The 72,089-nt window shown below is 35.7% G+C and overlaps 4 protein-coding genes and 1 non-coding gene across 5 annotated transcripts in view; 2 read left to right on the top strand and 3 right to left on the bottom strand.

The window, feature by feature from the left end:
* Positions 1-835, bottom strand: part of Smp_165350 (putative clasp2 protein) — a gene marked incomplete at both ends in the record, with an annotated part of 53,900 nt that extends 53,065 nt beyond the window's left edge. Inside the window, 2 exons of the mRNA XM_018797150.1 lie at positions 506-547; positions 769-835. Of these exons, the coding sequence (XP_018652221.1) occupies positions 506-547; positions 769-835 (109 nt within the window). The remainder of the gene's footprint in view (positions 1-505; positions 548-768) is intronic.
* A 23,253-nt stretch (positions 836-24,088) lies between these two features.
* Smp_165360 (putative gata zinc finger domain-containing protein) lies at positions 24,089-40,286 on the bottom strand (the record flags this gene model as incomplete). The annotated part of the gene is made up of 5 exons (XM_018797149.1): positions 24,089-24,789; positions 29,484-30,279; positions 38,145-38,218; positions 38,426-38,953; positions 40,280-40,286. 5 exons carry the CDS (start codon positions 40,284-40,286, stop codon positions 24,089-24,091), a joined length of 2,106 nt encoding a protein of 701 aa, XP_018652220.1.
* On the bottom strand, positions 33,145-33,211 carry Smp_tRNA_01705_Pseudo_TTG.1.1. Its single transcript has one exon. It is a non-coding gene (tRNA).
* A 7,140-nt stretch (positions 40,287-47,426) lies between the features above and the next one.
* Smp_165370 (hypothetical protein) lies at positions 47,427-47,810 on the top strand (the record flags this gene model as incomplete). Its single annotated transcript, XM_018797148.1, has 1 exon — positions 47,427-47,810. The coding sequence occupies one exon, from the start codon at positions 47,427-47,429 to the stop codon at positions 47,808-47,810; it is 384 nt and encodes a 127-aa protein (XP_018652219.1).
* Positions 47,811-54,361: 6,551 nt separating this feature from the next.
* Positions 54,362-72,089, top strand: part of Smp_165380 (putative rabphilin) — a gene marked incomplete at both ends in the record, with an annotated part of 45,680 nt that continues 27,952 nt past the window's right edge. Inside the window, one exon of the mRNA XM_018797147.1 lies at positions 54,362-54,453. Coding sequence (XP_018652218.1) covers positions 54,362-54,453 — 92 coding nt within the window. The remainder of the gene's footprint in view (positions 54,454-72,089) is intronic.

Genomic DNA, 72,089 nt, shown 5'->3' with positions numbered 1-72,089 from the left:
TGGTTGATTCAAAAAACAAAATAAAATAAATATTAATGGTGTTTTTGAGTGGTAAACAATGAAACAAAACAAATAATAGAATGTATGGGTAAACAAAAACCACTAAAATACCACAAGAGTGAAAGGAAAAACAAAACACAACACAAACCAATACCTGATAATGATAATGATGATGATCTAGATTGAGATTTACTGATGAAAAGCTGAACACTGCTATTTGTTGTATCAAACTGTTGGAAACCACCATCATAACGATAACTGTCACCAGCATACTGTTTTATGCATATTAGAAGTAATGGTTTTGACAAAATGACATGTAAAAGATGACAAAATATATATGAGTGAGTGGATATGTGTGTAGAGTGGTGGTAGGAGGGAACTTAATAGAAAATCATGCCAATGAAATGCTGTGCACAAGTGAATGGTTTTCTTTAATGAAATCCAAAAAAATAGTATAGCATGCACAATACAATAAAATTAATGAGGACGTTTTCACAAAAACTACCTTGTGGATCACCAGTGGAACGTTTTCGTACAGATTTTCCACCTGGAGATGGTAGCATGTGTAAGATGGAATGATAATGATTAACCCGAGTCAGAAATTATTTACATTTTTAATTTAAAAAGGAAAAATCATACAAGTCAGTCAGTTTTTTATCCAATAAAAATGTGAACTACTTTGAAAAGTATCATACGTTAAAAATGCCAAAAGCAAACTCAACGCTAGATCAGGAAAAACGATATCAACAAGAGAAAAAAGAAAGATACCTGAGACTGAAGTTTTGGATAAAGTTCCAGGTTTGCGTTCGATGCCATCAGCAGCGGAGTTGGACATAGCAGTAGTCACAATAACAGACAGAAACCCGGAAACTAAATCCAAAAATAGCAATAAGACAAATGAGAATAAAGTTGGTGTGATATATCACTGATTTGTTTAATGGATTGGGTAGTCCAGTCAAAAAAACATACCATAATAATACACCAGTTTAAACTATCAGAACTGGTAAACAAATACGGGAAATAATATTGTATAAGTAGGGAATTCGTTGTTAAATGTCAGAAAACTTAAGAAAATGAACAGCAAGAGTAAATAGTGGATGTTTGTTAGTTTCACATAATAACTGTAGTCATGCTATCTAAGATCATTACATTTTACAGCAGGTTATTAGAATCTCGCGTAATTTGAAGTTTATTTCAATGGGTCTCAATTTAACCTTACATTTTTAATATTTTATGATTTAACTGTTGAGGCATTATTAATCCGATAACGTGTAGTTGTAGCTCTTTACATCTGTAAAATTAAACGGAGAGGAAATTTGTATTTAGAGAGTAATATGCAATTTAGTCGAAATTTTCCAACCGTGAAGTGATCTAACGAGAACTACTTCTGTTATTGTCACCAAACATTATCTCAGTCAGTCATATGCAGCATGGAACTTGAAACATACAAACTGGTTGATATTGTCACATCATATTAGCACAGTGGGATGAAATTATCAAGACATTTCAGAATAGAAAAAGTAACAGCATCAGTACTAGTAGAAAAGACAAGGTATAGATAATGTGATTTGAGGAGGTTGAATTCATGTAATGAAGTACAGAATAATTTATAAACTCAAGATCTAAGGGAAGATAAAAAGCTAATGGACTTGTACCATTTTGATTAATTCTGAACCACGTCATCTAACATCTCTTAACAACTGGTTACGATAACTGCAGAGACCCCAACCAAGTAGTAATCATTTTATCTACATGGATCAGTCCAACTGTCTATGGCTTCGTAGATTGATAGAGAAGTAGCTTAGTGGTTAAAGCGTCCGACTTCTGACCGTCAGGTCCGAACCCCACCGAACTTACGTTGGTTTGGAAAACCCGATAGTATCAATTGTCGGTTCACTTAGTGTGGCTTATACTCATCTGCCTGGTGAACGGGCTTATTATTTATTATTTTATTTTTATAGACTGATGCCACGTATTGAATTGGCAGCCTCAAGCTTTTTCTAAGCCTACTCCTATATCAGACATCGCCCTTCCCTGCACCAAACCAACGATGGACTCAAATAGACCATATCGCCATCAGTCATCGTTGGAAAGGCTCGATAGAAGACTCCCGATCGTTCTGGAGTACATGTTTAGACTCTGATTATGCTCTAACACGAACAAGCATTCGCCTACACCTCACTGGACGCAGAAAAACCACATCAAGAAGACCAATTAGAATTGAACTGAGGGATGAGAAAGCCAAAAGTAGATTCCAAAAACGACTGATGTCACGCTAAGGTAGTTCTGGAAACGAGGCTGACCCAGATGTTGCTTGCAAAGATATACAAACAGCTGTGGAAACAGCAGCGACATCTATTAGTGACTTGAACCAAAGGGTTACGAAAAACCAGTGCATTTCTGAGATATCTATTGCACTAATAGACTTCCGTAAACTTACCCCACCAGGCTCTGGACAAGATGAAGAGCGAAAGCAAATCAGATCTAGGTCTAAGTCTAAGTAACGACCGTGAGCAGTGGTGGGCAACGAAAGCAGGAGATGGAAAAAACAGAGGATGTAGGTAACACCAGACAGCTTTTCAGACTAAAAAAAAACCGAAATTAGGAAGTCAAGCGTAAGTGAGACGACCTCGGAAAAAGACGACACTTTTATCTGCTCTCAGCCCAGACATCTAGAACGATGAGCGGAACTTTTTAAAGAGCAGTTCAGATGGCCTTCAGCTACTCTACAACTACCAACCATTACCAAACGGACTGAATGGAACATTGAAGTAGGTATCGCGACTCTAATTGAAGTTCTAAAGTTTATAGCTAATCTGAAACGAGAAAGAGCAGCTGGTCCAGATGGATTGGCTCCAGAGGTCTTTAAAGATGGTAGTTCGGTTTTAGCGATTAGGTTGACCAATATTTTAGCTAAAATTTGGGAGTTGGACGTAATCACATCAGACTGGTTGCAATCACTGATTGCCCCAATATATAAAATTTTATTCATTTATTTATTTAAACACATAAATATTGGTACAAGGGAGCACCAGATATATATGCGCCTCACAAATCTCATTCGATTTGTGTGAGGGCTATGATACTGCCCAGGTGCCCAGACTGAAGCAGGTGGTTTCCTTAAGGGGCCATACCCGGAGCCTTTGACCTAAAGGTCTGATCCACAAGGCAGTTGAACAGCGTAAGGAGATGCAGTCCCATGGTAGCCGGTGACCAACAATGAGTCCATAAGCCATTTGTTCCATCAGGATCCTGGAGCCCGTCTGCACCATTGGTTTGGAATCAGGGTTTGCCAACTACCCTAGGTGAACTTTCCGTGTCAATCGACCCGGTTAAAGTGCCGGACATTCGCTTTTCGTCCTCTCAATTTCGTGAACAACACCGGTGCCACGAGAAGGCAGTGAGTAGGACTTCTCTAGCAGAGACTATATACGCGTGATCATGTGAGAACACTTCGAGAGGGAGAGCGGACTCTCCCCACTCTCTGCCGTACCACGGCGTTTAGGGGCAATATAAGGTGCCAAAATCATCCTCTGATAACCACAGAAGGACTAGTTTGACCAATATAGTATCTAAGATACTAGTCTCGATAATTACCAGACGCTCAACAAAGACTCGTGAACTGCAAACACGAGAAAATCAGGCTAGCTTCAGACCTGATTGCGGTTGCGTCGACCACATATTCACCATTCGTCAGGTTTTAGAACAGAGACATGCTTATCGGCGTTCGACAGTGATAGTTTTTCTTGACTTAAAAGTAGTATTTGACTCTGTAGACGGAGAGGTTCTGTGGCAGTCTGTTACTGAAAGGTGTACCTCAGAAGTACATAAACCATGTGCAGGCTCTACTCGAAGACTACTAGTAGAGTCAGAGCTTATGGCGAAATGTCATTTGATCTCGCAACCTCAAATGGTGTCCGGCAAGGCTGTTCACTATCTTCATTTCTGTTCAGTTTCATCATAGACCTGTTGCTGAAAATAAAGTTTTGGTCGTCTGCATTTTCGGGAATTGATCTCCTCCCACGAGGTCCACTTATCGATTTAAAAATATTGCTCGCATTTGTTGGGATAACCGGGTGAGTAATAATGAGGTTAGACGCATGGTATTAGGGAATGATGGTAAGTCAGTTGGTGAAGTTGTAGATCTTTATCGACTGAGATGGTTGGGCCACGTATCACGCATGCCCAACCACCGACTACCACGACATGCAATGCTGGCTAGTGTTGGGGATGATTGTAAGTTAGGAGTGGCCAAATCAAAAAGTGGCACCAGTTCACAAAATCATTAACTTCTAGTCTGAGGCATGTTGGTAGATGCAGACTACGTGGTTGGGGTCCGCGCGGCTATCGTAGCCAATGGTTGGAGACTCTGGGTGACATGGCTCAGAATCGATAACAATGGAGTAAGTGTATATACGTTTTATTTTCCCTTAAGCCATGAGATTAAAATAACTTTATACCTTACTTTCTACGAACTAATTCTTTTCCTGTATTATATATATATATATCCTTACATACATTCTTTTATGTATTACTACCATTGAAGTAACTACTATGAATTTAGTGTTCATCTTGTTGTGCTAATGAGGTGTGGCAACTTGGACCGATGCATATATGTGCCTGATTCTACGTTGTAACTGACTGCCTGAGAAATCGCCCGTCGAGGTAGGAGGTGTGTAAGAGTGTATACACCTACGCCATTGTGATCGATTCTGAGCCATGTCACCCAGAGTCTCCAACCATTGGTTACGATAGTCACGTGGACCCCAACCACGTAGTCTGCATCTACCAACATGCCTCAGACTAGAAGTTAATGATTTTGTGAACTGGTGCCACTTTTTGATTTGGCCACTCCTAACTTACAATCATCCCCAACACTAGCCAGCATTGCATGTCGTGGTAGTCGGTGGTTGGGCATGCGTGATACGTGGCCCAACCATCTCAGTCGATAAAGATCTACAACTTCACCAACTGACTTACCATCATTCCCTAATACCATGCGTCTAACCTCATTATTACTCACCCGGTTATCCCAACAAATGCGAGCAATATTTCTAAGGCATCTGTGGTCAAATACTAGTAACCTATGAGTATCTTCTACTCTTAATGGCCATGTTTCGCAGCTGTAAAGTAGAACAGAGCGAACTGCTGTGCAGTATACTCGTCCCTTAATTGATAGACGGATATCTCGTCTTCGCCATAGGTGACGTAAGTTGGCAAAAGCCAAACGAGCTTTTTGAATCCGTGCTGAGATTTCATCAGACACCAACCCATTAGGGCTGATCAGACTTCCAAGATAAGTGAAGTTGTCGACTCGTTCGACTACTTCACTCCCTATCCTTAGTTCAGGTGTTGACGCAGACCAGTCCTGGAGTAACAATTTACACTTGGATGGGGAGAAACGCATTCCAAACATCCTGGCATTATTACTCAGTTCTAACAGAAGACTCTGCATTTTGCCAGTGTCTTCACCAAACAGGACTATGTCATTTGCGTATTCTAAGTCGCTTAGTGGACCCCCTGGTAGGAGATCAATTCCTGAAAATTCAGTCGACGAGAGTGTTATTTCCAGCGACAGGTCTATAATGAAGTTAAACAAAAATGGGGATAGTGGACAGTCTTGACGGACACCACTTGAGGTTGTAAAATCATATGACAGTTCGCCATAAGCTCTCACTCGACTAATAGTGTTCGAGTAAAGGGCCTTCACAAGGTTTATGTACTTCTGAGGTACACCTTTCAATGACAGACACTGCCACAGAACCTCTCGGTCTACAGAGTCAAATGCTGCTTTCAAGTCAAGAAAAACTATCATTGTAGGACGCCGATAAGCATGTCTGTTCTCTAAAACATGACGAATGGTGAATATGTGGTCGATACAGCCACGACCAGGTCTGAAGCCAGACTGATTTTCTCGTGTTTGCAGTTCACGAGTCTTAGTTAGGCGCCCGATAATTATTGAGGCTAGTATTTTAGATGCTATGTTAGTCAGACTAATCCCTCTATGGTTATCGCAGGATGATTTTTGCCCCTTCTTATATATTGGGACAATCAGAGATTGTGACCAGTCAGATGGGATTACGTCCAACTCCCAGATTTTAGCCAGAATATTAGTCAACCTAATCGCTAAAATTGGACCACCATATTTAAAGACCTCTGGAACCAATCCATCTGGACCAGCTGCTCTTCCTCGTTTCAGATTACTTATAGCCTTTTGAACTTCAAGTTGCCCCCAAATGCCCTGGTACGGCCGAGAGTGGGGAGAGTCCGCTCTCCCTCTCGAAATGCTCTCACATGGCCACGCGAATATATAGCCTCTGCTAGAGAAGTCCTACTCACTGTCTTCTCGTGGCACCGGTGTTGTTCACGAAAGTGAGAGGACGAAAAGCGAATGTCCGGCACTTTAACTGGGTCGATTGACACGGAAAGTTCACCTAGGGTAGTTGGCAAACCCTGATTCCAAGCCAATGGTGCACATGGGCTCCAGTATCCTGATGGAACGAATGGCGGAAGAACCTGTCATTGGTCAACGGCAACCATGGGACTGCATCTCCTTACGATGCTCCACTGCCTTGTGGATCAGACCTTTAGGTCAAAGGCTCGGGGTGTGGTCCCCTAAGAAAACCACCTGCTTCGGTTTGGGCACCCGGGCAGTATCACAGCCCACACACAAATGAATGAAATGATGAACTCTATTGACGATAATATCCCTGCTCATACTAAAAGCAAGACAATTTACATTATTATTATTACTATTATTATTATTATTATTATTATTATTATTTACCATATCGCTAACTCACCCCCTTTTATCCCCAATTTGTGTAACCTTACTTTTCAACTTATGCAGCAGCTCGCCCATGGTGGAAAATCTGTCCTATCTAAACGATCTCCAGTCACTGTCTGGTTGAAAGTGAATGCTTCCACCGATAATGAATACTGAAGCAGTCTTTCTGAAACCACGTACGCCGTTCAAGCTGGCTTCCTTCAACGTTCGCACACTAATGCATATCAGACAACAGATAGGGCTGGCTATGTCTTTGGAAGGTCTTAATGTTGATGTTTGTTGTCTATCCGAGACCCATATTCAAGACTCTAGTGAAGTACTACAAATCCGCTCTCCATCTGTCGCCTCGAAAAGCTTGTTCCACGTGCGCTTATCCGGGGACCCTGTGGCATCTTCGTCTGGTCTTGCTGGCGTTGGTGTCGCACTAAGCGCTAGGGCTGAGGCAGCACTAATCGATTGGATCCCCATTAACAGTCGGTTATGTGCTGTTAGATTAGAAAGTTCCATCAAAGTGAGAAGAAATCGGCGTGAGAAACGGTGTCTTTTCGTCATCTCCGCCTATGCCCCGACAGATTGCAGCCCGGATGCAATCAAGGATGAGTTTTACCATCAGTTAACAGTTCTCCAGAAAGCGCGTTCGACAGATATTGTAGTACTAGCCGGAGACTTGAATGCACAGGTCGGGCGTCTAGGCACAGAAGAGAGTCGTCTAGGTGGCCGATGGGGACTTGTTGGTCGCAGGACAGATAACGGGGACCGTTTGCTGCAACTGTGCACAGACCACAACCTGTTTCTGGCCAGCACTAACTTCCGGCACAGTCATCGCCGGTGTGCCACCTGGCGTCCTCCCTCTGCATCCCAAGCCTGGACTCAGATTGATCACATCGCGATCAGCTACCGCTGGCGTGGTTGTGTACAAGACTGCCGCTCCTTTTGGAGTTCCTATCTGGAGTCTGATCATGCCCTGGTCTGCGCCAATCTCACCTTACTTTTCAGTGGCCGAAGGATTGACCACCACCAACGGATTGATATTAGTAAACTGGCTGCAACTTCTGTTGCAAGTAAGTATCGAGCGGAGCTAGCCTTTAGGCTAGCTACCATCCCACCGAAAAGTATAGATGAGCATTATTTGCACCTTCATGACGCCATGAAAATGGCGAGTAAAGCCGCTTGCGGCTTCGCGAAACGTCCCGCTTACAAGCACTGGGTTTCTTCCGGCTCCTTACAACTGATGGAAGCCCGTCAGTCTACTCCAGGTGACCGTGAGTTTGACCACAAACGAAGGCTGTTACGTAATGAAATCGGGCAAAGCTTGCGTAAGGACCGGGAAGCCTGGTGGTCGGAGCGTGCTAATGAGATGGAAGCAGCAGCTGCATCTGGTAACTGCCGGAAGCTCTTCCAACTCATCCGAGCCACTGGCAGCAAGAAGTCTGGTGTGAGTGAAACAATCTACGAGGATGACGGGATGCCAATCACTAACATCTCTCGACGTCTTGGACGATGGGCGGAATTTTTCGAAGGGCAGTTCAACTGGCCTGCTGCTTCGGCAACATCAACCAGCTTGTCCTGCCCCCCATGGCCGGTGACGACTGATCCACCAAACGAGGCGGAAGTCCGCAAGGAACTCCAACTCTTGAAACGTTACAAATCACCGGGCCCAGATGACTTACCTCCGGCTCTTTTTAAAGATGGTGGTGACTTTCTGACTAAGGAATTGACTGTGTTGTTTGGAAAGGTTTGGGAGCAAGAAAGTGTTCCAACATCTTGGAATGAGTCAATAGTCGTCCCTATCTTTAAAAAGGGTTCACGTTGTTCCTGCAATAACTATCGGGGGATAAGTCTACTTTCGATTGCGTCCAAACTATTGGCTTCTATCATTCTTCGTAGGTTGTTTAAAACCCGAGAACGATTGACTCACGAGGAGCAGGCTGGTTTTCGTTCTGGTCGAGGATGCATTGATCACATTTTCACCCTCCGCCAAATGTTAGAACACCGTCATACTTATCGCAGGCCAACAATCGTAGTGTTTCTTGATATCAGGGCGGCCTTCGATTCGTTGGACAGGACTGTTCTCTGGGGTTGTCTATTGAAGAAGGGTGTGCCTGAGAAGTTCATTAACATCTTAAAGGCCCTGTATACGAACACCTCAGGCAGAGTGAGGGCATACAACCACCTTTCTCCCTTGTTCCATTCGAGCAGTGGGGTTAGGCAGGGTTGCCCGATCTCACCATTCCTCTTCAACTTTGCCATCGACGACATCCTGGAAACAGCTCTGGTGGATGTAAGTAATGGCGGTGTGGATATGTTGCCTGGAGAACGACTTCTCGACCTTGAGTATGCGGATGATATTGTCTTACTGTGCGATAATGCCCAAGGCATGCAATCAGCACTTAATCAGTTGGCAATCAGTGTCCGCAGGTACGGCATGTGCTTTGCACCCTCCAAGTGCAAAGTACTCCTACAAGACTGGCAGGATTCTCATCCTGTACTCACCCTGGATGGTGAGGAGATCGAAGTAGTTGAGAAGTTCGTGTATCTAGGCTGCTATATAAGTGCTGGTGGTGGCGTGAGTGATGAGATTGATGCACGTATAATGAAAGCCAGAGCGGCTTATGCCAATCTGGGCCATCTTTGGCGCCTTCGTGATGTTAGTCTGGTTGTAAAAGGTCGGATCTACAACGCGTCGGTGAGAGCAGTTTTGCTCTATGCTTGTGAAACCTGGCCTCTCCGAGTTGAGGATGTTAGACGTCTCTCTGTGTTCGATCATCGTTGTCTCCGAAGGATTGCTGACATACAGTGGCAACACCATGTTAGTAATGCAGAGGTTCGGCATCGTGTGTTCGGGCGCAGAGACGATAATTCAATTGGTGTCACCATCTTGAAACACCGACTTCGGTGGCTTGGACATGTTTTACGAATGTCGTCCCAGAGACTTCCACGCCGTGCATTATTTGCCGACCCTGGGACTGGTTGGAAAAAGCGGAGAGGAGGTCAGTGTATGACATGGTGTCGTGGCATGAAAGAGAGCTGCAAAGGGCTAGCTTCCGTTGGTCCTTCACGACTCCCTGGTTGGGGTCCGAGAGATGGTGCAACACAGTGGCTAGAGACGTTATCAGATATGGCTCAGAATAGAAGCCAGTGGCGATCCTGCTGCAACCTTCTTTTACTTTCTACATAAAGAATGGTTCTAACTTTCCCAACTGAAAGAGTCTTCTGGTTGTACATTTCAGTCCGCCTTATCTTTTCATCCCTTCTCTTCCTACTTTCATTATTTTGTGTGGCGCATATGTACCTGGTGCCCGTTTGTAACAATATATATGTGTTTAAATAAATAAATAAATAATTTGAACTTCAAGTAGGGTCGGGGGGCCTACTTCAATGTTCCATTCAGGTTTTCTGGGAATAGTGGGTAGTTGTGCAGTAGCTGAAGGTCAGCTAAACCGCTCCTTAGTGTTCCGCCCATCGTTCTAAACGTTTGGGTTGAGAGCAGATAAGGGTTCCGTCTTTTTCCGAAATTGTCTCTCTTACACTTGACTTCTTAATTCCGGTTTCTTTTATTAGTCTGAATAGTTGCCTGGTGTTGCCTACAGCCGCTGCCTTTTCCATTTCTTTTGCTTTCGTTGCCCACCACTGCTCACGATCGTTCCTTAGACTTGTAGTTAACCTAGATCTAATTTGTTTACGCTCTTCGTCGTGTTCAGAGCCTGATGGGATGAGTTTACGCGAATCCATCAGTGATTTATTTATTTATATTTATTTAAACACATAAATATTGGTACAAGGGAGCACCAGATATATATGCGCCTCACAAATCTCATTCGATTTGTGTGAGGGCTATGATACTGCCCAGGTGCCCAGACTGAAGCAGGTGGTTTTCTTAGGGGGCCACACCCCGAGCCTTTGACCTAAAGGTCTGACCCACAAGGCAGTGGAGCATCGTGAGGAGATGCAGTCCCATGGTAGCCGGTGACCAACAATAGGTTCATACGCCATTCGTTCCATCAGGATCCTGGAGCCCGTCTGCACCATTGGTTTGGAATCAGGGTTTGCCAACTACCCTAGGTGAACTTTCCGTGTCAATCGACCCGGTTAAAGTGCCGGACATTCGCTTTTCGTCCTCTCAATTTCGTGAACAACACCGGTGCCACGAGAAGGCAGTGAGTAGGACTTCTCTAGCAGAGGCTATATATTCGCGTGGCCATGTGAGAGCATTTCGAGAGGGAGAGCGGACTCTCCCCACTCTCGGCCATACCAGGGCATTTGGGGAAGAAATCCACTGGTTTTTTGGAGCCCTATGGTTTAAATAACTAATAGATGTTACTGCTGTTTCCACAGCTGTTCGTATGTCCTTCCAAGCAGCATCTGGGTCAGTCTCGTTTACAGAACTTCCTAGATGTGAACTCAGTTGTTTCTGGAATTCGCATTTGGCTTTCTCGTCCTCCAGTTCAATCCTAATGGGTCTTCTTAGTGTAATTTTCCTGCGTCCATTGAGGCGCAGACAAATGCGCGCTCGTATTAAAGCGTGATCAGAGTCTAAACAAGTATTCCAATACGAGCGACAATCTTCTATTGAGCCTCTCCAACGACGACTGATGACAATATGGTCTATTTGAGTCCATCTTTGGTTTGGTGCAGGTGGTCGCCATGTTAGACGATGTCTCTCCTTATGTTTAAAGTTAGTGTTTGCTAAAATTAAACGATTGTCTGAGCATAGTTGCAACAGACGATCACCATCATCGGTTCGTTGAGCCGGAATACTAAAACACCCACCTAAATGTCTTTCTGTTTGATTTAAGCTGCCTACCTGGGCATTAAAGTCACCCGCTACGACTACTATGTCTGAGCGCTTAGCTTTCTGAAGAAGCTCAGAGTTTTCCGTAAAAGTCATCTTTCACTTCATCATGGCTGCAGTCAGTGGGAGCGTAGGCAGAAACGACGAAAAGGCAACGACGTGCGTCCCTATCCTTCCGAGTTCTTACGGAGCCATTTAGCCGGACAGCACACAGGCGACTGTCAACGGGGATCCACTCTAGTAGTGCCTGTTCTGCCCTTGTACTTAGTGCTATGCCTACACCTGCAAGTCCACGAGAACTAGCCAACGGGTCGCCAGATACACGGAGGGTGTATTTCGTTGGCTGTCCATTTTGGCGAGGTGAGGTCAAGTGAATGACCACACTAGGATCCTGTATGCGTGTTTCGGAGACACAGCATACATCAATGGTACGAGATTCTAGGGTTTTAGCTAAGGAGGCCTGTTGACCGATTTGACTTAGGGTACGTACGTTGAAGGCTCTAATGTGTAGTTTGGAGCGAGGTTTTAGTAGACCTGGGACAGAGTTTCGCGCACTAGAATCGTTGGCCATGGTGACACTTGAGGAGGAAACCGAAAGAGGAAGTTTAGTGTTGAAAGTCAAGGTAGAAGGAATAGTAGGAATTGAAGGAGATTGATTATGAATACAGTGGTCTTGAGTGCTGTTAGAGGTATGAGGGCAGTTATCACTTCCCGGTTGCCCACACCGTGGAAGTCAATATTGTTCAATTAGTCAATCAATCATAACGTAGAACCTGGTACGTATATACATCGGTTCCAGTTGCCACACCCCATTAGTGCACACATGAAATTGTCAGGTCAAATCCCAGAATAGTAGGAGTGGTAACAGTATGAGTGATTGAAAAGATGAAGCATCAAAGATATGATACAGGAAAATATAAACTAGTAAAATAAACACAAGTTATGAGTAACTCAAGAGTTCAGAATTTGGGACACAAATAACGAGGGGCTAGTGACAGGTGCTAGGTACTAAACTTTGATTACGTAAGTTTCACTCAATAACTTGCTGGTTTGGCCCCAGGATTATTGAAACTTGGCATAACTAGTCCTATAAAGGGGATAGAGTTATTTACTTCGGAACTACATAGATTTGTATTTACAATACGATGACTAAACTGAGTTAGAACACAAGTAAACAGATATACTGACTAACAGACATAAAAGTGGATATGAATACCACTTGTCATTGATAAATAACTCATGAATGTAGTAGGTAAACTAAAACAACCAAGTGAGCTTAAATAAATCGGTGCTAAACGAATGACAAATAGGCGAAAAATAATGAACCTTTGAAGTAGGTAGGAGTGAGTACAAATGTACTTATAACATATTTCATTTAGTGTCAATAACTATTGATCTTAACCTTAATCTGAGATTAAATAGAATAGGATCTGAACCAGCGACCTACAAGTCAATAGGTCATACGTAACGTAGAACCAGGAATATGTGTACAGGGGTTCAAATTGTTAGTTTTAAATAGTGAAAAAAACTCTACACATGTCTAGTGCTGAAAATCAGAATCCTGAGGAAAGTTATGCACAAATATTTGGTAAATCATCTGTAATGACTCCAAGACATTCCGAGCAGTAGCCAAACAATCACAGCACTTGGCAGGTTCAGGAACTGTTTTGATTACCTTTATTAGCGCAGTTCTACCAGCCTTCAAATAGTGTGGCTCATATCCAAGTATAAAAACCTGTACTTGAAGCTGCATTGAATTTAGTCGATTAAGAGATTGTGTAATGAAGCTAAAAAAACCAGTTACATTAGGAACATTTCGACCCGATTACTAGACAAGTTAGAAAGGATGAAAATAAATCTATTACATGCGCATATTTGGTTTCACTAATTTGATTCATTCCAGTTTATTTTCAGCATTTTGATAAATCACTGGGGACATCGAGCAAAACTTAAAAGGCTCAAGGAGATATGAGCCGGATTTTGTCTCGGAAATTTCTTGTTCTACGAAGCTTTTCAGAGGAATATGTTTTGCTGACGATGTAAGGTCGGTACATGCATTTCTCTTTACGAAACAGTTACTGAGTCGTCAGCTCCTCTCTCCCTGATTTGTACGCACACTGTTCTGTATACTACTTGTGCACGCAATGTGGATCCAGGATGCAATCCCATTAAATGTGAAAGTTGCAAACCTATCTGAAATTTTTTAGTGTTAGTGAGGTGGGTTGCATGAACAAAGCATTTTTCGAGTCAATGTCATTTTCCCTTGAAATAATTAGATCGTTAGTCAGCGTTATCATAAGGAAACACTTATAGAAGAATCCCTGAGGGTTATAAGCATGAGCCCGTTATTCAGAATTGATGAATAGACGAGTTTAAAGATTTTGTGTTGCAAAAAAGCAATAGTTCACTAGATTAACGAAGTATGGTCGATACAAGACCAGTAATCACGGGTTCAGATATTCGGTTTGACAGACAATCCAACAAAGGCGTGAAAATGAATTATATAAAAGTACCATTTAACGACTTCATAAGTAAAAAAGTGACAACAATACCTACTTTGACTACCACACACAGTTAATAACGTAAAGATACGCGGGAGAGTTAAAAATGGTCACCAATGTGTCATTTACCCAAATAATTGAACATTGAAATTGAACTATCTGCATATTCAGCTTAGCATACTCCGCTGATATATTTAATATGACTCTGTCTCTCACTACTATTCTTGTATTATTTTTTCCATCCCATACCTATGTCAAAGCATTTTGTGAATGTTTGCTTTGGATCTGGGCTGAATTTGAACTATTCGAAACATCTGTTCCTCCCAACCCCATTTGACTACTTTTCTTGTTCGCCTTCGTGATATCATTCTCTTTTAGATATCGGTCAATTTTGTCTTAATAAGAGTATGTTCACTGGTTAGCCTACTATGTGACACTATAGAGCGGTTTTCCGGTTTAATTTTTTCCAAATTATATTGTAATGATATTCCTAAACAGGAATTAACAATATGACAGCAAATTTAAAGGTTTTTATGCCTTAATTTATTAATCGAGGGGGAGACTTTCAACAGATCCTTTGTGTTCACAATCAACCCCATATCAGCTTTATGGAAATACTGTACGAACATTGTCTTATCCTTCATGCGGATAGTGCTGTAGAACTTTAGCGCCTATACCTGCTGTTGCAATGGGTTCACTGACAACTTAAAGCTGTGAGTTCAGGTAAGACGACAACTACTTTTTTGTTGAAAGTTTCTACTGCTTATTTTAACACAAGTGGTTGACCGAGTTTACTAATAAGAAATTTAATCAATCTGTAGTTCTGCTTAAGTATCACTCCGGTGGTCACTCCACCCGCACGATGTCATGACGTGTGGTAATGGTACACAGTAATTACTCACCGATGAAGAAAACAGCAAGTTATCTGGAGACGGCTACTAGGACAAACCAGTTCAGAAATATGGTAATATTCAACCAACTGCATTTCTCACACGAAGCTTCGTAGGCCCTGGAAGTATGATCCATATCTATTGATTTATCTATGATACTCAACAAGTAAGTTTGACATAGTAAAGTTCACTAGTCATGATGTGACTGCCTTATTCGAATGATCTTACCTCATAGTTCAGTCATTGTATAATCTAACTGGCCTTACCGTGAGAGATAGAAGTACTCCAAGCAGAGCTGGATGTTGGCTAGCTGCGGAATACAATTCAAACGAATGGGGATGGGAAATTATTTTGTAATGACTTTTAAAGAACAAACGCAATCTTACAGATGGAATTAACATGTCAAGACGGTAGAGTTATGGAGTGATTACGTCTTCTAAAATGTCCTAATAATCATTCTAAGTTAGTACTTATTGGTCTGCAATATTTTTTCATCCGCAATTTAGCTTCCGGTATGAATTTTATAAGTTAGTATACATTCGTATTGAGATAGCATGTAGCTAGGCAACGGTTATGCACGACTGACAACAAAGACATCTGCAGATCAGCTGTTACAAAGGGTAAAGGAATTCACTAGCTCCAGTAGTGCTTTGACTATGATCACTGTTACTTATAAGGATAAATTTCAGACGATTTTGATATCAGCACACCACCTGGTTGTAGCCAAGATGAAACTGAAGCAGTGGAAGCACTGGACAACTGGACAAACAACATTACAAAAGTTCACTATAACCTTTCTTCGAGATACTTATAAACTCAAAAAATTCAAGATAACTTTCGAAATCAGGTTCCAAGCCTTACAAGCTACTATTGAAGATAACTGGAAAGAGATAAGAAAAGTATCAACTCCAACTTGTCAGGAGGTTTTGGGTAACAACAAGCATCGTCTTAAAGAAATCGATCTTTATGGAGACCCTAGAGAAGATTCATGAGAGGAAGACTAAAAAGACAGCGGTCAGCAACAGCCAAACAAGGACTAAGAAAATTAAGGTATAAGCTGAATACACACAAGCAAACAAGCAAGTGAAGAAGAGCATTACTGCGGACAAACAGAAATACAACAAAGACGTAGCGACGACAGCTGAAAAAGCTGAAACAGAAAGAAATATCTAACAACTCTATGACACACCAGAAAAACTGGAAAGGCAAAACAGTGAACAAGTACGACCAGTCATGGTCAAACAAGTCAAGACAATCACAAAGATTCAAGAACAGATGAATAGACGGGTGGAATACCTTGAGGAACTCTTAAATAGACCATTTCCGTTGAATCCATCGGACATCGAAGCAGCACACACAAACCTTTCTATGAAGGCCACTTTACCAACGATGGAACAAATCAGGATGGACATCAGTCTACTGAAGAGTGAGAAAACAGATGACCTGACAACATACCAGCTGAAGCTCTGAGGTCAGACATAGAAGTAACTATAAACATGCTCCACATTCTATTCAGGAAGATTTGTGAGAGAAACCAAGTGATACCGACAGATTGGAAGGAAGGACACCTCATCAAGATACCAAAGAAAAGAGATCTGAGCAAGTCTGGGAACCACAGAGGCATCACACTAATATCGGTACCAGGAAAGATGTTGAACAGAGTATTGTTGGACCGGATGAAAGATTCAGTAGGGATGCAGCTTCGAGATCAACAGATCGAACTGCCTAACGATCGGTCGTGCACAGATCAAATCGCAACACTACGAATCATCGTTGAGCAATCAGTCGAATGTAGCTCATCTAATTCCTTGACTATGAGAAAGCGTATGGCATTGTGGATAAGAGAACTTCATGGAACCTTCTTCGATACTATGGAGTGAGTAGCTGAGAAGATAGTCAACATCATATAGGATTCCTACGACAGACTACACAATGAAGTGGTTCATGGAGGACAGATGATAGGTGCATCGGAAATGGATCGGAGTCAAACATGGCAGCTTACTTTCCCCTTTTCCATTTCTTCTATTGGTTGGCCGGATTATGAAGACCTCTACATTTGAGGGGAATCACAGAATACAATAAGCGGATTGGACGAAACTGGACGATTTGGACTTTGAAAATGATCTAGCTCTTCTATCCGATACACATCAGCAAATGCAGATGAAGAGAGACAGTGTATTATCAGCCCCTGAAAATATTGGCTATATGGAACAACGGGAAGGAAGGAACTATGAAAGAGTTAGTTGGGGAATACTATCAATGACCTGTGCTTTCTGGGGTAATAAGCGTAAGTTAGTAAGTAAACGCCACAACTGAATGACTTAAGCAAGCTCCTTTGTAGTGAAACTTTAATATAAGTCCGATTAATAAATGAATAATTACAAAGAAACTAACGTTAAGATAAAAAGTATTTATTTTCGTCTTAAAGACCTTCTGCCTAAATTAAACACCGATAAATTTACTAAAGTGACTCGAAAGTTCTCACTACACTTCTCAACAGAACCTGTCGGCAACTCCGGTTTAAGCCACTTCACACTCTTATTTGGTGTCTAGTAGTTAAATACAACTCACTCGCATTACTTGGCGTACGTAATATGACGTAATCGGAAGGTGTGCGCTAATTTTATCACAACTTACCATTTACTTGACAACCTAAGCAAACCCACCTAGTGACGCGATAGGCTTATGTTAGCGTGCCTCTGTGGTATCATTGGTCTTGCAGCAATTCTGCTTAATTTTTCTAATATGAATAACTCAATCACTGGTCAACTTTACCTATTTCAATGCGGCTTACTAAAACTTTGAAAATGTTTATTGTTCTTTGTTATTATTGTTGCAAATCGCCTTACATTCTACCAGGTTGTAAGTCACGTTTTTAAGCACATCGATAAATGCAACATTCCTAGATTTACTATTCTCGCTATTTTCCGGTCAGTTGCTACCTCTTTTTCACCGCTTGTACCATAGCTTAGCACCACAGAGGGGATCCATGTGGATCGTTTGGCAACTTCCGGGGCGTGACTACTCCTCAACGTGTTTGGTACCGATTCGAGCGCCTGTTGAGTCCAATTGAGGAGTATTGTAGGGTCGGCGAAATGTCATAAGCCCTAGATAAGACATCCGGCAGTTAGGTCACTGAATATTACGCCCCATCATCGATAGTCTGAGTTGTCTATTTATGCCTCCACAAAATCAAACCTACTAATATTTCTGGCTAACTGAACTATCCGCATTTCATGAACGCATTTGTGATTAGATCGGAACACTTTGCATCCGATTATTAGAGTCACAGACTTTTGTGTAAAACTTATGGAAGTGCGACTCAATATCATGATGGACTTTAAGTTAATACATAATGAGGGAAAGCATTGTTCTAGAAAATTGTCTGGATTCCACCATATTACATCTACTTTCGAGAACAAGTTAGATTGTGTGATAATCCATGGAAATCTGGTGATTTGTTTTGCTTTGATATGTATTCAAATGCGTTCATTTTTTTACTCAGAGCCTACTTCCGATGGTCTTCTATGTGCTCTCTGGTGATGTCCTGTGTTGAGTTTTAATCACGACAATTTTTTAGCATGTGGTTCATCTAAAACGTTTTACTACGATTAAAATATTTGAGTAAAGTGTGTGTTATTATAATATACTTGGTTATTAGCTGATGTATGTAAGGAATGGGAGATAAAATGGTTAGCTTAAGCATACGTTCTCACTACGAATAGTCGAGAAGTTTTCAATACAGATGGCGTCAACCGCGAACTTGATAAAGCGATATATATGACTTGGAAACATTTTGGCCTTCGTATTCTATGCACCATTGGGGATCAATTAATACAAAGGGTTCACGATAGCCTTGGATTTCGAAGAGGATTCAAAAAATTAGATGGAACAACTCTGTTTACATAGTTGCATATGTTGGTTCAGGCCCTAAGGGAACCAGTAAACAAAAATCAAGAACACAGTCAAGTAATTAATAGAAAATGTTGGCGAGGAAGTGTGAATTGAGAAATTATTATCAAACTTAACTCATGTAGAAAGAAACAACACGCAGTAACTAAAAATTAAAAGATCTGGGTTGTTTTCGTAGACTTGATGTTTTAATCACCAACTCATAAATTTCACATAATCTGAACAGTCATCCGTACCGTCTTCTTATGACTAACAAACCATTTTGTCGTAGAAAGTGAAGGATAATATGCTCTTTTATAATTCATTTTCGGTATACTCTTTATACCCAATTTTTTGTGGGACCCTATGTTAGCCTAACTGACCTTTCATTTGCCCTGGTTTAAATATCTGTGATGTAAGCTCATGAGAAATTTTTGTTTCTTCCTCGGAACATAGAGGTAGGGTTTAATATGCCCGTGGCCATATAAGACTCCAGAAACCCTTGAACGCACTTGTGGTAACCACTTAATCTCTACTATTGTTTGGTGCACACATGTATAATAAGGCTAATGTATGCAAACTGAGTTGGTACAAACACATAGATCAGAATTGCTTATATGAACGAACAAATTTGACTGAAGATTAGGAATTTTTGTGTTTGAAATTTCAGTCATGCAACAAAAATGAAGTTTTCTTTATATCTGATGCTAGTTTGTAATGAAGGTCGTAACCGAAGTTTTTTATTGCGACCTCCAACCTCAACTTTTCTCTCCTAGCCATGATTCATTATGTTATTCTCTCCTTCGTTTTCGACACTTTCCATTTTAATAATTCCCACAATGATTTCTCTTTGTTTGATAACCCACGACCTGGTCGAGTCAAAAGCATTTCGCAACGTAAGAGGTATCTATATTAAAAGATAAGGGTAGTGAGAATCAGATATTTATTGCCTTCAGCTAATTATTTTATCTTCTTAATGAGCCATCGACGAAACAGTTTACTAGTTAATAGTTCGGCTAATTGCCAACGAACAGGAAAGCAATGTTTAGATTTTATTTTAAACTACCTCCAATCACTTAATATTAGCATTCTTGGTCTCGATTCTCGAGTATTGTGTTCTACCCTGCACTTCTAGACCATTCCGTCAATTTAGCGGGCGACTGTTTTAGCATCCTAAACCTATAGGATTCTGAGTGAAGCTCATTTACAGACGCTTGGTAGAAGAGTTATGAGACCAACAATCCAAGTAATTAGGAACATAAAAGCGCCATAAAGTGATATAAAGATCTATAACGATACTTATGAAAGATACGAATACACAATAAAAGAGTCGTTTTTGACCAAGTTTATATGGCCAGTCGACACTCATAAGACCAGATTTGATTGAATCGTCAGCTGGCTGGCATAATGAAGTTAGTAGCTGGAAACTGGTCGCAGTAATTAGTATCGTCTTTAAACAGACGTATCAGCAGATATTGCTGGAAGGCTGGAAGGATCTCAGCTGTGGTTTGTAAATATTCTTTCTCTTTTGTAACATATATGTGTGGTTCGATTTTCGGAAATGTTTACGTTGTTGCTGGCGTATTGTGTTCTTCCTCCTCGTGTATCACTTGACCCCGTTTCGTCTGCCGTTGTTCTGAGATCCTTCCGGCCTTCTAGTACACGCCTATAACACGTGCTACAAGTGGCGATGGAAGTGCCGGCAGTAACTCATGACTAAAAGTATGACTAACTACTGGTGCCACTAGTCAGGGCTACGCCTCATAAACCACAGCTGCTAGAATCCACGTCGGATTATTTGATCTGGAAACTGTTCATGACGTATCTGCGCAGGATACAAACAGAATATAACACTGAACATCTTTCTTAGTGCTTGAATGACAAAACGGCTAAGAGGACAAAAGCCAGTGGGTTTGCATCAGGTAATCCACCTGTTCATAGGTCGGACATCCTGGATGAGTGCTTTTCCGTACCTATAGACATCCAACAGCGTGCTGTTCAACTTCTTTTCAATCACCAGCAACTCTGCAAGCATTCGACCGAATACTTTCTCTCATTACAGCTGATGACTACTCACGCATTTCCGCACATACACATCGTGGGGCGAGAAGCGATGATACACTCGAGGCTCATTAGAGGGATTTTAACACTTGCCTCGATACAACAAGTTCTGACGCCACCAGTTACTGAACTAGACCTGAAGATGACGTTACTTTGGTTTACAGCTGCCGTAAAATTATCAAGCCACTCATATGCACACTGGTCGGCAGTGGTATATCTAGAGAAGATAGCAGGATCATATCAGCTGGATATTTCCCAAACCGAAGTATGAGGCTCCGGCAAACTCCCCTCTAGCCAGACAGACGACTTTTTCGATCAGGTTATAAGGGCCGGGAAACAGAATGCTTCTACTGCTGACGGTCTAGTTGAAGAGGCCGAGAATGCAGACATTATTATAATTAGAAGTAGAGTGCAGGGAGTGGAAACTGCAATCTTATTTGACACGGCAGGGTAAGATTCTCTTATAAAAGAGGAATTTCTATGGACAATGAACACTGAGAACTGGTAAAAATTATGTTCCTTAGCATTAACCAAGGAGAGCAAGCTCCTTTGAAGTCATGTTTTAAAATATCGATGAATTTAACTATGTACATATGTCATTTTAAACACAAATCCGTGGTTTTTCCCACACTGACTTGAGATGTGATAAGGCTTTGATCATATGTTTTGCATCGTGAACTCGGCCACTTGAGAAGACGAAAAACTTAATATGCCATTTGCTAGAAGTTTCAGTGGTCATCCATCCACGAAGATATAAAGAATTTTTGCAACCATTGTAACACTTGTCACAGTAAAAATCATCCGGACATGTACCTCGGGTACCGTCAACCCCAGTGATGACATCAGGGTTACATCAGCGAGTTTGCATCGACATAATATGGAGCAACTCATAACAACGGAAAACAAAAACCGCTACATACTGGTGACGGTAAACTATTTTATCAAATGGTGTGAAGCTGTCTATGGCTACAACAGGATGCCCTCAAAGTTTCACGAGTCTTCATTGATAACTGGATTTTTCGTTATGGCGTTCCGTTCTCACATCATCCTAACTAGTGTTCAGTCTTTTAAAGTCACTTCGTCGTTCAAACATGCAAGATATAGGAAAGTCCAAAAATATACTAACGCAAATCGTTCGTAAGCTAGTGGTTTGGCGGTAAGAACAAACGGGACTACTAAAGCCCTTCTAAAACCGTTCATCGGTAAGCCGTCGGCTGAATGTTATGGGGGTGATAATTCAATGTCTCCTAGCTTATCGTGGATTAGTGCACGAGTACACAGGATTCTCAGCCGTAACTTCACATTTTGGGCATAAATTATATCTCTCTGTCAAGATACAAATGCCTTTTTTACCAGACGAAGCCTAGGAACACGTACCATACATTCATAATCTCTGTAAACGTCTTGCTGATGCGTATCGCCCAGTCTAAATCAACTTAGAGAATGGCAGCAGAAATGAGGAAGACACAAACGACCGACAGGTGAACGGACTGGCGTATATGCAGCGTTCAATCCTTGATAAGTTTGGGCCTAGACCGAAGCTACCTGGTGCGCTGGGGTCGTGTTGGGGATAGCAAGCGAGGTTATATGAAAGCGAGAAGATCAGGAGAAAAAGTGGGCAAACGACTCAACAAGGACATAGAGAACATTTACATTTTATAGCAAAAACAACTGACAACAATCAGAAATAACACGAGCCCCATGTTAAGACAATCTGATAATCGAAAAAGAATTTAATAGTGTAAGGTCACGAACGCATTACAAAGGTTTAAAAATTTGAGTATCTCTTACTATGACCTTAAGAAATTTTTTGTTCCATTCAGTTGTTTAGAAAATACTAGAAGTGAATGCAAAACGTATAATTCGAGGTAAAAAAGTCTTTTGTCAGACTACAGTACATACCCTAGCCCTTTAAGTATCAAAACCATGGTTTTAAGATCATACCTCATAGATTACAGAAACATGTTGACTAATGTTTTTATGGTTGGTAATTTCAATAATTTTTGCCTGGCAAAGCAATTTTATACCATATTTATGACGGAATCCAAATAGTTGTGGTCTAGGATGAGGTTAATTATAAGGAGTGAAGATATGGATTGGGGTTTGAATTAAGTATATGAAATCAGAGTGGAAATTATGGTTACGAGTAACTGTTAGAAATTGTGGCCCGGAGTTTAGATTAAGAAGTAGGGTTAGTGGTAGAAATTAAAGAGTAGGAATCCTCATTAATCGTATGTCAAGCATACTTCAATATTGTAGTTATACTGTGTGTAAGGTATTTCAATTTTTTATAGTTCGCTACGCACAAAACGCTCAGCTGGGACAGCGTGATTAGTAAGTTGAAGTTCCTTGGGAGATAATTTATCCAACTCTTTTGATGTTCAAACTTTTATCCAAGAGTGCGGCGCATTAAATCAGGTTGACGCCAGCTGTTTGGGAAAAGTGGTACCACCTTTTCTTTATTCAAATGTTAAGCTAATGACCCTGAATAGACCTTTACGTAGTTAGGAACAGGTATATTCAATGTATAAATTGAAGAGGTATATGGACCATTCTATCTCGGTTTAGAAATGATATGATAAAGTCTAACTCTTCCAGTGTTTGCAGATGATATAAATTGTATAATTTTGATTTCAGAGATTGTATTCAAGGAAGTAGGCAGTTTATAAGTAGTTTTTGAGGTTATTTCATTTGTAATAACTCATTTAAAAGTATAAGAAATATTTCTTACAATAACAGTCTGGCACGGAATATTTATTTACCTCACTATATGCAATATTTCGTGGGCTTTTTTCACAGAGATACCGAATATAATAAATCCCAGTTTCGTAACACTTACAATGTTCTACCCATCTAGAAATATTTAAAAAGTTTGAAAACCGATGATCAAATAGTTTTGGACAGTTAGAACTGAAATTTGACTTCAAATTTTATAAATATATATATTTGGTACATTGAGAATCCACTCAATAGTTGGAATCACATTGTAATTAATCCTTATATGGAATTTTATTCAGGAATTCCATACTGCTGATAAGTAGCAACACAAAGAATACTAGCAGTACTGAGTTTAACAATTTCAATTATTAGGTCATAGCAAATATTACTAATTGAGTATCAGTTAAATTATTTCCTAAGCAAGTCGTTATGCAAGACAGTGGATTATTCAATAATAAGATGTTAAGCATTTGCATGTAGGGCATCCATATTTATCTGCTTCATATCCTTGGGTGCACTGGTTGTAACAGGTAACGCTAGAACAGCAATGACAAGTTGCACAACCTGTAGTTTCATTAAGTTTATACAAACTGCCTGGACATGTTTTTGTGCATGGCGTGAATGGACAATCACCAGAAGATAAGTCATCAATATTGATAGTCAGTGGGATTGATACAGAATCCAGGATTTTAGTCGCCCCTTCGTAGCCATTTAATGGCTGAGTAGGATTGACAGTAGCTGATACAGATTGAATAATACTTTGTTGCTTTTTTGGTGGTGATTTGGACTGGTAAGAATTTCGATCATTATCTTCTTCATTAGCATGACGATTCGAGAAATCTTCTTCATGAGAACGAAGTCTATATGGAATTTCTTGATTTTGTTTATCCAATTCATGATATCGAAACATGTGATACTGCTTGGGAAACGAATTTCTCGATGGCGAATTTTGTGACTCACTTTCAGGTCCTAATGGGAATGGATGATGTGGTGGAAAATGAGGATTCGGATGGTGATGATGATGATGAGGTGGTGGTATATGTCTGTCCTTAGTTGAAGGTCGAAGTTCATACTTATCTGACCAAGGTTTGTATTCTTCCGGCTTATGGAGCTTATGTTCGTCATCATGTCTATCATGATGGTGATCATCTGTCAAACAAGTAGCAAATAATAATGAAATATTTCAAAACTAGTTTAAAAAACAAACTGTATCTCAGGAAAAATATAATTTGGTCGAATGGTTGCGATAAACTGCTAAAGAGATATTTTATTTATCTAATTCGCGATTGGTATTTCGCTTATTGTATTAAAACTGTCACAATTACAATTTCTATGGCTAAGTAGAATGATCACAATAGCGTTAATTGAAGTGTTTGTAAGAAATATCAAGTGTATACTAGACTTTTTCACTATGCTGTTTCTAAAAGTTTGCCAAGAATATTTGTTCCAGTAATTAAAATATCAACGTTATCTCTATCAGTTTCAGTAGTCTACTAAGTTAACTTAATGCTTTCTATAGTATCATCAATTTTGCTTATTAAAAGAAGATCAATATTGTTCGAACTTATCAACTAGCATGAAGATATGTTAGAATACCAGAACGTAGGAATCAGATTGATGTAAAACACAGTAGAAAAGCCTAATATATTGGTCTAAGTCATTTTCACTGAATACTAGAACCAGGTGAAATCAGCTAATATTGATAACTTATTCAGTACATGTTTTTTGGAAAACTCTTAATGTCAGTCGAGAAATGTGATCGAAAACATCGATGCGCTAATAAACTATCAACCATTTAATCAGTACAATGACATTTCATGTTATCTATTTCATATTAATATCAGAAGTGGTTTTGTGGATATCATAGTAATTTTAATAGTAGAGATCATGAATCAATTGAAGCTAGACCATCATGGAAAACCTGACTTCAAGAGATATTTCCTGGAGTTCTAGTGAGAAGCAGTGACTAGTGGAGTTCATCAAGGTCTGTTGTGAGATAATAACTCACTGAAGACATTGGTGGATGTGTCGCTCAATTTCGTGGATCGGTTGAAGTCAGACATTAACACCATTGGATACCGGCTCAATGGTCTAGAAATTAAACGCTTGCGCGCGAAACGGATAGGTTTATATACAAATTAAATGGAAGACTTCAAGTCTATTAACTTTAATATTACATCATATTCATTTTGTAAGAATCTAATATTTCCTATGGGAAAGAAAACCCACACATACTTAAACCAAAAAAAATCAACATTCTATGTTTAATTCATAGACAAGAATATAGCTCTTTAAATATCAAGAAAAGTAAACTAAAATAAACCTAAGAGAGTAATATAAAATCTTACTGACATCATATAGGATGTTGAGAGTCTTTTGTATTTGCATTGAGTTTAATAATATAGATTGCCAGAGTTTCAACAAGAGTAGTAACATTAGATGTTTTTTAAAAGTACTTTAATGATAAAAAATAAATCAGGGTAAGAAATATTTCTTTGAAGTACTATTTTGAAGCGGATGGTACCGGGTTAGAGTCCTGGAGTGAACACTAACTCTCGGGTTAGAGTACATCCAGCTGAAGAGTCCCAAATAGGACGAAATGCACGTCTTGAATCCCACTGCTAGCCACCATCCATCTCTCTTTATTAGGAAATACTTTGTTTAAGATAGGTCAGTGAAAAATCTATCAATTTATTAGTAGTAGGACAATCATTGGCCTGTATTTTTAAAAATATTTTCAAATTCGCACATTATGTGAATTAGGACAGCATATACAAGCGAACAATATCGTTTATAAATTAAATCATCAGGCTCTACTCTAATATACAGTAACATCGATAATGTATATATGAAATTACTAAACCAATCAAGGCAGTTAATGAGTCAGTGATAACAGTGTATAAGATTACATAATTAAACATGATAAGTAAAAAGTACAAATTAATTGTGAGATGGTGGAGATTTGTAGCTCAATCGAATGATTTTGATGGAGCTTTGCTCTCTTAGCTGGATGGTCTGGTCGCGGAGCTTTGGTCGTTCTTCTAAACGACATCATCAGCACAAAATTCAGGTAGAAGTGAAAAGTTTGAATTTGTCCACAAATTAATAATGTGATGACAAGTGTACTAGCTTCTGCTATGTGCAAGAGACGAGATCGAACTGCATAAAGAAAACTAGTAGGAATACGGTAAATCACTTTAAATGATTTATTTCTATCTACTATATGATTGTTATCGATCGAATGTGTTGGAACAGAGCTGCGTATTTTTTTTGACGGTACCTTTTCCTAACCATGAAGGGAGGTGTTCACTAACTCATTGGCTCAGTTATCTGGTTGTGCACCCAGTATGGCTATCTCCACAGAAGGAGTTGAGATCATAGATACACATGGATATAGGAAAATCAGTTAACTTATCCTTTGGTTGAGGAATCACCATACGTCAGCTAGAGAAGGATAGAGTTTAGTTGCATTAAACGTTTTCTCCATTGCTTTAGTCAATCTACTTTGTAGCACATTACCAATTATATCTCCACCAAATTATAGCTTTAGGAATAAAAGCTTCTTACTAACCGTTGATGTCGCTATTTTCCCGTTCATTACATGTAAGTGTTTCTTCAGAAGACATTTGGGATAAGTCATTTCAATCAACATAATACAAATAAGCTCTAGTTCCTCATTTATTTTATTTATGTAATCTATTTCAATGTTACCACTGATTCATTAACTGATTTGACTGATTTAATAACATCGTATATGCATATAAATGTTATTGTATATTAGAGTAAAGCCTAATGATGATCTAATTGAAAAAAACATTGTTCGTTTATCTGTAATGTATTATTTTAATCGGATTAGTTGTGAATGATGACTAGAGATTAAAAACAATGTTTATAACCATAGCTTCTCTACAAACTGAATGACATGCTAACCGATCTACGTGATAACTGGACAAATCAGAGATAAAGTTTGATTATTTTGTGGTGTGGGTTTTATTTTATTTATATATTTATTTGAACACATAAATATTGGTACAAAGAAGCACCAGATACATACGCGCCACACAAATCTTATTTGATTTGTGTGAGGGCTATGATACTGCCCAGGTGACTAAACTGAAGCAGGTGGTTGTTTTAGAGGGCCATACCTGGAGCCTTTGACCTAAAGATCTGATCCACAAGGCAGTGGAGCATCGTAAGGAGATTCAGTCCCATGGTAGCTGGTGACCAACGATTGATTCATACGCCATTTGTTCCCTCAGGATAACGGAGCCCATGTGCACCATTGTTTTTGGAATCACGGTTTCTCAACTCCCCCAGGTGAACTTTTTGTATCCATCGACCCAGTTAAAGCATTCGCTTTTCTTCGTATCAATTTCGTAAACAACAGTAATGCCACGAGAAGGCAGTGAGTAGGACTTCTCTGGCAGAGGCTGTATACGCGTGGCCATATGTGAGCACTTCGAGAGGGAGAGCGGACTCTCCTCACTCTCAGCCGTACCAGGGCATTTGGGGGCATGGTCAGACATAGAATGTATTTCAGCAGATCGATGAGGAAAGAACAGGAACGAAACGCAATTGCTATGAAAATGCATGTACAATAAAATCGGAGACAATGAACTGATATTTTCAGAGGGAACAGTCAAGATTGAGACAATTGATTGATAGTTTGCAAATTAATTGTTTACTATATGGGTATCAGATTTTATTGAGATATTCTTTAATTTCGTGTCCAATACATTTGATTGCTAACTACATTTTTAGTCCCCAGATATCATCTATACTTCGATGTATACTTCGGTATCCAACCAAGTAGTGCAAATTTGTGAAGATGGCTTTCTTTACTTTCAATTATTTTACACAAACTAAACGAATAAAAAATCTTTGAACAAATAAATATATGGAATGATAATTGTTTTCTATAACTTTATTCATTGTAAGACTTATATGCCATATTCAACTAACTCATGCTCCTAATTATAGTTCCATACTTTAAATGATTATTAAGAAGAACAGATTGATTAATCAGACCATTCCTATGTAAATCATAATTGTCATATACGATATTCTTGTTTATTGATCTAGTTAAATGATTCTAATTAAAGTTTTCGAAAAAGTTAATTTCAATTGAATTACAGACAAGACTTGTTTTTGAGTATAAGCAAACATGAAACCCTGTTTTTTTTGGTACTCTCTACTATAAAACTAGGTAAAATGAACTATGATAAGATATTTCGTGATATCTGCTAGTTCTATACAGGAATCATATTTCATTTTGTTTTATGTTTTCACCTCCATTTGAACAGAGAATACATATTAGGTTTAAATAGCATGACTTCAGATCATTATGATTAAAATGTAACCCAGGGAAATGTTTTTCATCAGTTGATGTACGAGATTGGAGAACACTTAATGTTGGATGAAAATTTCAAATTATAAAAGAGCGAATTATTAAAATACATTGAACAACTTTCGTCATGGAGATAGTTTATAATACAAACTGAGTTTAACTAGATTACCATTGAAAAGGAGAGACCATTGGATATCTTTTTTCTCATTATTTTGAAGGTTGTTAGGGACACTCACACTCGACCTTGCCTTCAGGTCTTTTGTCAAAGGTAGTAATTTTAGATCACCGAGTTGGAATCCAATCAATTAATTATTTAAACTTTAGTCAATTAGTGATATTGAGTGGTTATGATCCAATGTCACAACTAATGTCTATCTCAACCAGATCGATAAGGAACAGTCTTCATAATCATTCTACTATAATAATTTTCTACTGACTACAATTGAATTCCACAGTTAAATGTTTATACTAATGTCAACATCTGAGTTTAACTTACGTTCATGTAGTTTTCTTTCATCATCTTCATCGTTAGGTCTATGCCGCATTTCTTTATGATTAGGCCTATAATATTTGTAATAATTTTCATCTTTTTTAACAGGCGGAGGCAGTTGATCTGGTTGTGTTGATGAGGATTCAGATGATGGTGAAGACGATTGCTTACTTTCATCTGCTTTTGTTTTCTGAATCTTCAAAATCAGATTGTTTAGATTGTCCTTTAATAATTTTTCTATTTGAGTTTTAATCTCATCCTCTGATACAGGTTTACTGACTGTACTCTGAGATGATGTTTTATATTCATTTGACTTAGTTGAATCATATTTATTACTACCGGAAACAAACGATACTGATGTAAGGCTTTGAGTAACAGTTGGTTGACTTGATGAAATAAGCTCATCATTTTTATTCTCGGTTTTATATTCACTAGTTTTTGTGTAATAACTCAATTTATTATCATTCTTACCGGTATTCTTCTCATTATTATTATTACTATTCGGTTCATTTGACAAAGAGGACTCTTCATTTCTTTTTGTTGAATATTCCTTCACTTCTGTTTTTGATTCTTGTTTATTTGAATCAATATGTTTTTTATATTCATTATGTTCATGTGGTTTATAATTATGTGAGTTGGATGATTTATGAATTGAATGTTCATTGTTTCTGTTTTCTTTATAATTTTGTCTACTAGATGGTTTATTCTCCAAATTTGATGTTGGTAATTGAGTTTGATCTTTTGTATATGAATGGTCAGATGATTTAATAGGTTGTTTCTTGTGAGTTGGGTTTTCATTATGCTGTAATTTGAGAAAATAAACTAGTTGGTTATTTTAAATCAGAAGGGGTTTTGTGGAGATTTAGTATTTTCATAGTTCAAAGCATGAGTCAATTGAAGCTAGACCATCAAGGAAAACCTGGAAGCGCTGGACGGCTGTTTCGTCCTACTGTGGGACTCCTCAGCAGTGCGCATCCACGACCTCGCCTCGCGAGATTCGAACCCAGTTTATATTAAAGATTTCATATAACATATTTAAAACATATTGTACATTTAAAGTACATAGTTCAATTTCAATTGAAAGTTATTATGAATTATCATTATTAACATTTAAAATATAACATTCTTAGTTTAGAGATGACACAAACTGAATCATCCTATGAATAGTTTTTCTTCGTTTTATGAAAGTCAAGACGAAATCAAATCTAATTTCAATTTTGAACATTGTAAATAAATTCATTCAGTAAACAAAAGGATCCATTGAACTTCACTTTGAGATTTCTGACAAACATATGAATATCAGAAGGGGTTTTGTGGAGATTTAATATTTTCATAGTTGACTCGCGCTTTCAACTATGAAGAAAAATAAATCTCCACAAAATCCCTTCTGATAAACAATATAATCATATGCTCAATAGTGACTGACTTCGAGAAGTACATCCAGGAGTTCTAGTGAGAAGCAATGACCAGTGGAGTTCAAATCACGTCTGTCGTGAGATAGGAACTCACTGAAGACAATTGGTGAATGGTTGCTCAACTTCGTGGATCAGTTGAAGTTAGACATTAACACCGTTGGATTACGGCCGGCTCAGTGGTCTATCGGTTAAGGGCTCTGGCTCGAGATTGGTAGGTCGTGGGTTCGAATCTCGCGAGTGCGGGATCGTGGATGCTCACTGCTGAGTCCCATATTAGGACGAGACGGCCGTCCAGTGCTCCCAGGTTTTCGATATTGGTCTAGCTTCAATTGACTCACGCTGTCAACTATGAAGACATATGAATACACAAAATATTTGAAATTTCCAAAATGTTTTTATTTATTTACAGTGTAGTTATGGCAATTTCACTGTTTCTAGGATTGGATATTTAAATTGTATCGAATATCATAAAACCATTTGTTCAAAGAAGAATTACTTTTCTTTGAGTTCATTTTCAAAGTTGTACAATGGTATATATGTTTCTGATAATTTACAGGTCAATCAATAATTAAATGTATGTTAGAATTTGATTCGTTGTTATGTGAAATTTGACTACATCGAATAACTTTGATCAATCCCACAATGGTTTATTCATTCATTGAATTAACATTATTCAATTCAGAAACATGCAAGGAGATTGAATTTTACTTAGATGCAATCCTAATGTACGATTATGGTCTCACTAGTAACTAGTTTCAAGGTTCAATTCCTGGAGTTCGACTGAGAAACTGTAAGCAGTGGAGTTCAACCATATGAGACAGTTATCCACCATACACAATGAAAGATGGTCACAAGATATTATGAACTGATTGAAGTTAGACACAAACACTGTCATGTGCATTCTCAGTCGTTCAGAAGTTAAGCGTCCTGGGTTTGAGGCCCGGCTACGTGGTGGTGAATACACACTGTTTAGAAGTCACATATTAGGACGAAAAAGCCATCCAGTGCTTTCAGATTTCGATTGGTATTCAAGTTAACACCAGTTCGTTACTGAAAATATGAAACTTCTCTAGTCTCCACAAAAACCCTATACAATTGTTACCAAATGTGAAATTTAACGGTAGATCTCATATAGTCATAGATGAGTGAGAGTTAGGATGTAAACTATTTGCATATTGTTAAGATATGTCAAAACTTTAACCTTTTCAATCTTTAGATGATAATAAATCAAAAAACAAGAAATATAAACTACTATCTTCTAATTTATTAACTAAGACTTCAGGACTTAATTTATTTCAAAGCTTCCGATGTGCGACTCAATAAGCATATATTAATCTCAAACACCAGACACTCCACAACTAAATTGTTTGTCATAAATTCACATTCACTTTATTTATTCATGAATAGGATACCCCCTCGACCAAGAAGAAACGATTATTCATTAATCCCTAGTTTCCCATATTTTTTCAGTTAACCTCAGTATTTGATGTAAACTGTACTGAAACTAAACAAATTTCTGTAAAGTATTTAACTTGTAGCTGTAAGAAAATGTTTTTTCTAAATTCTTGTTTGGAGTTGTGACTTATTGGGTAAGCTGGTATTAGAAATAACGTACTAGCCCGTTGACAACACTGACTGATATCTCTCTAATACATAGCAAACACTGAATAAGGTTTCAGAATCAAGTCTATTGAATTTTCATTCAATTCTTTAAAGTCACTATGGTCACTGAAAGACCTTAAGGTACTAAGTTTACTCTTATATGAGTCTGTGAATGTTCATTATTGTTCAGTATCACTTGGTTTCAATAATTTTCCAGCCTTGTCCAAACGGAAGAATATGCTTACTTTCTAAACTATTAATGTTTATAAATCATTATCTAATTAAGTAATTTACATTTATTATGCTCATTTTTTTTGTATAATAAGTCATTTAAGTAGTTTAGATTAATATCAGAATGATTGATCAGTGCAAAGTATAATGATAAAATGTATGCACTTATTGTTAAGTGATTTTACTTTAAATCATCATAGATCAAATGCACTGAAATACAATATCATTATTTTACTAATATATGAATATTATTCATATTTCACTTTATATTGTTATGATTACAATATTTCCTTTTTAAAAAAAACATATTAGTGATTTATAAGCAAAGATGGATAGTGGTTAGCAGTGGAATCCAGGATGCACGTTTCGTCCTATTTGGGACTCGTCAGATGGATGTACCTGCATCTCAGAGTTGATGTTCACTCTGGGACTCGAACCCAGTACCATTCGCTTCAAACGCCATCGCGTTATCCACTCAACTACTGAGTCCTGATAGCCACTTGCTTGTGCAATGAGGTGAAATTTAAATTCACTTAGTATTGTTTGTTTGAATCTTCCCATTGATGTTTAGGACTGCAACTGGTCAGCCTCTTATTGGCATATGTGCATAATGTAGGATGAAACGCGCGTCCTAGATTCCACTGCTAGCCACTATCCATCTCTGCTTACCATGCTTGTGAATTAAAGCTATATCGAGGCAATACCCACAGTATGCACATATGCCAATTAGAGACTGACCAGTTGCAGTCCTAACACATCGATGGGAAGATTCAAACAAACAATACTAAGTGAATACTAGTGATTTTTTTAAAAAAAAATAGTCACTTTAGTCTCTTGGATACTATTTTCTAACAAAAGACTAACTATAAAAATAAGAAATTATTTCAGTGATTTGTAATATATCTATACGGATCTATAAATTAGAATATTAAGAGATTTATGTTGAAAAAAATCTAATCTAATAAAGAGGTCTTACATAAATTTCGGAAAAATCAGTATGTTATCTTCTCGGAAAGATATATATACACTTTATCACTGCAGTAATCGATATCATTCCTGAGGAATTTGAATCAGATTAAATTATATGAAACCAAAGGTAACTTATAGATAATTCATATCAAGCAGTAACTGACCAATTGAATTGAACAAAGGTTGCACACTATTTGATTGGAATTAGACACATTAAACATTATACACCATATCAGTGGTCTTATAGTTAGGACTCAACACAAAACCTGAAGATGATGAGTTAGATATCTAGTAGGGCCGTGACTGTATACTGTTGAGGTGTATCCTAGGACGAAATAGCAATCTAGTGCCTTCTGATTTTAAATAGTTGTCTAACTGAGGTCAGTTTGTGATAAAGATAGTTTCGTTTGCTTAAGAATTGGATGTGAGTTTGCTACATACAATAACCTCAACAGTATTATCATGAAAAGGAGTTCCTAATACTTGAGCTTCCACGCCTCTGATTCAAACGATGATAGTCTTTGACTTGTTTCACTGAGAAAGTTTGACATGTATTGATTATGGATTTAGATTATCCGTCGTCCCTGAATGAATGTCCAAAACTTAAAACTACGACACAGTTTACTAACAGCAGACTATGACATTACACAGAATTAGAAAGCACTAGTCGTCTTGAACTCATCATACCTGTTAAAAGGAGTAATTTGTTCATCTGACCCTTCAGTAATGATCTAATGGTACCCTCTGACTTCTTTTCAATAAAAGGTTTTTGTTGGCCTACGACGTTTGTAAGCATTCTTCATTCTACTCACCACCCTGATTGTTTATTTAAGTCAAGTTTAAATCTCTTTTCTACAAATGTCATTATTATACTTGGTCATATAATCCGTATCATTATTTTGGAACACTTCCCATCTTCTATCATTAAAGCTATTTCATTCTTGACGTCTCATTAGTATCTTTTACAAGATCTTTAACTACTTCTATCGTTAACACCGTTGTCACCAGTGTTATCATTACACCATTATTAAGATTATTAAACGTTAAGCACTGGATGATGGTTTTAAGATTAGATAGGCTTTTGAAGGTAAAAGTGTGTCGATTCCTTATAGAAGTTATGAAAAAAAAGAAAACGATCTGTTTGTATTTACCTGTTCAATACACAACTTAGATTTTTATTGTATCATATAAAGTTATTCAAAAGCCTTTCAAAATTAAATTAATTTAAAATGTCTTATGAAACATGTATACAAATGTAAATATTTTAATTGATATCATAAACTGATCAATGTTAGACCGCCACTGAAAACCGGGAAACACTGGACGGTCCTGGATTCGAGTCCCGCTTGTTGAATCTGGATGCGCAATGCTAAAGAGTCCCATACTAGTAAGAAATGGCCGTCCAGTGCTCCTAAGTTTTCAATGGTGACCTAATATTGATCAGTTCATGATCTCAATTAAAAACTTAACAATCTCCACAATCCTATAAGGATAAAATGTAAATTTACTAAATCGAGTCTGCTAAGAGAAGTAAAGACATTCTACAGAATGTTCTGGAACTAGGTTTTGTTATAGTTGTAAATTGTTTACAAGGCCTATCTGGAACTTTGGGAGAGGAAAGTAGTGCTCCCTGTGTGGGATATTAACCAATGTCACAACCAACTGTATTACTACTAACTTCCTCAAGGCAAGAGTGACCATTTCTAGTTTAATGATTTATCACCTCAGGATAATCTCTTTCTAGCTAACTTTCGGCATTCAATCAGTATGGTTTAATAATTTTCACCAGTAAAAATCAGTGTATAAATTTCCATTCAGTATTTGGTGTTACTATTGAACAACATGGTTATGTGACTGACCTATTATTTGATTAAGATATTTACACTGATTAATCACAGAGTAGATAACAACAAAGTATTTGTTTGGTGTTTAAGGTTGATCAAAAGGAAAAGCAAGACTCTGCGATATAATACAGCATCCACCAATCGAATTGCACTTGACGGAGAAAATTTGGAGGATGAGAAAACCTTTACATATCTGGGCAGCATCATCGATGAACACGGTGGATCAGATGTAGATGTGAGGGCGAGGATCGGCAAAGCAAGAGCAATATATTTACAACTGAAACACATCTGGAACTCAAAACAATTGTCAACCAACACCAAGATCAGAATTTTCAACACAAATGTTAAGACGGTTCTACTGTATGGGGCAGAAACCTGGAGAACCACGAAAGCCATCATCCAGAAGATACAGGTGTTTATTAACAGTTGTCTACGCAAGATACTTCGGATCCGTTGGCCAGACACTATCAGCAACAACCTATTGAGGGAGAGAACAACTCAGATTCTAGTGGAGAAAGGAATCAGGAAGAAGCGCTGGAAGTGGATAGGACACACATTGAGGAAATCATCTAACTGCGTCACAAGGCAATCCCTTACATGGAATCCTGAAGATCAAAGGGGAAGAGGAGGACCAAAGAACACATTATACCGAGAAATGGTGACAAACACGAGAAGAATGAACAAAAGTTGGATAGAACTAGAAATGAAAGCCGAGGATAGAGTGTGTTGAAGAATTCTGGTCGGTGGCTTATACTTCATTGGGAGTAACAGGCGAAAGTAAGTACGTTTTTAATGTCTATCAAATTCGGTCGATCATTTGGAATATGATCACTAGTGTACATAACCCAAAATCGTGAATGCTATAGGCTAGACAACTATGATATTGGTTACTTCCCAGTGATCAGTTTAGTTGAAAATCATCAGTTTTTGTCTATGAAACGATTTACATTTTCTTCATGAAAATATGGATGTTTCAGGAAGGTACGGGCAAAAATATTCTGATTTCTTTGTCATATTTCCTTAGAAAAATATTCTTTTAATATGTCGTATTAAGAAGATAGACTATTAGTATAGGAGTAGAGTAGTTGAGATTTTTCAGCTTCAATAAACTTATCACAAAACATTGGTAGGCGTATTCTTTCAAACTCTTTTATAGTAATCAGGTCTAATAAATTGTAATAGAGGGTGAAAAAACGAGAACAGGTTTCTGGTTATTAAAAAAAATTTGTATCAGAGATTTATGATAAGTGTTATTCTTCAATATTAATTTTCATCATTGACTAATATCAACTTTCAGGTCATTGAAGATAGTTACTTTTAAACTCATCATTAATATTCATGCACGAGCCAATTAAAAATGCGACTCAGTCAATATTTTGGAGTCTTAGGATAAGGAATACTGAATTGGAAGTAATTATTACATATTCCTCATTTTAATGAATTATTGCACTGCTATAAAGTTCAAAACTCAAACAAAACAGTTGTCTAAATATCTATATTTCTAAGTAGTTTACCAACTGTTGTTCGTACATGGTTAATCTAGATTTTCTTTTGTGATTAGAGATTTTGACTACTTTATTGTAAAGTTAAGGTACACTTACATAAGCGATATCACATATTTACTGATTGGAATGTTGACATATAAATACATATATATATATGCTAGGTGATTTCATAAACTATCATGCCAAAGGATATCCAACTGGCTCGTCGAATTCGTGGTGAACGAGCCTAGGCCGACCTAACAATGAACAAATGAATTGTCACAAATAATACTTAAGCGGAGAGAAATATTTCTCATTATTAATTAGTGACTGAATATATACTACTAAAACAATCGTCAAGAAGGTTCAAGTATTTATAAACAGTTGTATACACAAAATACTCAACATTCACTGGCCGGATATTATCATCAACAGCGTTTTATGGGAGAGGACAAACCAGCTTCCAGATGACGAGGAAATTTAGAAAAGACGTTGAAAGTGGATAGGACATACATTGAGGAAATCATCAAACTACATCATGAGGCAAGCACTAACTTGGAACGCTGAAGGGATGCAGAGAAGTGGAAGGCCAAAGGACACATTACGTCGGGAAATAGAAGCAGAAATGAAAAGGATGGATAGCAACTGGAAAGAACTGGAAAGGATTGTCCTAAACAGGGTGGGATGGATAACAGGCAGATGGGATAACAGGCGTAAGTAAGAATATATATTTAACAATGAAATATATCATTTTAAAGGACAATTATTTTTTGTTTAGTATAATTCTTTTAATAGAGCACCAGACAGTTATTGAAGAGGTCGTTGGCCTGAAGTCTTTCATTATTACCACTAGTCATGGGGTCGTATCGTCACTTGTTATTTGAGCGGTCAGTAATGAACACAGTTTTCATTTTAAGAAATAATGTTGATGTGCTCTATTGATGTGAATCTAAGCAAATACAAAGCGTTTGATACTTTAAAGCGATTAAACCTAAATAATTTAGGTCATAATATGGTTCAGGGACTAATATCAACTACACAGTAAGGGGGACACAACAAAAAAACGGGCTAAAACATCTAAAATTGAATACATCATTCATTTTCATAAAGCTAGGAACTTACAGTTTTTTTCTTAACATTCTCAGAATGTTCCTTTTTTATTTTACTTTCATCCTTCAATTCAGCAGTTGACTTTGCTTGATATGTGGTTTGTTTATTGTTCTTTTGTTCAGGTGATTTATTATTGGATTTATCGATATGTTGTTCGGTTGATTTATTTTCATTTGATGTTTTCGTACTACTAATTTCATGATTTGGATAATGATGATGATGTTGATAATGATACTGATGATGGTGATGGTAATCTTTATTAGGTAATACATTCTTGTGTTCATGTGGTTTACCTTTATTCTGTTCTGTATTAGCTTTCTCATCGGTTTCCTTATTTGATAGATTTTGCTTGGTGGTAGAACTAGGTTTTTCCTTTAATTCAGCTGAAGGATTATGGACCTTTTTATTCTCAGTTTGGATTGTTGGACTAATTGATTGGGGTGAAGTTGGTTTCGCTGATGGATGACGGTGATTTTCTTTATGTTTTGATACATAATCTACATTCGCTGGTCGATTTTCTCCTTGTTCATGAGACTGAGGTTTTGAGACATGGCGGTATTCTTCAGTCATCGGTTTATGTTCTTGACTTTCTTGATGTTCTGACTTTTTCAAATGATGTTGCACCGCTTGTGGATAATGAAGATGACGATGATAATAATGATGTCTTGGTTCAGTTTCATGTCTTTGATCAATTTCCCGATGATGTCCATGATAGTGAGGTACATGATGGTTATGATGTGAATAACCATCTTTGTGATTGTCACTATGATGTTCATCTGATTGATAATTTTCTTTTTGATGATTTACAGATAATATTGAAACTATTGGAAAGATTATTAAGAATAAGTAGAATGAATTCATGTTGAATAGTTTCATCTATTGTCGTCGTTCGTTTCTCTCAACTTATTCACACCTTTTGGGAATCAAATTTTAATAATGAGAAAATATACTTGACATTCGAATGGCAAAAAAAATGATATTGACCATAGTTTTCTTCTTTTTTTTTTCTTCCAATATTTACTTATCTTATAGAATATCCTCAGATCATATGATCTGATCTATAAATAGGTGCACTTGTTCAATTAATGATCTTTTGTTTTTTCAAGAGTACAGATATTACATTTGAACGTAATTGTATTTCAATTTGTTTATGGTGATTGAATTAGTCGATTAGATTAGTAATTTTGTACGATTTGCATAAAAGAAGAAAGATAAGGGAGAAAGTTTTTTACAGGAGCACGTCTTTGATGAAAAGAAAAGATTTTTCTGGTTAAAAATCCATAATAATAATAATTATTATTAAACACATGAATATTGGTATAAAAGGGTACCAGATACATATGCGCTGCACAAATCTCATTTGATTTGTGTAAGGGCTATGACACTGTCCAGGTGCCTAAACTGAAGCAGGTGGTTTTCTTAGGGGGCCACACCCGGAGCCTTCGACCTAAAGATCTGATTCACCAGGCAGTGGAACATCGTAGGGAGATGCAATCCCATGGTAGCCAGTGACCAACAATTGGTTCATACGCCATTTGTTCCTTCAGGATACTGGAGCCTATGTGCGCCATTGGTTTATAATCAGGGTTTTCCAACTCCCCTAGGTGAACCCTCCGTGTCCATCGACCTGTTTAAAGCGCCGGGCATTCGCTTTTCGTCCTCTCAATTTCGCAAACAACACCCCCGCCACGAGAAGACAATCAATAAGAGTGACTTAAAATAACATCCATAATAATTTCTATTTTGTTAATAGGTCACTTTATAATATTCTATAAAAGCTTTCCTCTAAATTTGATAGAATAGTTTCACAGTATTTCGGCGCCGAGTTTATGTAAGATATAAAGGGGGAAGAATAGTTTTTGTAAAATTTCAGCAAATAAATTTAAAATAAATCTAAAGTTTCGCTTGGTAATCTGGTCCAAGCTTTTTCAAGGAATCAATCCGCTGGGATTTTACAAAAAATATTTTTTAAATGGGAGTTTACGATTTAATTTTTATATTAATGAAGATAAGATTAACAAAAGGGTTTGTATAGTTATTTATACACTTTTTGTAATGATAAGAATCCAGATTTATTGAAACAACCTTTGGGATTTTTACAAACATAATTCTCCACTTTAATTTTGTCTGTGTTTAATATTGCCAACCATCCATTAAAAACTACTCTAGTAACTAAATCATTGACTCAGTCAGTCAGTCACAACGTAGAACTTCGTACTTACGTACATCAGTTTGTGTTGCCATACCACGTTAATACAGAGATGCAGTTGTCCATTCAAATCGCATAGTCGTAGAAGTAGCAAGAGTATAAGCAGTAATCCGAAGGATTAGGGTTTGAAAATGTTATTCAAGGAGTATAATCTAGTGAAATAAATTTGGAAAGAGATAAAAGAAAAGGATATGAAGAATTCCGAAGATTATAATTTGGCAGAACACAAAGAGTGGATGAACCTTCGCCATTGCAAACGATTTTGAGCAATGCCATTCAAGGTCTCTGACTATCGATTGATATCATCTCGCAGATCCCAACCAGGTAGTCTACACCTATCAGCATGTCTCAGTCTAATTGACAGTGACTTCATGGATTTGTGCCACGTTTTGGTCTGGCCGCCCCTAGCTTTCTTCCAACCTACTCCTACACCATAAAACATCTCGTAGATGGTTGGGCATACGTAACACGTGTCCCGGCCATCTCAACTAATGAAGTTTCACTACTTCATCAATCGATTTGCCATCCTTACCTAATACCCGTTTCCTAACAATTGCATTACTTACTCGGCGATCCCAGGATATATGAGCAATGCTTCGAAGACACCTATGATCGAAAACCAATAGTCTACGAATATCCTCTATTCTTACCAACCATTTTTCACTGCTATAAAGTAGGATGGAACGAATCGCCGAGCAGTAAACCTGTCCTTTGGTTGGTAGACGGATATCTCGTCTACGCCATAAATGACGCAATTTTACGAAAGCTAGACGAGCCCTCTATATCCGTGCTGAGATTTCGTCACATACCAGACCACAAGGGCTGATGAGACTCCCAAGATAAGTGAAGCTGTCAACACGCTCAACTACTTCACTCCCTATCATTAGTTCATGTGCCGATGCAACTCAATCCTGAAGAAATATTTTGCATTTCGAAAATATAATTGATGGTTTACAACTTCTTATACTCTAAAACTAATAATCATTTGCAACAGATTGTACTATTCATTATCCAAAAACGTTTATATGAATAGAATAACACTAGTGTGTTTGATTTTCTTTCGTTTATATCAACCGCTTATATCATTACCTACAAAAAAAAACAATTCCACAACAACTATGATACTAATCGATCAAATTTAAATGAAAAAATTTTTTTTCTAGATTTAAAGAAAAAAAATTATGAAATGTTGATTAAGAAGATAAAAAAAAACAACAAAAAAAGGGAAAGAAACTAAAGGCTAAAATGATCACAAGTTAATAATTAAAATGATCATAAATTAAGTTCAGTCAACTGAAATAGAAGATTAAGAATTTTTTAAAAAAAAGAAAAAGAAAAAAGGAAAAGGAAAAAAAGAAAAGAGAAAAACATGATAAATAAAACCTTAGGGATTTTATTATTATTATTATTATAAGTTCAGGAAATAAATGAGAATAAATAATCGATTGTTTATCAATCAGCTAGAAATAATTAAAGGTATCTAGTTAAGTTTCTGTATATATAGGAAATGACTGAAACTATTATTTATCAAATGGTAATGATTGAAAAAATCCCTATCATATTGTAGTGTGGTCTACTTATATCCATATAAGTAGTATATGGTGAAGGTCAGACATAGAATGTATTTTGGCAGAAGGCCGATAAGGAAAGAACTGAAATGAAGCGCAAATGGTAGGAAAATGCATGAACAATGGAATTAGAGAAGATGAATTGATATTTATAGAAGGAACAGTGAAGATTGGGACAATTGGTTGTTAATTTGCAAAGTGACTGTTCATTGTATGGTTATCAGAATTCAGTGAGATAGTTTGTAATTTTTGCTTTAATACATTCGATTGTCCCCAACCGGCGTTCTGTTCACTACAATATTACAACACAGATTTATGAACGAATAATATTCTGTTCGATCATTCCTTATCGACGTTCTACAATTATATATATATATATCCGAAGTGGTCAGATTTAAGGTAAAGTACTGTAAGATCCATTTTGAAGGTTTTTCTGTGTGAAAATCTCTTCATGTATACATTTGCATCTTCTGATTGGTTTCTTTAGTTGTACATCTTGTTTGTCTTTTTGATGCCATTTGAGATGGTAATATCATATTTTATGACAGTTTTCTCACTTTTCTTTTGCCTTCACTGAGTTTCTATGTTCTTTCCTGAATTGTATTTATGTTGTTTTAGTTGATATTTAATCTTAGTGGCAGCTATATTGATTTTTTCCTCTTTGATTGTGTTGCTTGAGTTGACTGGGTTCGTGCATTTTGATTGTGGATTGAAGCACTTATCCAGAATCGGAAACAGTTTGTGTTATAAAGCAACAAACTATTATCTTTTGAACATATTTTTTACTTGATCTATCCAGAAAGAATAGAATAACACTTATTTTTTGGTGCGTTTGGCAATTTTCTTATATTCCTTATCAGTTTGTCTATTTATTGTTATTTAGATCGATTATTGAAGGGACAGTTATTGGTTGAATAAATGAGCGGTAATATTTGTTTAGGTTATAATGTACATTTGTATTTATAATGAAATTTAGAACCGTTATTTTCCCAAATCCCCTTGTTTTGATTTCAGCTGGGGTGTATCGCGTTTCGACAATACGGAGACAGTTATTCTTCAGCCAAACCTTAATTTGGATTTTACAAGTACATCATATAAAATGTTAGCAAGTGAATCAAGGATGGTAGTCATATAAAATAAAATAAAATTGTTAATATTTTGATTGAGATCATGAATCGGTGAGTGTTAGACCACCATCGAAAATCTTGAAGCACTGGAAGGCGTTTTCGTCAATGGTTGTCTAGCAATCATCGATTCATGATCTTAATCAAAAACTCAACAATCTCCATAACTCCTACACAGACAGTTACCATGTGTTCACCGGTGACTAGATTCATGAGGAAATTTTCAGACTTCTGGTGAGAAGCCATGACCAGTGGAGCTAATCTGTGTCAGGTAGAGACAGCTGTATACCTCAGACAGTGAAAGGTGGTCGCGGAATTTCGTGAATTAATTGGAGTTAGACAGTAATACCGTTGGATACTGGCCGCCTAAGTGGCCTACAAGTTAGGCGTTTGCGCGCGAGACCGAAGGTCCTGGGTTTGAATCATGCGTCTGGGATCGTGTGTGTGCACTGCTGAAGAGTCTCATACTAGGAGGAAACCAGCGTCCAATGCTTCCAGGTTTTCAATGATGATCTAGCACTCATCGATTCATGATCTCAGTCAAAAATTTTACAATCTTCACAACCCTACACTGAAAATCACTAATGTTTGGGTGACTAATATGTTATGTTAACTTGAATAAGCTTATAAGTTAAACGAAATCGTGAGATAAATCATCAGAATAAATATGATCGACATGGAGTGAGAGAGAGAATAATGTAATTACAAACCAGAAATTACGTAGTATGTGGAATAATATGAATTAGGCAAGAATTAGTAGATAGGGATGGACCCTGAAGAAATTCCTCAAAAAGGTTAGCAATTGTAATAATAACAACAATAATGAGTTGTGTGTTTAAGTTTAAGATAAAAAAGAACATTGACCAGATTACGTCACCATATCAAAAAATGGATTAATCACTAGTTGGACCCGAAGTTGGCCAAGGTATAAGGAACAACTGAACATATTTCTTTTGGACACAGAGGTATAGCTTTTTGATCCGAATAGGAATTGCTTCATCCGTCTGCAGGATTCTCAGTCTGACAGAATTCGGCAGACTGCAGGGTAAGCTTTCATTTCTGCTCCACCAATGTAACCATTAATGATTATATATATATATATATATATATATATATATATATATATACTGAAACTAATAATTACAGATTTCATATCAGTTTACAGGTATGGTCATCTTGATATAGACAGTAATATTAAATTTGATATAAGATTGTTTTAGGTGTTCTAGTTCAAAAATTCTTCAGGTAGTACATTTATCACAGCCGGGAACTTTTCATTCTTTTCAAGTTGACGTCCTATTGTTGTATGAACAGTGCATTTAACTTTATTTCCTGCTCTATAATGAATTGATTATGACCATCTACAACTAGAGAAAATAAAACGGAAGTAGACAGCTTGGAATAAAAGTGACAATAATTAATACGACAGGTTAATCAGGTCTACCATAATACATATGCTAGGTTATTTTATAATATAGTAATCGTGTTAGATATTACTTAAATTAGTTGAGGTTGCCAGGAACGATGATAGTGCAAAGTAACAGCAGGTAGGGAGGTTGACTGAGTGGATTCAGTAATAAAAATGACTAAACATTGAAAGTTCCTATGATCTTACTTGTGGAATAAGATACAAATACAGAACTAAGAATATTTAAAGCGTTTTCAAAGAAGTAGACATCGCTGCAGGAAAAAAAGGATTGGGGTGGTTTTGTTTCACGGATAGGTTGTAGTAAATTATTACAGAGTCTAGAAAGTTTACTGGTATAGTAATCCATACTGAGAGAAGATTTAGAATGTGATTGTTTCACTGATGACAGATTTACGGATGCTGTATCTAGGAGTTTCTGCATATCAAGTTACTTCATTTCATGTAAAAGATCTTTCGTTAAGTATTTTGAAGAAAAATATTAGATTTAATTGTCATCTCCTATTCCATAAAGGGTCGAGTCCAAGTGTATTACTTCTGAACTTATAATTTAAGGTACAGTCGGGCCCAAGAATGCGAAGTGTAGTGCGTCTCTGAACGGATTCCAACCGTAATTTATCCTTTTTGTGAATACTACTAAGAATAAAAGTCCAGTATTCTAGGAGTGGTCGAAGAAATGCCTAATACATCAGAGTACATGACTCGTTGTTGCAAAGGTTACTAATTATGCAACCGATTGGTCAAGAAACGGCTTACGCTTATCAGGGTTGGGATATACGTTACTTGTAACTTCATTTTATAGTATATATATATATATATATGAGTATAAACACATTCTTCATTCGGTTTAGTTTGTAAAATACCTTATTACTCCAAGTCATTTCATATTCAGCACTCTTCGTAATCCTCGTATCGATTATTGCTATATGGTCATTAGGGATTAGCGTCGAGAGGAAATTTTCGGAGTCCTAGTAACAAACCACGACCATTGGTACTTTACCGTGTCTGATGAGGTGAAGTACCTGTCAAAGACAACGGAAGATGAGCATGCAATATCGCGAGTTAATTAAAGTTGGACATGTAATCTATTGGATCTTGGCTCAGTTATCTAAGGATTAGGCGTTTGTTGAGAGAAGCGAAGGTCTTGAATTTGATCTCTAGTGGTGTGGTTGTGGATTTGCATTATTTAGGATCCCAGTACAAAGGTCAAAGTCTTTTCGTACCATTAATTTCAATCGTCTTAGTAATTAAGTATACGTATGTTTAACCTATCCTGTAATAAGATGCAATCTATCTGCCATCTTGAATTTCAACCTAATATCCAATAGTCGCAATCCAAATATGATTGGTTCTTTAGTAAGGTACATATTTTTTTACCATTGATGCTTACAATCCATGTGATAGTGTAGGTTAATACTAACATCTAATAATCAATACTTAAATCATGGAACTAATAGCTGAAAAATAAACAGTGTAGCAGCAGCCTCTGCATCAGTATGCCTCAACATACACAACGAGAAAAGGAAGATCCTCAAATACAACACGGAGAACACCAACCCAATCAAATTTAATGGAAAAACTTTGGAAGTGGTGGAAACATTTAGGTATCTGGGTAGCATTATCGATGAATAATGAGGATCTGATGCAGACGCAAAGGTGAAGATTGATAAAGCAAGGATAGCACTCCTACAATTGAAGAACAAATGGAACTCAAAACAACTGCCAACTAATTTCAAAGTGAGAATCTTCAATACGATCGTCAAGACAGTCCTACTGTACGGAGCTGAAACTTCCAGAACTACCACAACCATAATGAACCAATTATCTATGCATGATACTCAATATCCGTTGTTGGCCGAATACCATCGGCAATGGTATACTGTGGGAGAGAACAAACCAGTTTCCAGATGAAGAGGAAATTAAGAAAAAAACGCTTGAAGTGGATAGGACACATATTGAAGAAATCATCAAGCTGCATCAAGAAGTAGGTATTAACATGGAATTCTGAAGGTGAACAGAAAAGAGGAAGACCAGGGTACACACTGAGTCGAGAATTAGAAGCAAACATGCATAGGATGAATAGCAACTGCAGACAACTGGAAAGGATTGTTCAGGACAGAGTTTGATGAAGAATACTGGTGGTTAGCCTCTGCTCTTCCATGAGGGATAACAAGCATTGCAATAGCTGAGAAAAACAAGTTCATTTAATACTCAACATTAATTTTCTTTTCATTCAATATTTCATGATATGAACAAAGTTTCAACAACAAAACACACACACACACAAAGCTTATGTTTCATTCTACCTGGTAACAAAATAAAGCAAACAAAAAACCAATCTGAAGCCAGAAATATAAAATGACAACAGTGTTTCGCAAGCTAAATTCGTAGCCTTCTTTATAGATAAATAAAAAATCTAAAAAAAATATTTCACGTTATTTTCTTAATGATTGTAATAGGATCATTATAAACAATCCAACAATTTTCGCTAATATTTACTACCTAACTAACTAACTATATGTTTACATTTAATTCTCCTAATTTAACTAAATCGATCAATAATAGGCAATTTTGTCAATAAAACTCAAAGATATCCAGTAAAATGGGAAATTTTCAAGGTCATTTATCTGATTGGTTAATATATTTTAGTTTATCAATACGAATCATTAACCTATCAATTTTTTTGTTTTTTTAGAAAAATGAAGAAGCATGCCACTTAAGTAGTAGATTAGATCTTCATTTAAAAAAAGAATAATATTGGATGGGTTATTTGTTTTCATATATAAAGATAAATAAATGTATTCTGTAAAGATGCTTCTTATTGATGCTTCATTACCCAGTTCCTTCTTTTAAAATGATGCTTGAATATATATATTGAGTAATGTAAACCTTATCAACTATGCGGATTATTATCATGATTATTATTTCAATGGTTATTTTATATGAGATATAAAGAAATCAACTAAAATGGGTAATGAAACTAGTCAAACCTTAGAACAACAAAATATAAATAAGAATGATGATGATGTGAATCATAAACGTAGTCAATCATTACAACGTGATTTAACTAATTGTCCTATTCAAAATATATCTGATACAGGAATTTCTTCATTATTACCGAATTCCCGTAAAAGTCAGTCACAGATTTCATTAAATGAAACATTTAAAACAAATGATTATAGTCAAGATAAATCTAATTCAAAATTGATTACAGATACATCAACAACAACTGAAATAGCTTTATTAAAAACTGTACAAATGGAATTAACTGATGATGAAAAAGAACGTATACAACAAGTATTAGCTAGAGCACGTCTTATAGAAATGAATGAAGATAAACGTGTTACGTAAGTTAAATCAAAATCTTTTTTCATAGTTGGAATAGTTGATAATAATAATCATATACTTACTAGTGACTAACTTCAAGAGGTATTTCCTAGAGTTCTAGTGAGAAGCAGTAACCAGTGGAGTTCAAACCACGTCTGTCGTGAGATATCAACTCACTGAAGACAATTGGTGAATGGTTGCTCAACTTCGTGGATCAGTTGAAGTTAGACATTAACATCGTTGGATGCCGGCTCAGTGGTCTATCGATTAAGTGCTCTGGCGCGAGACTGTTAAGTCCTGGGTCTGAATCTCGCGAGGTGAGATCGTGAATGCGCACTGCTGAGGACTCCCACAATAGGACGAGTTGGCCGTCCAGTGCTTCCAGGTTTTCCATGGTGGTCTAACTTCAATTGACTCACGCTTTCAACTATGAAAATACTAAATCTCCACAAAAATCCCTTCTGATAACAAAATCTTTTTGTTTAATCAAAATGTTGGTTACTAGATTTGTGTGTAAATGATGCATAAATTACTCGTTACATAACATGTTATTGAAAATAGGATAGTTCATAAAATTGAGTATTCATAATTGAGCAGTAGACTTATGGATTGTTACATTAAAAACCAAAGTATTCTACATTTCAATGAGGATTCATTCATAATAGTCGATTGCCTAAGTAAAATTTATGTATACAAACAAAGTTTGATCAAAATTTGTTCTTGAATATGAATAAAAGTAAAATATAGTTCCTCAAGAATTGTATGAGAAATGTTAAATTATATCTGAACATTTTATGAGTCATATTGTGGTGTGTGCTACTTATGTAGACAGATATAAGTAGTGTGTAACACCAATTAAAAGTGGAATGCCTAGAAGCAGAAGGTTAAGAAGATCGTATAGAAAAGAACGGGAACAGAGAGTGATTATGGTATGAAAATGAAGGAACAAAAAACTCTGAGACAATTGATGGACATTTAACAAATGAAGTATTGAAAGTATAGTATTTACATTTTTAAAAAAATAACTCTGAAACTTTGTATTCACATATATTTGGTTGTTCCTACCAGTGTGTTCACTCACTGAGATACAAATTTTACAACTTCCATTTACTTAAATACATTTTGTATTGTTTCAGAATTCTACTATTTGTTTGCTTATTCCTACAAATAATAAATCCTTGTAAATTACTCATAGTATAAGCATTGAAAAGAAATGTAATTTGATTATATTCAGTAGTAAATAAATTTTAAATATTTTCATCTCGATGCTATTGAAAAAGACGATAACCTGTAACATGGTTCTAGATTATTTATCGTGAAATAACAGTATTTAATTATCAGCACTTGAACTTTCAAGATAGTAAATAGGATTATATAGAATTATCGTTGATGGAAGTGAAGAAACACTTATTTTTTGAGAAAAAAATAATTTTATATAGTTGAGATCATGAGTCAATTGAAGCTGGACCACCAGGAAAAACCTGGAAGCACTGGACAACCGTTTCGTCCTACTGTGAGACTCCTCAGCAAGGCGCACTCACGATCCCGCCTCGCGAGATTCAAACGCAGGACCTATCAGCCTCGCACACGAATGCTTAACCTCTAGATCACTGAGCTGGCCTTTTAAGGTGTTAATGTGTAACTTCAACCAATCCACGAAATTGAGCAACCATTCACCAGTGGTATATCGGTTAAGTGCTCGCGTGCGAGACTGATAGGTCCTGGGTTCGAATCTCACGAGGCAGGATCGTGGATGCGCCTTGCTGAGGAGTCTCACAATAAGACGAAACGGTAGTCTAGTGCTTCCAGGTTTTTCATGGTGGTCCAGGTTCAATTGAGTCATGATCTCAACTATATAAAATTACTAAAGTCTCCACAAAACCCCTTTCTAATAAAACAATAATTCACTTCACAAACCTCCTTTAGTCAAGCCTTGGACCTTTGGAAACCAAAGAATATGGGAGGGCTGTTTGTCTTAGTTAAAAATACCTGAGTTTTTAACAGTTAAAACCTTGCCGGGAATTGAACGTAGGACCATCACATCCTGAATCTAACTTCATTATCTGTAGACTATGAAATTGACATCAGTATGTTTTCATTAGAAATTTCTTTAGCTTAAGTAACTCGATGATGTAAATTATCTTTAAAAAGTGAACTGTCTCACTCTTGAAATTCAAACATTGTTAAAACACTATTTATACATACAACCTAGTTTAAATATGATTAGCTTTGGTCAATAAAATGAGTAAATTAATGGTTCACAGTAGTTAAGTTAATTTTTTAAATATTCTATTGAGTAACCTTTTGTTGCCTAGTTCTGAAATAAAAACCTGAGATCTTTTTATCACTTGATGATATCAAAGAATAATTATAATACTAATTGGTAGACATCAATAAACGTAGTAAAAGCTAAAATTATTGTACAAAGTGAATCATATATATTGATTCACTTATTGTTACTAAAAGCATACTGATCAAAACCATACTTTGCTAGCATTCTTTTCTCAATCATCAAATGATATAGGAATTTAATTTTCGTAATTTAAATCGTGGACTGGTGTTAGTTAGATCACTGCCGAGAATTAGCGATTACTTGGCAGCTGTTTCGTCAATATCATGAGACTCCTCAACACAGCAGGACATTATTTGACCTTTGAGCATGCGCGAACACTCAACGTCTAGATGAATGATAAACCAGGATCAGAAATACTGTTCAGTCATTCCTAGTTTTCATTTGTGGTTTAACTAAGATCATCGTATTTCTGAACGACACCATTTATGGTGAACCAAAAGACAAAGGAAAGTAATAAAAAGCTCTATCTTGAAGCATCTGGTCGATACTGGTCACTACATAGATAAAACTTCGGGGTTTAATCTTTCCGAACTCACTATTTGGTTGTGGAATCCGATTCTCACATATAATAGAAACCATTGTATTATACATTAAACCTAATCTTGTATAGAGAAAAAGTGTATACAACCTTTGAATCTACCCTGACCATCTGTTTACTTACTTGCTTACTTACGCCTGTTACCCCTCGTGGAGAAGCATAGATCGCCTTCTATTTAGATACAATTAAATGTTTCAAGACTTTTCTTTCCCCTTTTTTAAAAATAAGGTTCCAAAATTTGGTTCTATTACCATTTAAATTTCTAATTCTAGTCTTACGTAACCTGTTTCTTCATCATATCTAAATTTCACTACACCTATCTTATGAATTACTTATGATCAATTTCATAAATAACAAGAAACGTTAACATTCACCGTTAGATTCATATTGAACTTTCATTATGTAACTATTTGTAACATTTAACTGATTATGAAAATTCATCTTAGTCCTAATCTAAATTTTAATTTTACAAACGTTATAAACTAACTGATGAATATTTTGTTAAACTAACTTACCACCATCTTATTGAGATTGATTTTCTGTTCACTTATAAAAGATATACATTAGTTTTTAATAATTAAGTTCATGAGTCGATTAAGGCTAGACCACCATGGAAAACCTGGAAGCACTGGATGGCCGTTTCGTCCTAGTATGGGATTCCGTATCTGTTGTAGAGGCAGTTACCCATTGATCTCCTACCAGGGGGACCACTAAGCGACTTAGAATACGCAGATGACAGCCGGCTCAGTGGTCTAGAGGTATAGCGTTCTCCCAAGAGACCGAAGGTCCTGGGTTCGATTTCGGCGTGTAAGATCGTAGATGCACACTACTGAGGAGTCCCATATTAGGATGAAACGATCGTCCAATGCTTCCAGGTTTTCATCGGTTGTCTAGCTTTAATAGAATCATAAACTCAATTACTAAAAATTACTAAAATAACTACAAAAGTCAATTTTGATATACAATATCTCATTTTAATCTTTGATATACTACTTTGATCACTTATTACAATTTTATAAATCATTCACCATTTTTAGTAATGCTGATTAACTCATCTCATTTAATTGGAATTCATCTTGTCACCAACCATAAAAGATGGATGATGTAAATATAGAGCTGACGATAATTACAACATGGAAAATTAGGAATAAATATTTCTTTGAATAAGTTCCTTTTCTTCCTACCTGTTTCAATAGACATTTTCTAATTTACTCGTTTTTTAGACCGTTATCTGTGTTTGTTTCAATTTTTCGGATAATATTTTGTATGACTTAAAGGCTTTTTTTTAATTTGTGGAAAGAATTTTTGACAGATTGAGATCAGTCGAAGTGCAGTTAGATGTAATGCTATCGTATCAAAATCAGAAGGTCTTTAGTTCACTTCTTGGTAGGGTTTTTGGCACACACTTATGAAGAATCTCGGATTTGAATGAAACAGTTATTTAGTTATGGCAAATAGTATCAGTTCAACTGTTTTTTTCATATTTCAAGTTTCACATCCTATTCTCAATCATCCTTAAATAATCATATAGACGGTTCTAGTTTCTTTTAGTTTTGATATAACATTTTAAAATTAAAACAAGAGCACTTCTCCAGAATTGTTTGTTTTAGCTCAACTCACTTTCAGTGGAATACCGTACAATCCAAATTTTTAACCAAGTTCTACTACTGGTGTTTACGATATGTCTATTATCAGAAGGAGTTTTGTGGATATTATAGTAATTTTAATAGTTGAGTTCAGGAATCAATTGAAGCTGGACCACCATGGAAAACCTAGAAGCACTAAACAGCCGTTTCGTCGTAATGTGGGACTCTTCAGCAATGTGCATCCACGATCCTGCCTCACGAAACTCGAACCCAGGACCTATCAGTTTCGCGTGCGAGGCGGGATCGTGGATGCGCACTGATGAAGAATCCCACAATAGGACGAAATGGCTGTCCAGTGCTTCCAGGTTTTCCATAGTGATCTAACTTCAAGTGATTCATGATCTCAACTATTAAAATATGTCTATTAATTGGATGAATGTATGTATGTTGTCTACTACCTAGTGTTGAATGAATTATACTGATCAAGTTTGAATATAGCAACTAGGTGTTGTGACTTAGTAATGTTGTGTAGTTTACTTGATGTTTTATACTTAAAGGTAGTCTGTAGTAATATCAAGACTTCATATTACAATTAGTTTTATCTTATGACTTAATATTTAAATGGGATTTTTATAAATTATCTTTCCAATTTCTGTCCAACAGTAGTTTTATTCCTATAAAGAAGATTTTATACTGTCTATTAATTAGTATAAATTCAAATTACTTTATTCTTTGAGTTATATAATGAAATCAAAAATGTCATTAATGTACTGAAAATGACGACATTTGGTTTCCATCTTCCTTTTTTTCAAGAGTGAAGATACATATATTTTTATTTGTTTCTATATGGTGTTTAATAATTTATTTTGTCTTATTCTTGGGTCTAATTTAGTTAGGATAAATAAAGTATCTATGAAAGTATTTACTTCGAAACAATAACTTTATTAAAACAATAATATTGAAGTCAGTCTTAGATGGACTGTTCAACACTACCCTAGAAATATTTTTGATTTTATTTACTGAAATCCTTTTTTTCATTAATGAAACTTATTCATAAATTATAAGCAAATATAGATAGTAGCTAGCAGTGGAATCTAGGAAGCGCGTTTTGTTCTATTTGAGACTCGTCAGATGAACAAATCTGCATCTAAGAGTTGATGTTTACTCTGAGATCCTAATCTACTAGTGTCCGTTTCAAATGCCATCGCGTTATCCACTTAGCTACCGAGCCCTAATATCAAGTGAATTTATTCATAAATTATTTTAGACAATTTCATAAAAATCCTCAACGATTAATGAATATTAGGATTCATATGAAAACATTTTATACTAAACAAATAAGAGTGAAATCAAGTTAAGAAAACAAAAAAACTATTTATCCGTTTGTGTATTATTAAAACGATGAAAAAAACTGTTTCATTCATTTGATATTGTTTGTTTGAATCTTCTCATTGGTGCTTAGGAGTGCAATTGGTCAGTCACTTATTGGCATGTGTGCATCCTGTGCTGATCGCCTCGATATTGCCTTAAGTCACATGCATTATAAGCAAAGTCCAAGAGTGAACATCAACTCCGCAATGCAGGTACATTCAGCTGACAGGTCTCAAATAGAACAAAACGCACGTTCTGGATTCCACTGCTAGCCACTATCCATCTATGCTTATAAAAGTGTTTCATATTCTTATACATACTTATCAACTGTTGAAATCGGTCTTCATTAAAATTCATTAAAGGTCAAGGAGAGCTAGATATCTTTTTCGTCCTAGCCTTAGATTTATTAAGAATCCGCAACTAGTACCATACAGAGTATCGGACCTATGACCATCAATTCTCGTAACATATATCAACTAATTAGTTAGCCCTTAATTTCAATGTTAATTAGTTCATAATATTTCAAGACAACCATAAACTATTATCAATAAAGGTTGAAAAATTATTGAATGACAGAATGGTTATCTTGTGTAAAACGAGCTAAATATGAAGAAGGTTCTGCAGAAATTACTTTGAGTTGAGGATAACTGGTTATTATAAATAAATTAGCTGATGATAAGAGTCACGTATGGTAAAAAATTGCCATTAAATACGTGCAACTTTGACTATGGTAAGGTCAATCGAACATAGAGCTGGCAGTTCGAAATCGGTTGCCAGGGTCTATGACTACAAATCTAGTTTCTTTTCGAATCATTTGAAGTAATGTGCTTTTTTACAACCGCCATTTCGTTTTATGTATCTGAGGATATATTGACGTAATATTTAAGAGGTAGTTTTTAGTTGTAAGCAACGTCTGCACAATGATTAGTAATCAAAGAGAATAATCGACGTGTCGTAAGGATTGACGTGTTTTTCTACTATATGCTGTTGACCGAATTTTAATAATCAAGGTGCAGTGTAAAAATTAGTTGACGTCACACTATATTCCATGTACAGTGTTGAGTTTAAATAGTAGGATGAAATCAACACGAAACCTTAGATATACATTTCGTGCTAGTTGTCAGTCTTTATTATAATTTATCTACAGTCTCGGTGAAATTGTTGAGTTCTCCTGGATTTAAATCAGCGTCACCTAGTGTTGTAGTTAGGGGTGCTACCTAAATTGTATCTGACCAGGACACAAAGTGGTAAGGTTCTAAATCCTACAATGAGTATAATTTGTGTTAATGCTTTTTCTGACGATGACCAACTTGGACAACACCTAAGTATAAAGGTTCCTATTATTTTACTCCATTTATATAAGTAATTAATGGCATGATACTTGAAAATAAAATAAAAACCACAAGTGATTATCGGATATTATGGTGTGTAAATTTAGGATATTCTCAAATCAACTAACTGAAAACACATTTTACTTTAGGGATAATGGAATTAGCACTTGTCAGCTTAGACTAAAGATTTCAATGTTACAGTATGTTCCGAGTACGGTAGTTTATCCATGAAGCCTTCATCGTTTTAAAAAAAATATAATTATAATGATTAACAAAAAAAACCTTCAGACCGAACTAGTTGTAGTGTTATTATTCACACACACAAACAAAGGTGTTTTGACATAATTTCCCTCTGACTTCATTATGATTCAACTCTTTCCAAAAAATTGGAACTAATAATACAAATGATAGATAGTGGCTAGCAGTAGAATCCACGACACGCGTTTCGTCCTATTTGGAACTCGTCGACTGGAAGTACCTACATCTCAGAGTTGATGTTCACTCTGTGACTTGAAACCAGTACTGTTTGCTTCAAACACCATCGCATTATCCACTTAGCTACTGAGTCCTGTAAGCCACTTACTTGTTCAATGGGGTGAAGTTATATTCACTTAGTGTTGTTTACTTGTATCTTCCCATAACTTTCAAGATGAAAAATCATTCTTATCATACATTTTTTGAAAAAGGAAAAATAATACACATTCATATAGCAGCATATGTATTCTATTCTGACCTAATAAGCAAACCAAATATTTATATAACCTTTGTTGACATAATTATTAATATTTACTTAAAATTACTCTCAATTTTTTTGTGTGTCTTTATTCTAAATGAATGTAAGTTTGGTAATAATGTGAGAAAAAATTTTAAAAAAATAAAAAGAAAAAGAAAATTCGATCATCTTGGCGAATCCCAGTACTGATACTTTTGTTATTTATTTCTTGAGATTTCGTTAATATTCAGTGCAATTTCTGCTAAACAGGTATTGAAATATTATATATACTTATTATATTTGTCAGTAAACAGTCATACTTCTAGGAGAAGACGAACAGTGTAGCAGCAGCCTCAACAGTAGAAGGTCTCAATATACACAAAAGGAAAAGCAAAATTCTCCGATACAATACAGCATGTATCAATCGAATTACACTTGGTGGAAGAGATTTGAAGGATGTAAAAACTTTTACATATCTGGGCAGCATCATTGATGAACACGGTGGATCAGATGCCGATGTGAAGACGCGGATCAGCAAAGTAAGAGCAGCATACTTACAATTGAAGAGCATCTGCAACTCAAAACAATTGTCAACCAACACCAAGATCAGAATCTTCAATACAAAAGTCAAGTCAGTTCTACTGTATGGGGCGAAGACGTGGAAAACTACGAAAACCATCATCCACAAGATACAGGTGTTTATTAACAGTTGCCCTCGCAAAATACTTCGGATCCGTTGATCAGACACTATCAGCAACAAGCTACTGTGTGACAGAACAAACCAGATTCCAGAGAAGGAAGAAATCAAGAAGAAGCACTGGCAGTGGATAGATCACACATTGAGGAAATCACCCAACTGCATCACAAGACAAGACCTCACATGGAATCTTGAAGGCCAAAGGAGAATAGGAAGACCAAAGAACACATTACGTCGAGAAATGGAAACAGATATGAGAAGAATGAACAAAAGTTGGATAGAACTAGAAAGGAAGGCCCAGGACAGAGTGGGTTGGAGAATGCTGGTCGGCGGCCTATGCTCCATTGGGAGTAACATTCGTAAGTAAAGTAAGAGAAAGTAAACAGTCATAGTAAAGGAACAATGACAATTTTATTTCAAACTTGAAACATCATTTAAGGACATTTTTAACAAAATTTGTTGTATGCAGTGTAAATAAATCAATTCCTTTAAAATTTATATATGGATTTAAAAACAGTTTTAATTATGTAGTTCCATACTATTCTGAATACATTCCTAGGTTACTAGAATATAATATTCAAACGGTAGTTTTTTCTAGCTGAACCAATAATTTAGTAAGCATTAAATAAATATATATGTCTGAATTGGATACTTGAGTTAAAAATTATCAAAATTTTCTTAAATATTATTTTATACCATTGAAAAGTTTAATATCATTAGTCGTTACATTGTATAGGAAGAAATCAACAACAACAACAAAAAATGTTTGGATCTCATTTCAGATCATTTCAGATTTTGAATCAGTAATATTTTCAACAGAACATGATATTGAATATTAATCAGCTGTTTTTGTTTTTGTTTTTTTTTCTATAGTATGCTTATTCTGAAAATGTAATTTTCAAAACCAATAATTTATTCATTTTTACATTATCAGATGGGAGTCTTGTGGAGATTTTAGTAATTTTATATAGTTGAGATCATGAGTCAATTGAAGCTAGACCACCATGGAAAACCTAGAAGCACTAGAAGGCCGTTTCGTTCTATTGTGAGACTCCTCAGCAGTGAACATCCACGACCCCGCCTCGCGAGATTCGAACGCATGACCTTCTAGTCTCACGCACGAGCCCTTAACCTCTAGACCACTGAGATGGCCGGCATCCAACGGTGTTTTTACATTATTACATTACTGATACTCTCACTAGAAAATATTAGGTAATATAGGAAATGAAAATTTAGAGTATCTTATCAGTTTTTTCAAATGTAATGACTAAACACTTGATAAGACAAACATGAAAAAACTATATGTTTCTTATTCATTAGGTATGTATCTATAATATTCAGTAATGTGAATGAGTTACAGATAGTCTGTTATGAGTTTGTAGATTTAAATAAATAACTTTTGAAATGATGTACATGAATTTCATAGGAGTGTATTTATTTATACTGCCTACGATAAAGTTTGTTAAATTGTCCTTAAATGATGTTTCAAGTTTGAAATAAATTTATCATTGTTCATTTAATATAACTGTTTACTCACAAATATTATAAGTACATGGAATACCTGTTTAACAGAAATGGCTTTGAGTATTCACGAAATATCTAGAAATAACTAACAAAAATGTCAGTACTGGGATTCAGTAAGATGACTGAATTTTACTGAGATCCATAATTACAGTTAGACGGTAAATAGCTACTTTACACTAGTACAACACTCCTTAGCAGTAAGTGCCCATTACCCCACTGGGTATCAAACCAAAGATCTCTAGATATCACAGTGAGCGTCTAATCAATAAACTAAATTACCAGTATCCAATAGTTTATAAACTGATAATTATTATTTACTCGTTAGTGACATTAATCACCTAATATAATGTGATTCCTGGAGTCTTATTGAAAAGTTATTATAACTAAAGACAATGGGAGATTGTTACGAATTGGTTAAAATTAAAAATGGACACTATTAGATCTTGTCATAGTTATTTGATAGTCAAAGGTTTGAGATGAAACGTAGAAGCTCTAGGTTCAATCCCTGGTGGAGTCATGGAAGCACATTGGTAGAGTACCTCATACTACGAATAAATAACTTCTAATACTTTCATGTTTTCAATACTTGTCTTGTTTATGTTAACTAGTGAATTGTTGTCAACTTTTAAATCATTATTACATTAATGTATCATGTAAGAAATTATGTAACTTGTTTCGTTCTCCTAAAGGTATTTTCAATCGAAACTTTGATAAAAAAACAAACTTATTTCATACATCTTTAAATTGTTCTGATCGTGTTTTAATCTACAAAAAAAAGGTTTTCATTGAATGGTTCTACTATTTTTTCCTTATTAAATATTTAATTAAAAAAATATTGTTATTTACAATGATTATATTGAATAATTATAATCCAAAAAAAAAATAAAAACTTTAATTGGGTGGTGGTTCAATATTACTGATGACCTAGATGAAGGCGACATTTTTGAAAAAAACAAAAGTACTTTTGTCTTTTTTACAAAAGAATGAAAGAATAATTTTTTTTTAATTTTACTGATCAAACAATTTTGCTAAAAGGTTTTTAATGAAATATGTAAATACTATACATTTCTTTCATGAATATAGATACATTTATGAAAAAACAAATATTGATACCATTTGTTTACTATATATTTTAGGGCGCTTTATTTCAATGATTATTCTAAGAACATTTCCTAAGGATTTCTCATTTCGTGAGGCTGATGCCATGTTCCGTTTTAGCCTCTCTCTGAGCTATTCTGCAAGCTACTTCTATTCCAACAGACATCATCCATCGAAATAAGTGATGATTAGTTATACGTAACACATTTACTAACTACCTGACTTACTAATTAATGAGAGTGTTGAGAGTGTGAATTTTTCTCTTGAAATGCTCTTGTATAACTTCTCATTTATAGTGCCTTTTAGAGAAGCCTTACTCATTTTCACCATGTGGTACGAATATTTTTAGTAAGTTGAACAGTCGAAAGAGAGAGTTCAAATCTAAACTATGCTGGTGGATAAAACCTTACCTAAACAAATTGAAAAACTCTGATTTTAGACAAGTAATTCGGTTTCCAAAAGGAACAAATAAGGGATGAACGTGATAGAGTCACCGATGTGATGAGCCCAAGTTTTTTGATACTTCTTTGCTATCGGGTCGATTAAATTTTTAAATCAAAAGCCTAAATAGTAATTTGTTGAGAAATTCACCTGACTTAGTTCATGTGTCCGGAGAACAAAACATTCGTCACATGATAAATGAATATTATTTTGCCATCGATAATATTTTGGGAAAACTTTTGAGGGGAGTATGAGAATATTTTGATCTGTTGCCTTGGGAAAAATCTTTTGACTTTGGATGTATGGTCGACATTGTCATACTGTCTGATAATATGCAGGGTACATAAATAACATTTCATCAACTAACAGTTAGTGTTTGCAAGTATTGTATATGCTCTGAATCTCCTGAATTTTAAGAAATCGTTCAAGACTTGTGGAAGCTTATGCCTGTACTCACATTTTATAGTGAGCTATTGAAAATGATCAGAGGTTCCTGTATTTGAACAGTTGAGTAAGTGCTGATAATGGAATAGTAGATGAAACTGATCTATACACAATGAATCCATGAGTGATCTATTTAAAATGGTTTATCTTGGGTACCGTTATTATTCCTAGTGTAAAAGATCGGGTATATAACGACTTGGTAAGCATATTCCCACTGTACTTGTGAGATCTGGTTCTTTGTAGTCGTACATATCGTGTGGCTCTCTGTATTTGATCGTCATTGTCTTCAAAGGTTTGATTTTGTTTAGCGTCAACATTGTGTGAGTAACATCGAAGTTTGGGGCTCTTTATCAGCGTATAAGTCTGATAATTCGTCTAATATTGTCTGATCGAAAAAATGGAGTAGCTGACTTGAAGATGTTTCACGAATATCACTTTAGTAGCTTACATACCACAAATAATTTCTGAATGTTAGAATTAAGAATGAAAAAAGAGACGTATTCTATTCTGACTTAGCTTAGCGAAACATAGTGTGAATGGGTAAGGTTAGGACTTCTTCGCCTGTCAAAAACTACTGAATGTGATTTTGTAGAGCATACAAAACAAAGACTTGAGATTTTGTCGGAAATGGTTCAGGATAGGAGTCAGAAATAGTTCTACTGCTGTATGATTTATTCACTGTAGGAGTAATGTGGTGGATGAAAAGTGTGGTTTTTTCAGTAATCCAACAGAAAATCTTAATCAATGTTTGTTATTAACATAAAAATGAATCCCATAAATACATCTACTCATGGTTATTAATACTAACTTCGAATGATAATTACTATTTTTCGTCTTGTACTGCATTTGTGTATTATTTGAAAAGAATGTTACCAAGTAAAAGTGACTGAATGATAAAACAGAACATACATCATATCTGAAAGTATATGCGCAATATAACTAGCAAAAATAGGGAGCCCAAAAGAAAACGTGATATCAGTTCATGAAGTCATTGACTATTATTTTTAAACCAAATGGGTAGATATGGACTGTTTGATTGGATTTCCTGCGGTTTGCTTTATACGGATCGCAATCATTCAAAATAATCTAATTGTATTCACTTATTATCTCTCACTAGATTTGAGTTCTAGTATTCCTTCATATATTCATTTTCATTGTTTTTTTTTTGGAACCATAATTTCAATACTGACTATTTTTCATTATCCTTGCTATAATGATTTTTTTGACTTCTTTGATACTTATTTTGTTAATTTTCCCTTATCATGTTATTATGATATGGGGTCACGAACTAAGGAACATTTATGACCAACTGTATGTTGATTATGATTGACTGACTAATAAGAAAAATAACTTTCTAATTATACCATGTATTGATAAAAACACTTTGATATTTTAATTATTTACTATGGAATATTCCGTGAAAACATGCGTTCTACTAAATAACACTCAGATATAAAGATGTAAGATAGTTACCCCCCCCTTCTCATTTCTTTAACATGACAAAATTTATTAAATCTGTCAACTATAAAACATATACTACAAATAAATGAATTATCTTCAAAAATTTCTATTTATGATAGATTAAATGTGATGAAAATTCAAAAGTTATATTTTTCATAGTAACTAAAATAATTTTCTACTTTATTTTTTTCTTTTTTCTTTTATCTCAACACTTTATTTTTCTTTGTTCATCTTTATTTCTGTTACCATGCATGTATGCATGCATGCCCATAAACTATCTCATCTCATTCCAACATTTATATATATGAATAACTTCATCTGTTCATTACCTTTTTTTTAAAAAAAAAAGAAAACGATCAAAAAATTAATATTTTCTTTATGTTAATTTGTTTTATAAAGTAATTAAGGGGAAGGGATAGATAGTAGTGTATTTATTTATGTTTGTTTTACTAATATACCATTAATGTAATTTCACAAATCTCTTTTATTTATTCAATAAGAGAGGAGAATAAGGATTTTAAGGGGTAAGCTAACAAAGTATCAGGGTTATTATAAACAATTCGCATAATTAAGACTATGAAACTCTTAAATTTCTTTATATTTTGTTGTTTATTTATAATTTAAATAATTTTCTAATTATGGTAAAAGTAAAAATGAATTGTAATCTAATAGTATAAAAGTTGTATATACTTTTGAAAATTAGTTTATTTTACCATTTTTGAATATCCTTACTTACTTACTTACTTACTTACTTACTTACTTACTTACTTACTTACTTACTCATGCCTGTTACCCCCAATGGAGCATAGGCCACCAACTAACATTCTCTAAACCACACTGTCCTGGGCCTTCCTTCCTAATTCTATCCAACTTTTGTTCATTCTTCTCATATCTGTGTTCAATTCTCGGCGTAATGTGTTCTTTGGTCTTCCTATTCTTCTTTGACCTTCAAGATTCCATGTGAGGTCTTGTCTTGTGATGCAGTTGGGTGCTTTCCTCAATGTGTGTCTTATCCACTTCCAGCGCTTCTTCTTGATTTCTTCCTCCACTGGATGGAATCTGGTTTGTTCTCTCCCTCAGTAGGTTGTCGTTGATAGTGTCTGATCAACGGATCCGAAGTATTTTGCGAGGGCAACTGTTAATAAACACCTGTATCTTGTGGATGATGGATTTCGTAGTTTTCCACGTCTCCACCCCATACAGTAGAACTGTCTTGACATTTGTATTGAAGATTCTGCTCTTGGTGTTGGTTGACAGACAGTTGTTTTGAGTTGCAGATGTTCTTCAATTGTAAGTATTCTGCTCTTACTTTGCCGATCCGCGCCCTCACATCGGCATCTGATCCACCGTGTTCATTGATGATGCTGCTTTGAATATCGTTAACTAGCTAAAATTAATATTGGTTTAAAACTTTTCAATAATGATGCTACGTTATTGGAGTCAACATTAAACTTACAGTTCATGCCACATGACGTTCAAAGGTAACGTATGGATGAAGCCTTGGGAGGAACGTTATTCTCAGTTTCACAGTTTGAAATAATTGTTGAGCTATTTGGGGAACATCTGACTTTCTGAAGGACTGAGATTTTTTTCATTGAACCCATGAACCGGTCGATGTTAGGCTACCACAGAAGACCATGAAGGATTTGATAACCGTTTTGTCATGGTATGTAACTCCTCATTAGTGGGCATCCACAGCCTCGCATGAGGAAATCAAACCCAGAACCTTAGGTCTCACGCGCAAACTCTTAATCTGTAGACTACTGAGCTTTAATCAGTTCAAAATAGTGCGTGATTGTCTTTCATTTCTGAAGGTAGATTACTGTTTCATGGCCAACATGGTTAGACTCCATCGGGCAAAGATTCTAACTGGAACTCTAGGGATTGCACCTAGAAGCTATTCACTAGTAAAGACATGTTGATTGTCAGTATCGGGTTGTGGGAACTCAAAAATCTCCACAACCCTATTCTGAGATATTTTTATTGGCTGATTGTTCAATAGTAATAAATGTTATGTTTACCTTGTGATTCGTGATAGTCTTATCCTATCTATTGTCAGTGGAAATAGGAGCCAACATTTCACCTTTATTCCACTTGATTGGGATTTAACAATCCACAACTCAACATCAGAGAAACCGCGGTGTCGCAAGACTATCACCTGATGGCGTCAGTAGAAATATCCAATACCAGATATGGCTAAACTTCTCAAGTTGAAATTTATTGTTAGAGTTTTTAGAAATCTACATCTGAGCCAATCACCTATCAGTGAGCATATATTTCGTATTTCTTTAGATAGTTTTGTAAAACCGTTTTTTACTAGTCAAAACTATATCAACTGGAGGAACAATGAAAACTGATTTGACAATTCTATCTTACGTAAACCATAATTATTTCAAGATGAAGTGATTTCATTTTAATTCATTTCTGACTTGATTGTTTGAACTTTCTCATTAATGTTTAGGACTGTAATTGATCAGTCACTTGTTGGTATATGTGCATTTTATGAGGACTCCCTCGATATTGCTTCGTTACACAAGCTAGCGGCTTACTGGGCTCAGTAGCTCAATGGATAGCGCCATAGCGTTTTGAAGCAAAATGTACTGGGTTCAAGTCCTGGAGTGAATATCAACTCTGGGATATAGGCAAATCCAGCTGACTAGTCTTAAATAGGACGAAACACTCGTCCTGAATTCCAGTGTTAGCCACCATCTATCTTTTCATTTTATTTGATTCACTTTAAATCTTCCACGTATAGATTGTTTTGTATTAATAAATATAATGTTTTACAATCATACCAAAGTTGTTCACTTTAGTCAAACTATCATTTCTTACTTCATATTTGATTACTATAAATGATTTTCTTCAATAAAATGTTTGACCCCTTTTATCAAGTTAATGTACCATATAAATATTCCGTTTATTGTATAAATATGAAAAGTTACCACAATGTTTCTTTTTTTTGATTAGTGAACTAAATGACTTTAAAGATGTTACATAATCATTTACATTTCACAATAATTAAGTATAAACAAAATTGTTACAAGAATTTTATATCAAAATTAAATTACTACTTATTTATTTATAAGTTAACATTGATTAGACTAAGAAATTATATAAAACTATGAAATCATTTGTAGTTTGTCCAAAAAAAAGGAAAAGAAAACCCACATAAAAATAAATAAAATGTTATAGATTGATGGTTGAAGATTAAAATATAACATAATTTATAAGCAAATATGGATAGTGGCTAGCAGTGGAATCCAGTTTGAAGCGCGTTTCTTCCTATTTGGGACTCGAGGCGATATCGAGGGAATACGCATAGTATGCACATATGCCGATTGGAAACGGTTCAGTTGCAGTCCTAAAACACCAATTGGAAGATTCAAACAAAACAATACTAAGTGAATTTAAACTTAACCCCACTACACAAACAAGTGGCTATCAGGACTCAGTAGCTGTGTGGATAACGCAATGACCTTTGAAGCGAAGGGTACTGAGTTGGAGTCACAGAGTGAACATCAACTCTGAGATGTAGGTACATCCAGCTGACGATTCCAAAATAGAACGAAACGTGCATCAAACTGGATTCTACTACTAGCCACTATCCATCTTTGCTAACAATGCTTGTGAATTATGGAAAGCGCGAAGCAATACGCACAGTATGCACATGTACCACTAAAATGCTGATCAATTGCAGTCCTAAACATCAATGGTATGATCAAACAATCAAGTCAGAAATGAATTAAAATGAAATCACTTCATCTTGAAATAATTATGGTTTACGTAAGATAGAATTGTCAAATCAGTTTTCATTGTTCCTCCAGTTGATATAGTTTTGACTAGTAAAAAACGGTTTTACAAAACTATCTAAAGAAATACGAAATATATGCTCACTGATAGGTGATTGGCTCAGATGTAGATTTCTAAAAACTCTAACAATAAATTTCAACTTGAGAAGTTTAGCCATATCTGGTATTGGATATTTCTACTGACGCCATCAGGTGATAGTCTTGCGACACCGCGGTTTCTCTGATGTTGAGTTGTGGATTGTTAAATCCCAATCAAGTGGAATAAAGGTGAAATGTTGGCTCCTATTTAGTCCCATAATAGGACGAAACGGCCGTCCAGTGCTTCCAGGTTTTCCATTGTGGTCTAGCTTCAATTGACTAATGATCTCAACTCTATAATATTGATTCATATCATGATTCTTATTTGTTTGTTTTATTTTCTCTTCAATAGAATTTTCTATATTTCCCCCTCTCTCCGGTATAGATATATATTTACTATTTCAAAGAGTAATAATTTATTATGATCAATCTAGTTTCCGGAATTATTTTTTATTTATTATTCAATATTGGAGACGATAATTTATTGACATAAATTTATTAATTATTTATATTTCTATGAATATTGTAAGATGTTTTTAGGCTTAAAATATTTACGTATAGTTAAGATAATTGAAAGCTTTTTATATCTTTCTCTTTTTCGCCTTCTATAATTTTTTTTATTCGTTTAAACACATAAATATTGGTACAAGGGGGCACCAAATATATATGCGCCACACAAATCTCATTCGATTTGTGTGAGGGCTGTGATACTGCCCAGGTGCCCAAACTTAAGCAGGTAGTTGTCTTAGAGGGCCACACCCGGAGCCTTTGATCCAAAGATCCGATCCACAAGACAGTGAAGCATCGTGAGGAGATGCAGTCCCATGGTAGCCGGTGACCAACGATTGATTCATACGCCATTTGTTCCCTCAGGATAACGGAGCCCATGTGCACCATTGTTTTGGAATCAGGGTTTTCCAACTGCCCTAGATGGACTCTCCGTGTCCACCGACCCTGTTAAAGCGCCGGACATTTGCTTTTAATCCTCTCAATTTCGTGAACAACACCCCCACCACGAGAAGACAGTGAGTAGGACTTTCCTGTCAGAGGCTATATACGCATGACCATATGAGAGTATTTGGAGAGGGAGAGCGAACTATCCCCACTCTTGGCCGTACCAGGGCATTCGGGGGCTAATGATAGATGGCATTTTCTATGGTTTTAAATAATGATTAAATTTTATCAAACTATATTTATAATGTTGTCATGAAAGTAAGTGACTAAGTATTGTACGAACAATGGAGTATTAATACTTCAGATCATAATATTTGATTAATCCTGTTTTAGATCATTGAGGATGTGCAAATTTTCTTACGTTTTTAATCATGATTGAGTAATAAGATTAACTAAAATGAAATTTAAGTCCTGAGCATTAGCATATGTCACAGTGTTCACTTCTTATGGTTGAAATTTTAAAATGTAACCACTAAGTTACTTGGAGTAGTTCAATAATCTACAGGTACATATTACTTGATACTCAACAGTATTCAACATAGTATATTTGAAAGATAGGGGAAAGTAGTGGAAACGAACAGAATTAAAAATAGGTCATACAGAGTGTTGCATTCAGACGTTACCATTAATCTATTTAGTCTCAATATAATGTTGACCATAATTAAATTATTGTTACGGAAAAGAATGTTCACATTGCAAATTAATTTTAATTATAAAACCATTAAAAAATCAGAACTCATTAAATAGAAAAAAAAATTTACACTGAACGCGTACTGCTGAGGAATCCCAATACTTCCAAGTTTTCAATGGTAGTCTAACACTAGACGGTTCATGATCTCAATTAAAACTAACAATCTTCACTGTATTCCATGATGACTCGAAGAAAAAAATTGTCAATAAAGTTAGTGAAACATAAGTATCATTTTTGAATATCAATTTTGAATAAACTGAGCATTGAGTAGATTGTTATAAATAAATAAATATATTTGTAATATCCCAATGAGTAGAAAAACAGATTTTCTGACGTTTCGCAACTCAGTGGGAAAGCCCCTTCCTCAAAAAAAAAAATAACCAAATTTACCTTAAATCCAATATTTAAACTTGGAATAATGTTAATTTAGTTATTTATTCTCTGAAGAAGTGGCTTACACTGAGTCACGAAACGTCCAAAAGTCTAATTTTTTCTACTTATTGGGATATTACAAATATATTAATTTATTGAGTGAAACATAGTTCAAGCTTATTACATTTGACTACTTTGATAGATACCAAATATATGAAAGGAAACAGTAAATTGTATTTTTCTTTTAATTCGAACCCGTTTTATTATAAAAGTCAAGTTGATTTATTATAGATATATATATGTGTGTATGCTTCTTTGAAACTAATTTCTATACATAAAACAGAATTACAGGAAATTTAATTGTGATTTAATTGGGAAATAACCGACAATAAATAAACCGAAGGTTATTTATTAAGAATAAAATATTCTTTTGAATTACTCTTTATAAGAACATACTGTACTTTAGTATAGAAGACAAAAAAAAATTGAAAAGAAAATACACTTCAATTTTTCTTCTCTCCTTTTAATAATTTAACTTTTAAAAACTGTTTATAGTAATGTACTTAGTCAAAGTTAAAAAAGAAGTACTTCAGATAATTTACTTCTGAAAATGATAAGTCTATAGACAGAAGGGGTTTTGTGGAAATTTCGGTATTTTTCAAAATTGAAATCATGAGTCAATTGAAGCCAGAGCCCTTAACCGATGGATACCGGCTCAGTGCTCTATCGGTTAAGGGCTCTGGCTCGAAACTGGTAGGTCCTGGGTTGGAATCTCGTGAGTGCGGGATCGTGGATGCACACTGCTGAGAAGTCCCATATTAGGACGAAACGGCCGTCTAGTGCTTCCAGGTTTTCCATGGTGATCTAGCTTTAATTGACTGATGATTTCAACTTTGAAAAAGTCAATAGACATTCATTGAATACTTTTTGTCTACACATGAATAATATTTCCTAGAATTGTGAAATGGAAACGTGAGCTATGAGCTTATTGTGGTTTTCCATGAGTGAAGAGTAATTCATAAGTCATTTTACTTATTTACGATTCCACACTCAAGATTCGAACCCAGGACCTTCACTCTCATGCGCAAACATTTAACCAATAAACCACTGAGGTAACATCCAATGATGTGAATGTCTAGCTTCAACCAGTTCACGAATTCTGAATTCTTCTCCTAGATCACTCGTGTAGTCAATGGTACTGTAGTGAACAAGAACACGATTGGGGAAAATCGAATATATCTCGGCACAAAATTACAGACTATCGCACTAAAATCTGACAACAATTAATTTACAAACTATCAATCAATTGTCTAAATCTTGACCACTCCTTATGCAAATATCAGTCGATAGTCTTCGATTATTATTGTACATGCATTTTCAAATCAATTTTGTTTCGTTTCCGTCCTCTTCTTACGATCTTCTTTTGAAATACATTCAATGCCCGACCATCATTATATACTACTTATGTGGATATAAGTAACCCCCACCACAGTACAACTGATTCATAGTTAAGTAACTAGTCATTTAAATTCTTTAGAAATTGTTTTAAAAGAAATCGTTCAGAGGATTTAATAGGTTACTTGAATTTCATCATCGGTTCAATAAAGACATCTTAGTAAAATCTTAGAACCAGACAGTAAATACTTCATTTGCAAAATGTCAATCAATTATCTCAAACTTGACTGAACATTTTGCAAATATCAATCAATCGTCTCAGACTTCATTGTTTCTTTATTTCCACAACAATTATTCACTGTTCTCGTTTTCTTAACCTTCTGTTTCCAAGTATTTCACTTTCAATTAATGATACATACTACTTATATACATATCGACATCAGTAGCACACAATACAATATAATTATTGGTTTGAATATGATCCCAATTATTTTTGTTTTCCTTAATTTTTCTCTACTCAAAAACAACTAAATATTCCATACAAGATCCTCTCTTCCAATTATCTAAGTTATATGAACATTACACCTATGTGATCTAATTTTCACTCTAAAAAAAGATCAATAATATATACATGTAAATTAATTACTATGTCAGAAAATTCAAAATAAATAACAGTTTATTTCATTTTGAGCGTAAGAGAAAAGTTCATACCTTTTTTTCAAAACTACATCAAAGACATAAAATAAAAAAAGAACACCTTCCCATCCTTGAAATATACATGGATACAAACAGTTTTTGTTTTATTATATTTAAATACCTAGCCAAAAATTTACTAAAAAAAAACTGGAGAAGAAATGTTAACCCCCCTCTTCATGTTTACTTGAAACCCTAGTACATATATATATATATATATTGTGCAATTGAAGAGATTATACTTAAGTAATAAGTGAATTGGTACGATATAGTTTATTTATATAGAATAGTAAATTTGAAAGTTGATAATTCAATAGTAACAGCATTTCTTATCAGTCAAGAACTAATTTTTGCAGAGTTAACTTGTTATAAACTTGTAAAGGAATCTAATTAAGATTTGATAATATACAAAGTAAATATTGATATACTAAAATAAACATGAATAATATAAATAAAAATGAGTATCTGAGAATAAGAAAACGATGGGATAATATTATTTAGAATTGACCGAGACTAATTTATGGACGAACCAATAAGGTGTAAGATAACAGGTCTCAGATTTTGGAGTGGAATTCACTCATCCATTTGGGCTATATGGAGTTTTGGTATTATACCTGATGTTAATTCGTGATAAAAATCTTAAATCCAATTCTTAACCCTAATGATCAACTGTAAATCATAACTTTAATTACTCACATATGTTTATAACCCTCATTTGATCCTAGTTATTAGATGGACACTCTCAAAGTCAGTTTAGCGTCAGTCAAAGGTCATCCATAAATTATAGTCTCACCCAAAATTGTATAATGAAAGACAAAAACGGTTTGTTATTTGTGGTTGTAAGAATTTTTTAAAATTTACATGTTACTATAAACTGAGCATAATCAAATTGGACTACATACAGACTGATAGTTGAATAACTAAGGCTAAGTACAACGAAAGATTGTAAATATGTAAACCTTAAATGTAACAGATATTCTAATAAAAAAATCATTACTGTTGAGTTTGTGATGAAAGCAATTAGTCTTTCATCAATAGATTTCAATTTCAATAACAATCCATCTATTTTCATTTCTGGCAACTGATTAGTATTATTCGCTTTTATATAAACTATAGTCCTCAAATTCAAATGAAGGCACACAACTGTTGTGAATGTTAAATCCCCAGAACTTACTTGTTAAATGGCCTTATTTTGTAATTTTATTTTGAAATTTTTGAATTTCTTTGTTTTCGCGCCAAAAGCGCTCTTTTCGCCTTCCAGTCGTATTTCCCACTTATAAAATATCTTAAACGCTATTGCTCTGTTGTATCTTTTAGTGTGCTTTTTTGTAATGCTGCCCAAGGACAATTTATTGCCGTATATATACGTTTGTTTTTTTCCACTTACGATTGCTCTGCTTCTGGCTGCTACGGAATATATTTTCTCTGCTTCCGACATGAACATCTTACTCTAGTTAGCTGGGTTTGAGACTCGTCAGAATAGCTAGGTTTCGGTCTATGGTCACAAGTCTTTGTTCCGTTCGCTAACTAGTGAATTCGAACCGCTTCAGATATAACAACAACATTGATAAATATGTTTGATTATTCTATTTTTACATTAGTATTTTAACTCGTGAAGAGCATACACAATTAAAATGTTTAGATAAACAAGTTTCTTTTAAAAATCCTCAGTGGTTATAGAAGAAAAATCTAGTGATTTAAACCAACTTGGATAGACATCTTAAAAAACGCATTAGTTACTTTCGGGAAGTAATGGCATTTCTTTAGCTTATACATTTCCAACAAAATAGTTTTTTTCTTAGTTTAAATCACAAATTGATCTTACCTTGATCACCATTGAAAACCTGTTAGTAATGGACAGCTAATTCTTCCTAGTATGGGACTATCCATCCACACATCCACAATCTCATCATAGGGAATCGAAATCAGGAATTTTAGTCTCGCGTGAAAACATTTGACCTTTAGACCACAAAGCCGGCATCATTCAGTTTAAATGTCTAAATTCAACAAATTCAGGTTATTGCGTGACTATCTCTGATTGCCGCCGGTGCAAAACTCTTCTGGGTTCGAATCTGGCGAGGCGGGATCGTGGATACACACTGCTGAGGAGTCACACAATAGGACGAGTTGGTCGTCCAGTGCTTCTAAGTTTTCCATGGTGGTCTAGCTTCAATTGATTCATGATCTCAACTGTATAAAATATTTATTTTACAGTTATTTATATAGAATGCATGATTTTCTTCAATGAAATACAATCATTAGTAATTTGTACTTTTAATGTTGGCAAAATTTGTTTTGTGTACTCAATTGGAAAAAACACTCAAATGTTTTATACTTGTATATATATATTTTGTAATGAGAAGTGAGAAAAAGAGAAGAGTCACAGAATAAAGAAATAAATTACAGAATTATCACTAGGTCAATGAATTAATAAGTTTTGCACTTTTGATCAATATAATGCATACTAATAGTTGAATTTATAAGTCGACCTAAGCTGAACCAGCATTGAGAAGCTGGAAGCACTTGACAGCCGTTTCGTCCTAGTATGGGACTTTTTAACAGTGTGCATACACGGTCTTGCACACAAGACTCAAAGTTAGGATCTTGCTAAGACGGAACTGCCATCCAGTATTTCCAGGTTTTCAATGGTGGTCTAGCATTCAACTATTAAAATTACTACAATCTCCACAAATCCCCATTTTGACTATAAAATAAACTTGTTATAATTGAAATACATATTAGTTGAATTGAAATT

This window comes from Schistosoma mansoni, chromosome 4, assembly GCF_000237925.1.
Source record: "Schistosoma mansoni strain Puerto Rico chromosome 4, complete genome".
NCBI lineage: Eukaryota > Metazoa > Platyhelminthes > Trematoda > Strigeidida > Schistosomatidae > Schistosoma > Schistosoma mansoni.
Note: the sequence above shows the minus strand (reverse complement) of the source record. Positions and strands in the feature narration are given on the sequence as shown.